Raw genomic sequence first — 72,089 nt, forward strand, 5'->3', positions numbered from 1 at the left:
CTGTCTAAATCAGTGTTTCTCAACCTTGGCAACTTCAAGCTCTGTGGACTGGCTAGAGAATTCTGGGAGTTGAAGTCCACACAGCTTGAGGTTGCCAAGGTTGAGAAACACTGGTCTAAATGTAAAGACTGCTAGGGTTTGATTAGTATCACAGTGAGAGAACTGCTTGGACCCTCAGCGTGTGTTTGTCTATATATACCACTAAGCACATAAAGAATAAAATAACAAATTGCACAAATCAGCAATTTCTTTTTACAGATCATTCTCAGTTATCTACAGGACTCTACAGGCTAAGGAAAATGTCCCAGCTAAGGGCCAATAACATTCATACCAATTATACTAAACGTTACATACCCTCTGTGATTATGTAATTTGACAAAAACAATCTTTTCAATATTTTTCATTGCATTTGAAATATGTCAGCAAGAACATTGACAGAAAAAGGTCAAGGGAGGAAGAGGGAGGCTGGGAAACTTAAAGGCACCCTAGGAGTAGGTGGACGGAAGAGAGAGGTATGCAGTCCTAGAAAACCGTACCCAAAGTCCATTTTAGTTTTACTTCACATACAAGAAGGGGTTCTCTGTTTTCTTTCATTTCAGGAACTGTTCCATAATTAAGTCTTTTTTCTTACTGCTTTAAGTGCAATGAAGCAACTACATTTGCATAGAAATTATTAGTTATTCTTTCCCAGTTGGGACTAAGCCAGTCTCTCGGCTCCAGCTTTTAACAGTGCCAAGCAGAACACTAATATCACAAGCACCTTATCAGAACATCTGGATTACATACAGCATATACATAAACAGCACATTCAAGTCAGCAATAGGTCAGCATCCTTTTCAGGGAAAAGGCACCAAAGCAAGATTCCATACAGCGTTGTGCATTTTAGAAAAAAATAAAAATTATCTATCTAGCCGACCTGCAACCCCCAATGGGACTGCTCTTGAAGATAACCCAGAAGCTTCAATTGGTCCAGAAAGCTTGAATTGGTCGAGAAAGTGGTGGCGTTGCAGCTCCAGAGGATTCTGGATGAAACGGATTATCTAGACCCCTTTCAGTCAGGTTTCAGGCCAGGATATGGGACAGAAATGGCATTGGTTGCGCTTATGATCTCCTGCGGGAGCGGGATGGGGCAGTGCATCTATCCTGGCTCTTCTTGACCTCTCAGCAGCTTTCGATACCATTGACCATGGTATCCTTTTGGGGCTGCTCAGGAAGTTGGGGGCGGGTGGTGTGGTTTTGCACTGGTTCACCTCCTTCCTCCAGGGCCGGTCCCAATTGGTGATTGGGAGCAAGAGGTCTGAACCTCGGCCCCTCCTTTGTGGGGTGCCGCAGGGTTTGATTCTCTCTCTGCTCCTCTTCAACATCTACATGAAACCCCTGGGTGAGATCATCCGTCACCATAGGATGAGGTATCATCAATATGCTGATGATACCCAATTGTACATCTCCATCCCGGGTGAGGTAAGTGATGCGGTGACTGCCCCCTCTTGGTGCCTAGGGGCTGTGGGGGTCTGGATGGGGAACAACAGGCTTCAGCTGAACCCTGGTAAGACGGAGTGGCTGTAGGTTAATAGCTCTTCTGTATCCAGGAAATTGTCATCTTTAGTTCTGGATGGGACTGCATTGCCCCAGACAGATCCAGTACGGAATCTGGGGGTCTTTCTGGACTCACGACTTCTGCTTGAAGAGTTGCCTTTGTGCAACTTCATGTTGTGTGCCAGCTATGCCCTTCCAAATTGTCACTCATACCTTGGTCATCTCCCATATAGACTACTGCAATGTGCTCTACATGGGGATACCCATGAAGAGTATCCAGAAGCTACAGCTGGTCCACAACGTGGCCGCATGGGCAATTCTTGGTGCCCCAAAGACCGGCACACGTAACACCTTTGTGGGAGCTGCACTGGGTGCCGGTTTGCTTCTGGGTCCAATTCAAGGTGTTGGTTATGACCTTTAAAGCCCTACATGGCATGGGTCCAGATTACCTGAGGGACCGCCTCACCCCCAGTACATCAACCCGTCCCACCTGATCATGCAGAGAGGGCATGTTACGGACTCCGTCTGTAATAGAATTCCATCTGGTGGTGTCCAAGTAGGGGGCCTTCTCTGCAGTTTCACCCACCCTCTGGAACACTGTCCCCGGAGGTGAGGTAAGCCCCATCGCTCCTGACCTTCTGGAAGACCCTGAAGACCTGGCTCTGCCGCCGTGCTTGGGGGAGGGAGGGTAGTAGTTATTCCTGGGGATGGCTGGTGCCTTAGAGTGCTCCTCACATACATACCATCTTTTACTACCATTTGGATTTTTATTTTATATTTATATGTTGTATTTGTATTTTATATATTATTTATGATGATTGTTTTTGTTTTAATCCTGTTAGTTCTGTTGTAAACCGCCCAGAGTCCCTCTTCTGGGGGGAGATGGGTGGTAGCAAAATTTGAAAAATAAAAAATAAAATTAAAATAAAATGCAGTTGTGCAGGTAGTTATTGGGTGTTCCTTGTTATGCCCATGTGACACTTCTACTCCACAAGCTGCAGTGCCTCCCAGTAGACTTCCAGATGCAAATCAAGGTGCTGCTCATCACCTACTTGTTGATTATTTATGGGACTGCCCTTCCCACATATTCCAATAGGGATGGCACATTCCAGATCCTGTACTGAGACACTGCCACCTTATGGGACTTCAAGGGTGTGCCTTCTCTGTGGTGGCCTCTACTTTTTGGAATAATCTGTCCCCCAATATATGGTTGGTTTCTACCCTACAGGCCTTTAGAAAGGCAGTTAAGACTGGCTTTTGCCCCAGGCCTTTGGGTCTGGATGAGTAGAGTTCCAATTGCTGCGTTGCAGCACATTTTAGTCCAGTCACCATTTAATGGTTTTAGCTGGTTTGTTTGTTATCCCTTTATTATTTTTGTATGCTGTAGTTGACTTGTATTTATTTATTTATTAATGATCCCTTTATTATTTTTGTATGCTGTAGTTGACTTGAATGACCTGTAGTTGACTTTTGTATGCCGCCCAGAGTCACCTTCTTGAGTTGGGTGGCCATATAAATATTTTCAATAAATAAATACAGAACTTGTGTGAGATATATCTTGTGAAATATTTGCCATTTTAAATTAATATTATTTTTAATGGTGGTTAGTGGATAGACATTATCTAATAACATTGTGGCAGTACTGCGAACCTCTGCAAAGTGGGGATTATCAGAACTAAAAGACAATGTCGTCAAACAAAACTATATGGATGTGTTCATGCAGTCATTAGGAGTCAACGGACTTCAAGGGAGTCTTTATTTTAATGGGAGTACAGCGAAGTTAATTCAAACAAAAAAATTAAAAAGAACAAAAATATTCAAGCAACCCATGCTCACTTGCTACAAAGCAAGTTTTTGTTGTTGTAATTGGGCCTTTGAATCAGTTTTGACTCTAGATGGCTACGTGAATATCAGTTTTCTTTCCCATGCAGTGTTAACACTAGTAAGGGTAGTTTAGCACCTAAAACAGGCTATCAGAACAGAAAATACTGTTTATTAGCAGAAAGCAATCATATTAACTTTGAGCAAGAAGAGATGTTAACGTATGTCCAACAGACTATTGCAGTGATAATTTATTCAACTGCACTGAAGAGTAAGGTTTGCTATGGAAGTATGCCATATTTAATCTAAGAGGACTTTACAGAGATGTTCTGCCAGGATGCAGTACCTATTATTTTGAAGGAGTCACTTTTTTATGTTGAAAAACATGGAACAATGGTAAGAGACAAATCTTTTCTATTTTCAAAGTGTCTAAAATTATCTTTACACTTTATTTTTTTAGGGAGATATATGAATGACTAGAAAGGAAGAACAGGGAATTTATTCACCAGTACACAGTAAACCTACCAAGGCAAAGAGATTTCTTGTCAGAAAACTGCATAGCAGTCTGTTCTTAACAGTTTCTAATTTTGCAAATTTGTTTGCAGTAGCAGCCAACATGTTAGCTAACATTTGTGCCAAACTTCACAAACTTTTTATGTAAAAAAAAAAAAATCCCACCCCTAGAACACTGTACATTTCTTCTTTCAAGCATGACCACGATCTATTTATGCTACAACACACTGACAGAATTGTAACATGCCACTATTAACTTACCTCTCCAATCTGTTCTTCAGCCTTATTAAAGTGCCATCTGTTGCCATCCTGAAAATCAAACTATTAAGAGCAAACATACATTCAGACATTCCCATTTAAGAATCTGTGTTGACTGATAAGTAGAAAAATAGCTTTCAAATCAACTTTACAGACTGAGGGTGGGGAAGGGAAGATGGGAGAAAACAGTTTCAGCAAATACTCCAGTATTCTCAACACTGTTTAATTTCTTTTTTGTTGTTGTTGTTTCCCTTGTTCTAGTTCTTTGGAAAATGGAGCCCACAATGAATATATATAATTGGATGAAACATTCCACTAAGGCAAATCAGCAAAAGAATACTCCTTACAGTTCCACTCACAGCAAAAAAAATAAATAAAAAAATCCAAGCACTTCATTAAATCTTCAAATCATACATAATGTATAGCAGGGCAATGTTTGTGTTGGCAACCTAATGAAATGTGTTTTAGAAGAATGACTTGAGTTACATAAAGCTACAGAATCACTCATTCTATGGGGGAAAGGAAGAAAGGCACTTACTCCCAAATCAGGCATATTTTAGTATACAGTAATAGGAAGAAAATAGTTGGTGTTCTTTGCTGTTACGACCGGAGCTGAACAGTAGTTCTTGAAAGCTTTCGTGGAATTGCCATCTATATTCTTTCATGGGTCTAGTTTAAGTGTCATTTTTCTAGTGAGGACACTCATGCTTGGGAGGGGTCACATCTGCTGTATTAAAATCAATTAATTTTACAGCAGTTTAAAAACAAAAAAAATTCATTACCTTTTAACAAATCACAGAGTTTGTGGTTGATCTGTAGATGTTCATTTGGGATAAATTACTAAAATGCAAGTATAGAACTGAACTAATAGAAATTCAAAGCTGTAATATGTTGAAGTTGTATGTGTCTCTGATGAGCTACACAATGTCATCTTCAACACTCATTGCAATTTTGTGAAGTGCTTGACAAGAACAATAAAAACCTTCTACTGCTGAGAATTCCATGCAACTGTCCAGGGGCAGGTCTGGTGCAAACACTGGTTGAATGCTCTGTCACTGCACCTTTTTGGGCAAATATTAGGGATATCATTTTCTTAAAGCCTTCCTATTTATTATGATCACACTCCAAAAATGGTGAATTTATGGGATGTTCCTAATGGTCAATTAGCAATGATCAGGTCCTATGGCTACAAGATTACAGCTAGCAACAAAACAAATTATAGTGCAAAATTATAAAAATGCATAGACTAGTATTTTGCAATTGAAACAGGAAGTAGTAAATTTTACAGCAAAAAGAAAAATATTATACAATCAAATGAACAAACAGAAAATTTTCTAAAGATTTAGCATGAAAACTTATACCATCTTAAGATAAAAAGCCTGCTGGCACAAAGTGGTTTCCAAAATTATAATTCTACTTCAAATCCAAAGTCTGAAAAAGCCTATTTTATATATTGATTGAATATTTTTTGTGTGTGTGTATTCGAGCTGTGCAGTGTTCACAATTTAATTCCCCAAAGCTGTGTGTTGCTAAGAAAATATGCAGCTGTTTTAAAGAGTTACAGAGAATGCCACATTCATGTCTCACACATTTCAAAGCATCGTTTTGGAACTGAATCTGAACTACTACACATTCGTAATGTTTGTGTTTTGAAAATATTTTTGAAATAAAAATGAAAAGGGTCCAAAAGTATTCTAGAGCACTGCACAAGGACAAGAGTGTAGACCTTTATCAGTTCATACATCCATGAATAATTTTTATCTGTATACAGGGATGACACTGACCAAATTAGCTCCAAAAAGAAGCCTTAACTATTGCAATAGGATAGATGCAAATTCATCCATGCAGGAATGAAGAAACTTCAATGGCACCTGACCTATTTTGCTAGTTCCCTTTACTCATTCTATCTAGAACACAGCTCTAAAATGAACAACATTAACCTTTAGAACAGTGCACAGAAATACACCCATCTCAAGTAGTAGGATTCATAAATAGCAGCCAAATACTGTAAATTTATTGAAAAAATGTTTTTTGCAGAATTGGATTACAACTGATTTACCAGGTATGACTTTTTTTTCTTTAAATTTGGAAAAGCATATTTTACAGGCCACACTGTGGGCCTGTAGCGTTCTACACCGTGTGCACAATTATTAGGCAAGTGAGTATTTTGACCATATCATTTTTATGCATATTTTCCACCTCCAAGCTGTATAAACCTGAATGCTTATTGGATATAAGCATATCAGGTGATGTGTATTTGTGTAATGAGGGAGGGTGTGGCCTAAGGAGATCAACACCCTATATCAAGGTGTGCATAATTATTAGGCAGCTTCTTTTCCTCAGGCAAAATGGGCCAAAAAAGAGATTTAACTGACTCTGAAAAGTCAAAAATTGTAAAAAGTCTTTCAGAGGGATGCAGCACTCTTTAAATTTCTAAGATATTGGGGTGTGACCACAGAACCATCAAACGTTTTGTTGCAAATAGTCAACAGGGTCGCAAGAAACGTGTTGAGAAAAAAAGACGCAAATTAACTGCCAAAGATTTGAGAAGAATCAAACGTGAAGCTACCAGGAACCCATTATCCTCCAGTGCTGTCATATTCCAGAACTGCAACCTACCTGGAGTGCCCAGAAGTACAAGGTGTTCAGTGCTCAGAGACATGGCCAAGGTAAGGAAGGCTGAAACTCGACCACCACTGAACAAGACACATAAGTTGAAACGGCAAGGGCCAAGAAATATCTGAAGACAGATTTTTCAAAGGTTTTATGGACGGATGAGAGTGACTCTTGACGGACCAGATGGATGGGCCTGTGGCTGGATCAGTAATGGGCACAGAGCTCCACTTCGACTCAGACGCCAGCAAGGTGGAGCTGGGGTACTGGTATGGGCTGGTATTATTAAAGGTGAGCTAGTTGAACCTTTTCGGGTTGAAGATGGACTCAAAATCAACTCCCAAACCTACTGCCAGTTTTTAGAAGATGCTTTCTTCAAGCAGTGGTACAGGAAAAAGTTTGCATCTTTCAAGAAGACCGTGATGTTTCTGCAGGACAATGCTCCATTGCATGCATTGAAGTACTCCACTGTGTGGCTAGCCAGTAAAGGCCTCAAAGATGAAAGAATAATGACATGGCCCCCTTCCTCACCTGACCTAAACCCTATTGAGAACTTGTGGGCCCTTCTCAAATGGGAGATTTACGGTGAAGGAAAATAGTACACCTCTCTGAACAGTGTCTGGGAGGCTGTGGTTTCTGCTGCACAAAAAGTTGATCATCAACAGATCAAGAAACTGACAAACTCCATGAATGGAAGGCTTATGACTGTTATTGCAAAGAAGGGTGGCTATATTGGTCACTGATTTTTTGTCCGAAATGTCCGAAATGTTTATTTGTAAATTTTGAGTTATTATTCTCACTTTAACAGATGAAAATAAACGAGTGAGATGGGGGAATTTTCATTTTTCATTTAGTTGCATAATAATTCTGCACACTAATAGTTGCCCAATAATTGTGCACACATAGATATGCTCCTAAGAAAGCCAAAACCTCACTTTTACTTTCTTAAATATTCAGGTTTGAGGTTTATTAACATTTTGGATTGACCGAGAACACTGTAGTTGTTTAATAATGAAATTCATCCTTAAAACTACAACTTGTCTAATAATTGTGCACGCAGTGTATACAGAACTGCAGGTTTGCAATATAACATGGAATGTATAAAACCAAAATAGTAGATGATGGCAAACTGTTAAATATTATTCATTTTTATAGTTAGCTTTACTGCCTATAAAAGGAGAAGGAACAAATAAATGTTATCACAATTTTTTAAAAATACTTTTTTTTCAGAAAAAGGAAAGGAGTTAAGATGTTTTCACTCAAATATGAATATATACCAAAAAGTCAACTTTTTTTTTAATGCAAAGTTAACAAAAGGCGGAAACACAATCAGCAGCCTCAGGGAATGCAACAGCAAGGGCTTTCCATTTCATCCAAGGTAATACCCCTTTCTAAATTAGATTTAAACCCTAATTTTCAAAAACAGAACAATACCCTAGGAATCAGCATGATGGTCTTTGGGAAAATTAAACTTAGGGAAATTTAGACTCTAACTATGAAAGAATCTCTGTGCCTTCTCCTCAAGGTGCTAGTAGATAGTTTGGATCCTTAAATGGTGCTGTACTTTATCCAAAGTTAATTACCATGATTCTCTTCATTCAAACTAGTTTGCCACAACTTAGTGCCACTGGAGACTGAAAAAAACACAACTATCAACTTGCTTAACATTCAACATTTCTTTTCGATTTATCTGTGAAACATGAAGACAAACCTGAAAGATATAATCCTCTATCATCTGTACTATCTGTTCTTAACACAGCTTCAGTGTATGCATATACTCCATGATAAACATTTTTCAGCCAACATGACAATGGCTTTCACACCAGTTCGCCTAATTCAGATTTAATTTTTACAAATTCAGCTAAATAGCACCTAATTCGCAGTTCCCTTGTTTATCACCTAACGAACTTAAGAAAAAACAAGCAGCATCAAATCGGTCCCAAATTAACTCATACATTATACATGTGCCTCTATAATGAACTAGGTTCTAAAGTATGCTCATGAAAAGGTAGCATACTATGTTTGAAAATACCATACTTTGTTGAGACTGTCCCTCATACCCAATTTTCCCTCTAAGAGAATATCCTTTCTGAAATGCTTCATGCTTCAGTACAACAGAAGTGAAAATTGTGGGCATACAGTAGTTCAATGTCCTTATCTAATCACCCTCAAGTGACATGGAAAGAAGGTAAGTGTCACAGTAAAAATCCCCCTCCCCTTACAAATAAGTTATATAAAGTTCTGAAATTATCTCCGCTTCTGAGGCAGCCTTACAAGAGACTTCTTGGGCTTCTTACTCTACGCGTCAAAGCACCTTTTTAGAGCAGTACAGATGTAAGAATCATTTTTACTATAGAAGCTATCTGCATCTTTTTTTTTCTTAAAGAATCACATTTGAATGATTATAAAAATTATCTATTGTAACAACATAGGTCCAGCTACACTGAAAAAAATTACATCGCTTATTCGAAATACATTTCATTTTAGAAACAGGCTACTAAATAGGTCTATACAAAAACTCTAAAATAATTTTTCATATTAAAATAAACAGTGTGTTAGGAGAACTACTCAAATGAGATTAAATTTTGTTTACTCTTGTTGTTGCTGTTGTTTTTGCTATAATGCTTGATATTCTGCAATCATGTGGCTGGCTCACTCCATAACCAGCACACACACACACATCCACACAAACGTGCATGCGTGTATGCACACACATGCTCACACACACATACAGAGCTGAAAAGAAATTAACAATACACAGTGATCATTAATGCTCTGGGATTTAGTCTCAGTCTTTCTGATTAGTACAAAGGAAACCAGACTCATCCCCAATTTGAGGAGAAAATCCAGGATATAAAAGCAAGCATACCTCATTAGCTGATATGAAATTATAAAAAATTCCACAATTCTCAGTCATTTTGAAATTTATAAAAGTCAACCATAAAACGTGCAAGCCAAATTGGGCATCTGTCCTATTGGCTCCCCTAGGTTTGATGATCGCTTTGCTGAACCACCAAGATTAATGCGAATTCACCTGGGGCCACAATGGTACCTTTTCTTAGTGGGGAACACAATTCTAGGTGTTTAAGACCAGGAGAATGGCAGGCAGAAGACAAAGAAGTTAGTGGTGCTGCACTGAACTGTTTTTTTCTGCTAGGTGTCGCAGAAAACTGTCCTCGCCTTGGCCCCTGTGATTTAAAGGCTCACTCTTAAATAGAGCAGGAGGTGGAGGCAAAAGAGGGACTGGAGGGACGGGGACTGGAAGATGATGTGGATGGTGTGAATGAAGATGCAGATGAGAATATGGATGGCCAATGGGTCGAGGAGGAAGTGTGCTCGCTGGATTCATATTGACTGCCGGAGTAGGGGCAAGAGCATTCGGTGTGTTCACCACAGAAGGTACAGTGGTAGCAGAAGAGGTTGTGGCAAGTGAGATCTGGGCAGAAGGTGGCACGTTAACAGGACTGGTAACCCGGAAGCACTTCTCCTTGTGTGCCTTAAGCATATTGGAGAAACGGAATCGCTGACCACACACGTCACACGGATATGGCTTCTCCCCTGTGTGAGTTCTGCGGTGTCTCTTCATGTTTGGGCGACTGGTGAAACTTTTGCCACAGATTTCACAAATAAAAGGCTTCTCTCCTGTTAAAAGTTATAAAATGGCACCTTTAATCAAATTCATTAATATAATTTTGAAAGCAAAGTCCTACATTCAAGAAGTTGTCAGAGATTGATCTATGTTGCTGATCTACAATTTCCAGAATCATCCATAGCTGGGCAAGCTGGCTGGGATTCATGGGAACCGTAGCTGATACAATAACATAATTCAACTCAAAGATTTCTCAAGTTAGCACCCCAACATATTATCTTGGTTTATACCCAAGAATCCCGAGTACTTCCCAAGTTCTGATCCTACAGGTTGTATCTTTCACCTTCCTCATCCTTTACTATAAAACTGGAGATATCCATACAATTTCTTCCCATCCCTTTTTTTATATATACTGTATACTTTTAAATCATTTTCCCATTCCCAATCTCACTTGAAATGACAGCTCTAATAACCGTCCCATTATTATTTATTCTCCCATATTTTCCTTTCTCTTTGGCATAAAGTCCTTCTATGCATCGTGTGCTTTCTATATTCTGAATTCCCCCTCCACAACAAGCTTTCATTCACTGTCCATCCAACTATTCAACTACATTATCTTTTTATATTTTGCCTCTAAACTCTAGAATATATTCCTTCTGTCCCAACTACTCTTCTTCTCTCAACCTCCTGCAATGGGATTTTTATTCTCAATACCCATTATAATCTACCTCATAATTTATCAGACATCTTGCCTGACAGTGGTTTATCAAGGTTCCCTCGTAGACTTCACCAGACCTGCTGGAAGTTGATACAGTGCATGCTCTCATGCTCTGGTCATTTCTAGCTCCAATGTTCCATTTTCTTAACCTCCCATTCCTTTCTTACTTCATTTGCTCTCCCCTCCTCATACTCACACATCTCTATCAATGCCTCTTCCTAGATCCCTCTAGTGCTCTTCCACCTCTTTCTGCATCCAGTACAACCCTTTATATATTTTCTGTTCTGTCTTAATATACACATATATCGCCCTTCATGCCTGAAGCTCCTTCATGCATTATGTCAGGAGCTTTCTTCTTTGGAAAAGACTATGCAATTGTATTTCCTTAAATTAATTTTCATTTCCTTCTTCTGCTTTCTATTGTTGAAATCTAGACGACACAAGAACTTCTTTGTTTATTCTAATTACAGTGAAAACAGCATTATGCTTAGATTTTAAAGGAAGGAAAGAGCTTATGCGCTGATAAATTAAATCTGTTAACTCTCCTATGAGTTACATAATACATCAATAGGTCTAGTATACAGAAAATGAACAAAATGTATCCTTACCAGTGTGGGTTTTCATGTGCTCATCAAAGTACTGTTTCATATTGAAATCTTTACCACACCACTGGCACATAAACTGTTTATGTCCAATATGGATGCTCATGTGGGAACGAAGTTGGTACTTGTACTGAAACCTTTCATCACAGTTCTGCAACACATAATGAGGAACCAGTCTCCTACTTGCGGGCAAGAAAGTTATGATACAGTAGTAGTATATCAAACAGAACACAGTTAACTTTATATAAATGCATCAGACATTTTATTTTCCCACCAAAAACTTCAATACTAACAATGCATCCTATCAATACATCCTAAAACAATTAGAATAAAAAAATTGCAATGGAATCCTATTCAAGATGAGTTTGCTCTGGTAAGAGTCAGTATAGTTTCAAAGCAAGTGAATATGTATGTATGGAAAAGATAAAAGCAAAATGGAAATTGGCTTGGATAGAATGTTTCTTGTTCTACTTCTTTGAAGGACTGGATAACTAAGATTTAAACTCTTAGAAATTATTTTGATTCTGAAGTTCTAACACACACACACGTATATAGTCCAGTTGTCAAATACAATCTGAAAGTACAGAATGAAAGATGTCACTATTTTCCATTCATTTCTCCAGGTCAAATTTGGAGAAGAAAAAGCATTTATTTAAGGTGGAATAATTTTTTTCTTTCTCTAACATATTATCTTGGTTCAGGGGGTGACCAAAACACTCCAAACTGAAACCAGTCCAAGCCTGAAGTGGTCATTTTGAATGTTCCAAGTCTGAAATAAAACCTAGCGTCCCTAAGCTTTATCTATGTTGTGTTAAGGAGGGAGTGGGGTAGACAGTCAATTAAGTAGATGTTGACTGTCAACTAGAAAAGACTTCCTCTGCTGTTTTATTGAATATTAAAATTTAGTTATTATTTGAAAGTGTTATGATTGTGAATGTCAACATTTAGAGCCTGCACAGTCAGCCAACTTCATGCCAGATGGTCAATCCACACTGACAAGTGTCACACACAGAGTGTAATTGAACTGGGGAGAACACAGGCTGGACAAGAGTGGGGGGTTCCCCTTTTCCTTAGCAGTGTCTGACTAAAGTGAAATCTCAGAAAGCTGAATAAATGAAAACTGTGCTTTTAAAAATTGTGACTGTGAGAGATTGTGGGGAGGATGTGAAAGTAATGGAAGGGATATTAGACACAAATAATCAAAAGAGAGAAGGGTACTTCTTTGGTAGCTTATCTTCTAAGTGGCAATTCAAATGAGAAAAATGAATATATACCTCAGTCTTATATTCCATCTCTCACATTGGGCAAGAATATATTTGTATTTATAATTGTCTAGTAGATTACAAACATAAATTGCAACAACCCTGTACCAGAGGGAGAACGCATTCATTGTAGCAGGCCATGGTCATCTTATAGTTTGCCTGGCACACTGCATTTTCTTTTATATTTTTCAGTGCTTTTATCATTTTTTCCTGTCTAATAAAGTTTGTTTTTGTTTACCTGTGCTGTGAGAGTTATCTTTCTCACCCACACAGCAGTTAAGGGAAAGCTGCCAATTGTGGCATCTCCTGGAAGATAGGTTGTAGTAGCAGGCTTTTTTTTTTTTTTTTTGGTGCCTTTGAGTCAGTTTTCTTTTACTCCTGGCAACTGCCTGGACTAGTCCCTGTAGTTTTCTTGGTAAGATTTCAGAAGTGGTTTGCCACTTCCTTCTTCCTAGGGCTGAGAGAGAATGACTGGCCCAAGGTCACCCAGCTGGCTTCGTGCCTAAGGTGGGACTAGAATTCGGTCTCCTGGTTTTTAGCCTGATGCCTTAACCACTAGACCAAACTGGCTCTTAGCAGCAGAAATAACCAAACTGCTAACCTACGGCAAGGGGTGTAGCAAAGATGCAAAGGGCTTCTGGGAGAGGAGGGCTTTCTACCCTATGGGATCAGATGTTCTGCTACAAGAAGGTCAATGGTTATACAGTAGTGTAATGCTCTTTTTCCTGTGTGTTGTGCTGTTTTTTTTTCCCCCTACAGATTGCCAAACACACACACTCTGAATATGTATTCTAGTATTGCTTCTAGAACTTTAAAAATGTGTTTCGAAACCGCGCGGCGGGGTGAGCTCCCGTTGCTAGTCCCAGCTCCTGCTCACCTAGCAGTTCGAAAACATGCAAATGTGAGTAGATCAATAGGTACCGCTTCGGCGGGAAGGTAACGGCGTTCCGAGTCGTCATGCTGGCCACATGACCCGGAAGTGTCTATGACAACGCCGGCTCCAAGGCTTAGAAACGGAGATGAGCACCGCCCCCTAGAGTCGGATTCGACTGGACTTTACGTCAAGGGAAACCTTTACCTTTACCTAATCATTTGTTATCATCCCATTGGCCAAATTTTCTAAAGGCTGAAAGGGACATAGCACCGACTACCTCCCCACAAACTTTGTCTGGGTATAAAATATAGTTGAACTTAGAGCTCCCATTATTTCTTAATATAGTATACTCAAAACATTACCATTTTTTTCTTTTGGAACAGGGAACCTGTAGAATGTTCCAAGGACACATTTTGAATGGAGCTGTTCTATTTCCAACTTGGAACAATTAAACATTTTTAATGCATACCCATATTGATTTTATTTATTTCAAAAAAATTATGCATACTCCTATTATGCATACCCCATTCTTTAAATCTACACTTAAACCTTTATCTCTGAAACTACACTTATATTCAGGTGTCTTTTGTTCCCTGTGCTATATTGATAGTTAAGCTTTATTGTACAACAGCTTCTCATGGATTCACGAGTATAACTGCAACGAGACTGACAGCCAATCAACTATAGTACCTTATTTATATATACATAAAATTAAACAATTTATATAGCTGCCCATCACACAGCAGTGACCCTAGGCAGCACACAGAAGATTAAAACCCAAACTAGCAATGTAATATATAACTTGAACATCCTGAATACTAATCCAAAATAATAGCAATAATAATATACCTGGGGTCTAAAAATCATACCATTTTCAATCAGTATAGACCAAACCAGACAAATCCACCAACAGGGCTGGTTTAACCTCCTGTCCCAAATGCCAGAAGGAACATCCAGATATTTAATGCTTTATGAAAGGCCAATTGGGTTGGAGCTATCTGGATCTTGTGGGGAATGCTGTTCCATAGGCAGGTGCTGCAGCAGAGAAGGCACTCCTAGGTCCTGCAAGATAACATTTCCTAATAAAAGGGCCTGGAGCATGCAAACCCTACTGGTTCTGGTTTGGCAATGTGAGCCTTTGGAGGTAGACCACATCAGGAAACAGATTCCACAAGGACATTTGTAACTCTATTTTACTGTCTAATAACAGAATCTTGAAAAGTAAGTGTTTCCCTCTCTTATACCAAGAAAATCAAGGATCTATTTGTATTTCTTCTGTAGAGATCTGGTAACCCAAATAATCCATCTGAGGAAAGTCAAACACACATTTTTCCAACTTAAAAGTTGCAAAGGCACTCTTAGACCCTTCTAATATGACTCTCATGAAAAGATGGGTCTTCTGAAAATATCAGTTTGTCATCCAAACACACTATTGCATACTTATCCAAAATATTAGAAAATATTTCATTCATGAATGTGGAGATGACCATGCTGCAATTAACTAATCCAAACAGCATTCTGTGTATTCAGATTTGCCATACCTGGTATCTCAGTTAAACATGTTTAACTGCACTTCTCAAGTCCAATTTTGTGAAAATGGACAGCAAGTCTGAAATAAGAGACAGTGGGTAGGGATTGCTAATAGTCACACCCAGGAGGTATTGGGTCACACTGAGTCTACAGTGATGAACATTCCTCAAGGCATTATCCTTCTCTGGCAAAAAAAAGTAGGTGTTTTTGTTGGCTGTCTGAGCAATTCTTAATAGCTGGAGGGCTCTCCTGGAGAGTTCCTGGGAGGGGACTCTATGCAGTTTCCCAAAGATAAGGCTTTGGAACAATTGGGGCACTTGCTTACAAGGTGGCCTGCAGTTCCACAGGTATGGCACTGACAGAGGTATGTATTTTACTGGTGCAACTCTTGGCTATGTGTCCTGGGACTCCACAGTAGAAGCATAAACTGAAGTCTCTCCTTCTCTGTTGAGGACAGGGGTCTCTTTATTGCTTCTATTTGGTTCCCCAGCACTGGTATCTGAAGGGCAGGGGTGAAGCTCTACTCCTTACTACTTCCTCCATGCCACAATGCTTCCAATCACTTTCTATTAACATTCAATGTTGGAACAATTCTTCCAAATTCTCTGGTACGCCTTCTCTCACTAACTCATCTATCAGTTCATCAGCAGGAATTTGAAATTAGTCAATCAGAGCAAGATTATTCTACCCCACATCTCTGGCAAATAACTGAAAATCTGATATGTATCCATGAACTTTCCCACTGCTTTATTTTAGATTGCAGATCTCTCAATTTGCTGTTGCTGTCCTACTTGAAAAATCAAATGCAACTCTAATTCTTTGCATGAAGTTCACGTAGGTGTCCAGTAATGGATCATTACCTTTAATGAGGGACATAGACCATTTGGCTGCTCCATTTTTCAAAAGACTCAGAACAAATGTTGGAGCAATTTGTAGGAAATTCTGTTGGTTGACATGCCATACATAACTCATATTGAATCAAAAAAGTCAAAAACTGGTCCTGGGCTTCTCCAAACTTCTCTGGCAAATCCCTTGAGAGCAAAAAAATACTGGCTGGACTGCAGGCTGTTGAACTGCCCTGAGACAAGTCTTGTCTGAACGTCTGCATTAATTGTACCACAACACAGTGCAGGTTTGTTATTTGTATATCCACTTGCTGCTAATGTTATATCAATGCTTGAGAAAGCTGTTTTGTGGACAGTAGGGTGCCTGAAGATTTGATGCCATTTCCACAATCAAAAGAAAGATCTGATGCCTCTCTAATTAGAGAGCAGTGAGGCTTTCAAGACTGATGTCAGTCCTTCCAGGTAGACCAGGTCAGGAAACAGACTTCACAAGGACTGTTGCAACTATATTTTATTGTTGCTGGATATAACAACGGAAGCTTGAAAACCTAACAGAGATTCTCCCCCCACCCATACCAAGAGGCACAACAATCTTAAGCTTCTACCTCACTTCCTCCTTTTTCACTGGCTAAGCTAGTGTTTACCTAATGGCTGTTGAATACCTTTTTCAAAGTCATCTCTGTTTTCCTCTCTAGGCAAGCAGACACAATCAGAGGCAAGTGGTCCCGCAACTACCCTGGCCCTATATAATGTAGGTCTTTATAGGTGATATCCAGCACCTTGAATTTCACCGAGAAGCCCACTGGGCGCCAGTGCAGCTCACAGAGCAGAGGTGTCACACGGATGTATTATGAGCATCCAGAACTGCCTGTGCCTCTGCATTCTGAATCAGTTGCAGCTTCCAAATGCTCTTCAAAGATAGCCCCATGTAGACTGCATTACAGTAATCCAGCCAGGAAGTGACTAAGGCATGAGTTACTGTGAGTAGGGCCTCCTGGTCCAGAAATGGATACCTTCCTGCAAGTATTTCCCTGACCCTTCCTTACCCAGGAGGGACTGGGTCACTTTAAACAGGCTGCTGGCCAGCATTCCATGCATGAAATAAGGGCAGAAAATATTATACTTTGCCACCCTTATCATTACAAGGTAATGTTCAAAAAAGGCTCTTACCACACATGGCCAGGTTTATTCTTTGTTTTTCTCCAACAATGCTCTAGGTCACTTCCTCACAAGAGGTTCCTTTGAAAACTAGGAAACTCTCTGGGATCTACTTGCATAGAGAGTCTGCACAGGTGCAATGTGATCCAAGGCCGCTATTGCTTTCTCATTCTAAGTGGTGACTAAGGCCTCAGTTGAACCATGTACAAGAGCTCCAGGAATGACCCCAAGCCCCTTCTGAAACCCAGTCAGCCTGGGACAGACTGATCAAATAGGTCCTACCTCTCTGTGGTGAGATACAGCCTCAGAGAAATCCAAGGCCAACTGGAAGTGATCTGTCCATGACAAGGGATTCAATTCCCCCAACTCCCGCTTACATTGCAACTGTCCCAAGATAAAGACTAAGTCCAATGTGTGACACTCCTTGGTCCGTACGTTGGCACAGAGGTAACTTTGGTCAGGTCCTTGGTAGCCATGAACACCTGAGCAGCCTGAGACCGCACTCAAAACCAGCAGATTAAAGTCTGCAGTATCATAAGCCTGGGGAACTTCACTGCCAACGTAGCCATGGACTCCAGCAGCTCAGGTAGGGAGCATGGTGTGCATCAGGGAGACTTGTACACGAGCCCAATTCCCTCTGATCCCCACTGCCCAACTTCAGAAACACGACCTCACAATTGGGTATCTGCAGAGCAGTGCCTCTGAAAGCCATCAGGGTTTTTCAGATGACAATGGCTACAACCCCACCCCCCAACCCTGGGTGCACAACTGGTGCCACACATGAAATCCAGGAGGACACAAAACTGAGAGGGGCACCCTTCCCTTGGTTGCCAGCCAGATTTTGGTAATACAAAAAAAGGTCAGCCCTTTGATCCACAATTAAGCTGCAGAGCAGGGGAGCTTTATTATAAGCGAATCGTGTATTAAATAGCAACAGTTGGAAACCAAGGCATTTGAATCTTCATTACCAGATCTTGGGATATAGCACAAGAGGCTAGCAAGTGAGATTGATACCTAACACCAAGACTGTCATCCCTTGAAGTGGTTATAATGAGCCATGGAGATGATCTTGGAGCTATTAAGACAACAACAGGTATAGAAGCATGCGTTGAAACCAGGGAGGCTGGAAAGTATTATAAAGAGACTTAGGCGGACTCTCCTGACTCCCTGAGGATAAGAGGGAGGGAAGAAAAAACACAGGCAGACTGGTAAGATTCTGTTACTATAGCCTATCTCAATAAAGAATAGTTCTAGTTTTCCTGTGGAGTCAGTTTCCTAAGCTGGTCTACCTCATAGGTCTGACAGTGGTCCAACCTGTCTCCTGCCATCTCTCTCTCTGCCCAACAGACCCTTGCCTGGCTGCAGTGCCCCACCGCAATATCCTTGCTTTCTTACCATGCATTGATACATATTATACTCCTATGACTCAATTTTTATAATCACTGGGGATACAATCCATTCTCTCCCAGAGATTTTAAGCAGGCACCATGAGACAAAAGAATAATTTGCAGTGTGGAGGACAGTGTGAGCATGTTACTATCCTCATGCCTTACTTGTATGCTAGCCTCTGTGGAAATAGAACGTTAGGTAAGAGGTGACATTGATCTGTAGCACAGGTTTTATTGTTCATGCCTATTCATCTTTAATATTACTTTACAATTATCTGCTTGTTTTTTACATTCAAGTCACTATCAATTAGACATTGAGCAGAATTCATACCTCACATCGGAAAGGCTTCTCTCCTGAATGCTGTAGTGAATGAACCTTTAACGACATACTGCGTTTGAAAGATTTTCCACAGGTTTCACATGTAAATGGCATGTCCTTAGTATGTGCTGAAACATTAGTCAATTAAGTAAGTCAGTCATAACTAGCTTATGTCTCAATGGGTTCAAGAGGTACACTCTAAACATAGGTAAGATTGGATCCAGTTGTGTTTTTATTTTACTTAAAATATTTATGTGGGTGCCATTCAATCAGAATGGTTCCTGTGGTGGTCTAAATAAACTGTAGTTAAATTATAATATAAACAAAATAATTAAAGGTAGCAGTTAACACTCAGGAATAAAAATGCTATTTATTGTGCCTTATAATATAGAAATCATCTTAGCATAGAATTACCAAAAACAAAGCACACTAATCTCAGTATAAATTATGGTAAACATGGACACAGAAAACTATTTAATTAGACTTTGTGTCATCACAGGAGAAATGTGCCCTTTTTCATTAACTCCTTTCCTCAACATCCCACTTCTAATTTCAAACTGCCTAGCTATCTTGCTAGATCAAAATGATTTCAGCCAAGTAAGAATAATTTCTTAAAAGTTCAGCTCTGAAAAGAAATCCAACTTGACATGGAAATATTCTTCCTGTGTCATTCAGACCTACAGACGGGTACTTTACAATGAAGTTATCCCACATGTTATCAATGTTTTGTACTTTAATTCTTCCAAATATTGATTCTAGTTTCAAAGGCAAAAGAAAATGTATCAATTCCTTAATCTTAGCCTGCATTCAGTAAAAAATACTTCCAAGTGAAGTTTACTATAAAACTAGGAAGGAAAAATAAGTACATGTAGCTGAACTAAGACACCACACCTCTTTGCTGCAAGTAGACTGAAGTACCATTTACCTTCTCTCAACTGCATCTACAGATTTCCCACATTACAGCCCCAGATAGTCCTACACTGGGCAGATTGAGATGCCAAGGTCTGGTTTTCTCCCCCTTTACTAGAAAGGCTTTCTATGGCTTCCTCTATCCCAGCCAGTAATGACTAATGGGAATGAATAAGGGCATAGTTATTGAGAGGTGGCTTTTAAAAATGACCAACCTATTTGTAAACAAGGAGCTACCTATTATGCTATCTGAACAGCCTGTTGAACTTCAGAATCATAAATCTGAAGGGAGCACAATGCTATGCAAAAGCAGGCAATAAAAACTCACCAACCATGTGCTTTCGCACGTGAGCCATGGTGTAGAACTTCTTTTCGCATATCTCACAGGAAAATTTTTTCTCTGCATATCCATGGACAATCTTGATATGCTCATGGAGGGACCAAAGCTTCTTGAATGACTTATTACAGGAAACACACTGAATGGGTGGACAAAGAAGAATAATTTAAACAAAGTTCACTTCAGATGGTACCAGGCAGCTGTAACCAAAATGAAATGAACATATACAAGGAAAAGCCTGCAATTGTATATACATTATTTTGTGGCAAGTATTAAAATGCCACTCACTTCGTTCTAATGTCACTGAATCCATAGATACAAATTTTAAGGAAGTGAATATTCACACGCTTACAACGCCACCTGCTGCTTCCTCAAGAGCAAATCAGCAGCAACATCCAGATTGTACCAGCCCATCACACAGTACACTGGTAGACTAAGCAGTGATGTTGGAGAAGGATTTAGACTAACTATGATGAGCTGGCCTGCCAGCCTGAAAATGTTATTTGATATCCAAAATAGCTCATTTGGTTTAAGCACATCTGGGAAGTATATTGCTGTGTACTGTGAGATTAGAGTAAGTTCTTCAGAGTGAAACAAATGTTTTTCTTATCTGGAGTGCAGGAGGTTAGACTATGGATGGGAAATAAGAGAAAATAAAATAATACATTTTTTCTCTACCCAAAATTACGGCAGATCACATTTAAACAAAGTAATGTGACTTTGCAGTAATGACTGATTTTGGTTGGAAAGGATACAATCTAATTAATTTTTATCTTGCGTAGGGTAAGGCAGTGAAACAAAACTAAACAAAACTATAAATAATGTAATTTATATCAATATTCAGTGCATGTGGTCATTAATACATCTTACCATAAACCCCAGCAAACCAGTTATACAACAAGGCAGTGTTCTCTGTCCCCAACTTTACATTCTGTACCAAGAAACTAGAACTTTATCAGTCATTTAGGTTGTGCAAAATATATAAGGAATAAGTTAGCAAAATATAATTTTAAAAAACACATTTAGTAGGAAAAAATATAAGATCTATGAAGATTTCTCAGTTAGTCCAAGGTATTTTAAAAACAATAAACCTACTACAAAATGCAGATTAGCATTATCTGACTTGAGATTCTTTATCAAATGTACTTATTTGTCCTTTTCCTTTCAGGCTGGAAGACAGAAGTAACTGGATTCCAATTCCAAGGGCGTAACAGCATGAGAACTCTGGACCAGAGGATTGTTGAAGCTGACCCAAGGGAATAATGAGTTGGAACTGTTGAGTAAATTGAACAGAGCAGCAGCAGGAGGAACTTCTGTGTCTTAATCCACTGGGTTCACATGTGTGTCAAAAATATCACATCCAGTTTACAGAAGAGACCCAAAAATCAGAACCTGGAATAACAGAATACTAAGCCAAAATCCCACTGCTTGATCCCAGTAATTACAATGAGCACACTGAAGGAAGCAACTGAAAAACAATCACATAGTTGAGGACCTCTTGTCCTTTAATTCAGACTGGGCATTCCATAGCTAATAGGCAAAAGATAAAGATCAGAGCCACAGAAGGAGAATTTGAAGGTTACTCTGTATTCCTATGTCATATTTATTTAAAATATTTATTATTTTTTTTAGAAAATCAAAGTTGCTTACAAGAAAAAATATAAACGCTATCAAGTTAGTAGCGATATACTCAAGTGCAGAGTTTGTAGTTGGAAATGCAACATCTTGCTGATTCATTTGTTAAACATACATATATGCTGAACATATGCACAAGGATTCTTCATTTGTATTCATCCAAAGATTTTTGCATATACTCATTCTCCATCATTTCCAGGACCAACAATCTCAGGAGGAATGAGCTGTAAGATCTTCTTGCTAATCAGTTAACCAACTAACTTGAATTCAACCTCCAATGCTGTAGAGAAGTGACTAAAACCCTGCTTGTTTTTTTTTAAGGGAACCTCCTCCAAAAAGCTTTATCACTATGATTTATAAATCCACTTATGGTCTCTCTATGTAACACCTAGTATGTGAATTTCTTAGACATTTATCTAATTCTACTTTATTTAATTTCACTATAGGAACTAAACTGAATTAAGTGTATTTTATCTACTAGTTTCCTGACATTCAAAACTACCTGTGTATAATTCCCAATTACTTTTTGTATAATCATGAAACCCAAACTCACTTTTTTCTTGCTGTCTGACTGATCTACTATTGAACTGCTGTTTCCCATCTGCTATTAGTGGCCATGAAGTCCATATTTTGCCTCCATCGTGATTATAATGGTTAGTTAACCTTCCCCACCCCACAATCTGTTCCAGGCAGCTGGAGACAGAAGAAAAGCATTTTCTCATAACAATCCTTATGAAGATCATGGATTATATGTTGGTAATAGGAATAAGAAAACAATCTCTGATAAGATGGGCAGGCTAAAATACTGTTTCCTGAACTGTGAGAATGTGAATGGGTATGACCTTGTTAGTCCTGGCCTAATGCACTGTTCCTTATTCACCCAGCTCTACCCATTCATGCAGTTCTAAAAGGATTCTGCAGGAACTAATATAGTCCCTAAACATAGCCCACCCCATTTTAAAATAATTATTTCAAAATCTAACAACAGTCCATAGTATGCTAAATAGCAAACAGGTATTTGACATACTTACAGACCAATGTGTTTTTTATATTTACTGACAATTACAATAGGTTGCTTAGTTTAAATGAGATACCCAATAGCCTCATATATTTCCTAAACAATTTATAGCTAAATAGATTTACAGTTTCATTATTACAAATTAGTCTTGCATCCCTGTCATATCTTGTCTACATATGCATGTCTACATATCTTGCACAATGATTGATTTTTTTAAACTACAGAAAAATGCAGAAAGTGTCTTTATCTTCCATTTTATACTAACCAGTGCACAATGTATGTGCATGTTTAGCACCTGATGTTCCATTTCCTCTGCAAGGTTGTGTAGAGAAATCTTACAGCCAGGCATTATTCCCTCTCCTCCCCACATTCATGCAGCTCAATTTCCTTGATTATGCAAGAGGAAATGTTGATCAAAGTAGAAAAGCTTGGGAATTTGTCCTCCTCAAAGGATTTCCCCCCTTGCAAAGTGTCCAGGGGACAGCAGAAGGTAGGGAAATCTGGCAAACCAGTGAAAGAACCTACCTGAATGTTTTTTTCACAGTCTGTTTGCTGGTGAAGGGAGAGCTCACTTTCTAGAACAAATTTCTTCCCACACTTGTCGCAGATCTGCATGCGCCTGTGAGTGACGTTCATGTGCTTCTCCAGATACCAGCGTGTGTTAAACACCCTGGGGCACTTCTCACAGGTCAAAGTCTCCTTTTCTTCACACTTTGATTTCTGCACAGGTGCCTTGGGCTCCTTTGCAGCTTTCTTCTTACGCTTGGGGGGCTCAACGCTCTTTCTACGGCCCCTTGTAGTTCTGGAAGTAGGGGAAGATGTGGCGGCTGCAGTAGATGCAGCTCTCCTTGTCCTCCTTTGTGCAACACTATCATTTTCCTCTCTTTGCTCTTTTTTCTTCTGCCTCTCATTTTCCTCCTCATCATTACTGTCTTCAGTGGCCTCTTCCTCCCCACTGTCACCCTCCTCTTCCTCACTGCTGGTCTTAAGAACAGCAGTTTCTTTGGATTGGGAGGGGACCCCCTTCTCCCCTTTTGATACATTTAATGTTTGGTTGTTAAGGTTTACCTCTACTATTATCTGCTCCCTTTTGTAAGTCACTTCATCTTCTTCCTCGTCCTCCTCCTGCAAGTCGTCAGAGTTCTCCCTGTCTTCTTTCACGGCTCGGGCCTCTCCTACTGTTCTGTCCTCCCTGAAATATGGCTGCTCCTCTCTTTCATGGAGATGTGGCTTACTTGCTTTTGGGTCCGCCAGTACAGAATAAGGACTCCCAGTCTCCCTTTTGTACACCTTGGTGGACAAATCAAGTTCCTGGCTGGCACCATGATAGAAAGTAGGTGGTACTTGACCCCTGTCCTCCTGTGCCATCCCTGCTACATGTGTGGTGCAATTTTTAGCCATCTGCTGGCAAGAGCTGGCTGTTTCATTCATGGGGGCTCCCGATTCATTGAGCACCTTGTATTCCAGAATATCAATGAAGTGACTCCTCTGGAACAAGATGAATAGCTGGAAATAACTAACTCATGACTGTTTTTGGGGAGCAGAGCACGAAAGCACGTGTAGGTCATGGAACTCTGGTTTTATAGCACGAAGACATCGACAGCAGTTCACAGGAAGAAAGCTGCCATTCAACAGCTGAACATTTTGTCTAGGAAAAAAAGGAGAAAATTAAGTTAGTGGCTTAAGCATAAATGAAATAAGTTGTCCTTGGAATAATCTTTTGCCTAATCTAAACTACGAACAGGATTTGCTCCACCAGTTGTTAACCATTGATATTAATAATAGGCTATTCATTTTATTGTCCAGGAGAAAAAATGGGGAAATGCCTTAACTGTTTTGCTGGCAAATACACACTTTTCATCTGAACTTTAGGGCAACAGAAGGCTCAACAGATAAAAATAAATGGTTTCATATATTTAAGAGATGGTGTATAATAGTTTCTCTTAGCTCAGTTTTCATGCTTAACCATAAATACAATACCAATGCTGCCTCAATCTGGTATTCTTAATATCAGAATTAAGGTATTTGCCTATTTTTATATTCAAAACTAAAACAGAACTGCAACAGATACTATGCACTATGATTAATTAGGAGGGTGAAAATTTTCTCAATCATTTGAACATTTAGTCACTTAGATCCATTTGACACTAGTCTAAAATTCCTGCCAATATTAACTTTTCAAATGAGTGTTGAAAGCTAAACAAAAATGTAGTTACATAATATTATATGGGTGCAATTATATGTTCAGAGATATACAGCACAAAACTTCGCATATCACGAAAATTTATAATTTCATTTTTCAGAAGATTCTATTATATAGCTGCAAAGATCACCTTGAAATATCGTGACTGTGTCTATGAAATAGGAATCTGTGTCATATTGTGTTATTTGTCATATAACCTAATATCATCTGGGCAGCAACTTCTCAGGTTCCTCAGAATGAATCTGTCCCATCACTTGCTACCTAATCCTTTCCACCAGGGATATCAGGAACTGAACTAGGAATTTCTGCTAGGAGGATACACCTCCTTTCTCAGTTTGGTAAATGCACAGATTAATGCATTCTTCATGTACATAATGCACATAATTTTATTTCCTTCCTTCCTTTTGTCAATCCACAAAAACCTTCTGGAAAAGCCACACTTTTACCAGCTTCCAGAAGGCCATGAGAGTGGAAGTCATCCTTATCTCAGGAGATAGGTTGTTCCATAAAAACAGCATGACCTCAAAGCCCATATGACCAACCACGCTGGGCTTCCATAAAGACCTGGGACAGGGTAGAGTGATCTGCTCTCTGATGGTAGTAGATGGGGAATATATTTGTGTCAGCTATTATCCCTGGTGCATATCATGTATTCTTCTGCTGATTTTGTTTCATAGTTTTTACTGTTATTTTTACCTGATGAACTTTTCCTCCTCCCCCCCCCATTTATTATAGCCAAAAGGCCAGAAAAACAGCAAGATAAAGCCTACAAAGTGAACATAAAATTTAATTCTATTGGGTAAGCCACCTAGATTCACTTCATGATTGAGGCGGCATACAAGTTGACAAACAAAAGCTTTGTTTCAAGTTTGAAAGGCTCCATAGAACATTTCAAGTTGGGTCTGTTTCAATGGAACAAAACTCAAAATATTTCCAGCTTCTGCCCTACGGAACAATGGGAGCATAAAACAAGTATCTTGTTTTTTGTCCTGGGGCCACAGATGTTGTAGTGTAGTCCATTCAAGAATACTTCCACCCAATCTACAGAAAATTTGGCCAAAAAGTTGATTAAAAAAAAAGTTAAAAGAGCTTTAATATTCACATAATAAACAACAGAAGTGTAGCAAAGCATACTTTTTTCATTTTTAAACTGGAATTCCCAGCAAGAGCAGACTACACTGCCAACAATGAGGGATGCTGGATGTTGCATAAGTGGTGCTTCTCAACTTGGCTTATGACATTTATCAGGAAAAAAAAAAGTGATAAACTTAGAGAAAATAGTGACTTAAGAGAAAGAAAAGTAGGACATAGCCATTTGAGAAAATATGATGTGGCAACCGATTATCTCAGTATCAGCTGCATTTCAAACATCTGGTAGACAATTTCCAAACCTGGCTACAAGGGTGGGCTTTTATCTGAACAGAAAAGAGACAGGATGGAAGGACTGAAAGTATGGATGATATACTGGACATAGGTGAGAATACAAAAGGCTGCAATTAAGGAAATAATTTTTTTAAAGATCAGCTGGTATGATTTGCACTAGAAAAGGAATGTTCTTCACAAATATGAGTTCTACAAGTGAAATAAGACTAAGAAACACACACACATACACACAATTTATTCTCACTTTATTCTCATTCCAAATTTAGGGCTTACAGATGCTTATGTTCTGCACATTTTAAATTATGGATAGACTAAAGCTATTTTTCAACTAAACTACAGTACATATGAAACAGCACTTACGTGATCTATTGCAACAAAACTTAAATATTTTTCTGTGTTCTACCTTTTAAATAGAAATAGTGTTATTAAGGCCAGAGTCTATTTTTATTCAGTACATTTTCTGTATGGCATATAATTTGACCATATAGAAATTTCTATGAATAATAAAGACAGCTAATTAAGAGTTAGCTCCAAGTATGTGGGAATTCTAAGTATGCATAGAACTGCACTAAAAGAATAAGACGTATTCATAATTCTCCTTTGGTGGTGGTGGTAGTGGTGGTGAAATCCAATGGATCTATACACAAATTCATTTCTAGCCATACACTATAGATATACAAATTTAAAAAATACTGATATAGCAGCTGGGAGAAACAAAAAAAGGTAATGATTAAAAATTATGCTTTCCATTTACTACACTTCTCCTCAGCATTTGCCCAGTCCTAAATGTACTAAGAAGAAGTGGAACCACCATCACCAAAAAAACAAAGGAAAAGAAAAAAGCAGAACACATTCAAATACTTTATATATACTCCTACACCAAGCAAACACACATTAAAGAAAGCATGAAGAAATCACAGTATTAAAATAAGATCTAATTATGATCCATAGTTTAAGAACATTTAACCAAACTTTTATGAAAAGTACCATAAACAATAACAGAAAACATCTTACAACAGAACTATTCCCAGTTACTACTGTACTTCTGTGCTTTCTATGGAAGGATTGGGGGGCGGGTAGGGCAGGGGTGTGCCTTTGAGTCAATTTTGATTCCGGTCCACTCAGTTTTCTTGTGCAACTTTTTTTCTGAAGTGGTTTGCTACGGCCTTTTTCCTAGTGCTGACAGACAGAGACTGATTCCAAATCATCAAGCTGGCTTTGTACCTAAGGCAGGACTAGAACCCAGCATCTGGTTTCTATCTCAGTGCCTTTGACTACTACATCAACTTAGCTCTCATGGAAGAATATGGGAAGACAATAATCCTTTTAAAAGTTCTAGTACAAAGACAATTTTACTATGTTCTGCATCATCTTCTCACTATTAGGGTAACAAATATTTCCTATTTACACTGATACAACTTAAGCCAACTAACTGTAGAAATTTAATTATATGCTTTGTACACTAAATATAAGGATATAATTATATGCATGAGAACTGTAAAGAATTAAAATCTTGGGGAAATTCACTTTCCTTTTTAAAAGAAACACACTACGTTCTTAACATTTAGAATTACATAATTATGTTTCAATGTGATAAATCTTAATAAACTTTCTTAATTTAAAAAGTAACACACATATCAAAAAGATCTAAGAACAAGTCAATATTCCAATAGCAACTTCTGTATGTACTGAGGTAAAGTAAAAGAGGAATTATGCTTTGTACAAAGGATTACTTTTTTCCAAACTGGATCAAAAGTAATCTTTAAGGTATATCCCAACGCCTTTCTTTTCTATGTCAGCTTTTCCATTACAACAATTTTCCATAGTTTTTCACAGCAGAGTTTTAGTGATGGAGCCTCTGGATTTTTACAATACTATGCTATGGCTAGCTTTGCTGCAATCATCCTGAACAGTTACCTTTTTTTTTTTTTAGTTCTTTGAGTTGCCTCACTAAATAATGACAGTAAACATATCCTGGGACTGTAAATAAATTTTCCTATAACCCTACTTTTAACCTCACTAATCACTTCTGACCAGAACCTCTGAACAACTTCACAGGACTGCCATACAGGCATATAGGCACCCTTTGCTTTGCCACACTTCCAACATTTATATGGGCTTTTCCCAGTAATTTTAGTTACTTGTACAATCTACATAGACCGTCTATGAATGACTTAAGTAATTTTCTCTGATCTTTGCTGATATTGATAGTAATGTGGAATTCTTCCAAAATACAGCCCACTGTGTCTCAGAGATATTACAGTAGACTCTCAGTTAACTGAACTGAAGCAACCAGCACTCTCAAGCAACCGGGAGAAAAATCAAAACAGAAAAAAAACTGGCACTCTCAAGCAATTGGCAAAAAAATCTGTATCTTTCTGCTGCCATCTACTGGGTATTAGGGTTTAATAGTAACTCTCAAGCAACCAGAAACTACATTTATCCAGCATCTACCAATCCCCATGGGTGCTGGTTAACGGAGAGTCTACTGTATATCTTAAATTTAACCTCCTATAACATCCTTTAAGACCATACCAGCCATGTTCAATGAGCTCAGACAAAAGAAGCAATGGCTTCCAATCACAATGTTCCTGAAAAGGACAACTTCTACATCAATGCCTGAAACTCCTCCTATCCCTGAACTTGGTGTCAGCCAACCCTACTTCTTCTCCAGCCTCTGAGACCCCTACTACTATACTGAGGGGTACTGAATCCTGTGGAGGATTCCCTGGTCCATGTAATAAAATTTTGATACAATATTTTCAGAAACATAGGTCTAAAAAGTTAGTCATTGTTATAAAACGCAATTAAAATATTTTAAACATATTTAAACATTTTTTTTGTTAAGTGTAAATGGTTATTGTGTTTAGGCATACGTAGAAAACATCTGGGGCTATTTGGGCAAGAGTACAGATTTTCAGGGAATTTCACGTTTTCTCAGGATGTATTGACACATAACCCTTGTGACTACAGAGACTTGACTATACTGCTTAACACATGTTAGAATAAAATTTGCTTAGATTCAAATTACAAATGCTCCATTTGCTTTTTAGGCATGAAAGCCCGCTTGGTGACCTTGGGCCAGTCACACTCTCAGCCCAACTCACCTTAAAGGGTTGTTGCTGTGGGGAAAATAGGAGGAGGAAGGAGTATTAGGTATGTTTGCCACTTTGAGTTATTTATAAAAATAATAAAGGCAGGATAGAAAATAAATACAATACAATACAATACAATACAATACAATACAATAAATACAATACCAGTTAAAATGCAGCTTAAGGTGTTAAGGTGCCACTGTGTACAATGATAGACTAGGACCTGGAGGACTTAAATTCATCCTCAACCATGGATGCTTACTGTATACCTTCAAGCCAGTCACTTTTTCTCAGCCCAATCTACCTCACAGGATTGTTCTTGTGGGGCTGAAAATTGAAGGAGAAAGTGATATGCATACCACATTTAGCTCCTTAAGGAAAGGTGTGATATAAATAACATAAATACAATCTAATTTCCCATTATGTAATATTTTACTTCTCAGCTATAAATTTCTTATTTCTATTTTGACTGCATTTTTCCAGACATAAATGGATTTATTCAGACTAGATACACTTGATCGGAAGTCGGCGGTTCGAATCCGCCTGATGGGCTGAGCTCCCGTTGCTAGTCCCAGCTCCTGCCAACCTCGCAGTTCGAAAACATGCAAATGTGAGTAGATTAATAGGTACTGCTTCGGCGGGCAGGTAACGGTGTTCCATTTAGTCATGCTGGCCACATGACCACAGAAGTGTCTATGGACAAACGCCGGCTCTTCGGCTTTGAAATGGAGATGAGCACCGCCCCCTAGAGTCGGACACAACTGGACTTAATGTCAAGGGAAACCTTTACCTTTACAATCAACTTTATTCCTTTAAATTGCAATCCAATTCTCTGCACATTTACTTGAGGGTAAGCTTAATAAAGTTTAACCTGTTTTTAAAGTTTGTTAAATTTATACCATTTTTTTTCCAGACGTCCTAGCCAGCATCCATAATACTTTCCCCCCCAAATTTATCTATGATGCATGTTGGAGCCAATGCGGTATAATACATAAATTATGCTTAGACTATGCCAGTTCAAGTCCATTTTTAGTCTACATTCACTTGATCACTTTCAGCCAGTTGCCATCTCTCAGTCCAAGCAAACACACATAGGTTTTGGCTTGATATACATTTCTATGAATGCTATTTTGGAAATAGAAATGAATTCAATGTACCTTATTTCTAAGTAAAGATAAATATAACCTCTTAATAATTTTTGTCACTAGCTTGATCCAATATTTTTTCTGACAGAACCAGATGCTATTATATTTTATTAGGGAAGGGGACCTAATTTGTGACAAGCAGTAGTTCTCTGCATTCTTGTAAAAAAATTAAAAAAAAAACAAAACTTAATCCATTCAATCGTGTCATTCTTGGAGCCTGCCTGTGGTTGACTGTTGTCTCCTTCCTAGGGCTGAGAGAAAGTGACTGGCCTCTTGTAAATCAGCTTTTTAAAAAAATTTTCAGGTCACAGAATCTTAGTTTTATTTTTAAAAATATCCCAGAATTCCACCCCCCCCAAATGGCAGCCATGGTTGTTTTTTTTTTTTTGGTGGAAGAACAAGCCCCGCCCTTTCTGGTGTACCTTAGAAAAATTGCTATGGACTTCCTTTGCTGTGTTTGAAAGATTCCTCCCCCACTTTACTCTCTCACAGAACCCTAGTATTCTGCAGAACACAGTTTGAAACGTCCTGTTGTAATAAAACCGAATCAGAAAACTGTCCAAAATATTGATAGCCTAAGTAAGCAAGCAAAAATATCATTAGCTTAAAAGTATAATAAAGTATGTATCTATGCTGCAGAAGAAAGAAAAGTTAATAAAAATTACCCTTTGCCAATCCATTATAATTTTTTTTATATTATCGAGGCAAAAAGTTATTACCAGCATATCTAGGATGCTGATAAAAAGTTACGATGCTGATAAAGCAAGAATGGATATGCTACCAGCACCTCCTTAACCCAAAAATGAGCCAGTTTGGTGTAGTGGTTAAGGCACTGGCTAGAAACCAGGGAACCATGAGTTTTAGTCCCGCCTTAAGAATGAAGCCAGCTGGTTGACTTTGGGCCAATCGCGCTCTCTCAGCCCTAGGAAGAAGGCAGTGGCAAATCACTTCTGAAAAACCTTGCCAAGAAATCTGCAGGGACTCGTCCAGGCAGTCTCTGAGAATCAGACATGATTGAACAGTTTAAAAAAACAAAACTCAAAAAATTTTTTTTCTGGGATCATGTGGATACTGTCCTGTTAACTGAAAACAGTAATTAAGGATTAATTTAAGAATTAAGGAAAGTTTTAATAAACTGTTTTTTTTAGTGTTTTTGATTTGCAGTCCTTTTTTTGTTTGCTTAAGTTATAAGCCCTGAGTTTTCAATTTGTACAAAACACTGTGGTACAAATTTAAACAGTGTGGCAAATATCAGTAATCTTACACAGTGTTACTAGGAGGGCAATTCTATTGAACAAAATTATCCAATTTGTAAGTATGCAGTATCACAATTTTGTGTCCAGTTATCTTTCCACCTGAAATGCAGGAATGTAAAAAATAGAAAACAGTATTATTTAGTCAACATACTACTTATTTGATATCACCTTAAAAACAACATTACTATTCCTCTTAAAACATTGTGTGCCTCAAAGCAAAGTCCTGTGTTCCCAATGAAGATTTCCCTGCAGCATCTGGAATTCTTTATTAACAAGAGTAAAAGATCAGGTAAGCAAGCTTCCCGCCAACCACTGTTTGCTTTCTTTGATCACTGGAAGCATGCCTGCTTGCTTATTTTTGTGCTTCTACCTTCAGACATGTTCCATATTTACTTGTACAATATTGGGCAAGAAAAAGCTGTAATCTGTGCATGCATACACACACTCAGACTAATCAATTCTAAAATACACAAACTACAGAGACTAAAACAAACTGCAAATCATGCAAAAGGGACATCTCATCAAAGGCTACAATCAATCAGGGTACACAATCCATCCACAGGATTAAAACAATTGATAGTGTACAATTCAGAAAATCAAGAAGGTGATGGCTACAAAAGACTGTGCAACATTGCAGACATCTTACAGTCTCTGAGCTATTTTCCCCTCAGCACAATGTTATAAGATTAGGTAATCCCTGAATGAGAAACAGATCATGGTTATGGGCGTTTTCCATTAAAAAAACAAAAAAACAAAACCTGAATAAATAGTTTGAACTTTCTGCTTGAGAAAAATTTCCACAGCATATTTTCTGCTAAGTTAGCCTTGCATGGTTATTATAGTATTCTGCAGAAGATTTTGTGACACATAATTGATTCACACTCGGCTCTAGCCCTGGTATCTTCAATGTGGTATCAATGAGAATCTTCTTTGGTATCTACCTAGTCATCTGCCTCCTGATTTTTTAAAGCAATATTGCTTCTTAACTGAATAGCTAGCATGCTTTAAACTAAACCAACCATCTTCCACACAATATTTATTTCCAAGAATGCCTCATGGCCTTATTTGAGCCTTAAAAATACTGTTGAAGAAAACTGCTTAAGAACTGAAGTTCAGTACTAGGTCTAAAGTGTGCAAATTCACCAAGGGGGTGGGGGTAGGGAACATTCCTAAGAGCTAAAGCAGACTGAGAAGGGTTTTTTCCCTGCACTGTATGTGCATGAATGTTACTTGTTTTCTCTACATGTTTCATTTTAGCTGCCTCATTTTGGTTTGTTAATGGTATATTTTCCCTGATTCAACCATCAATGTTAAGTGTATTGTTCAATACCTTTTTGTGTAGATGTTCAGAGAAATACATGCAGAAAAACAGGTACATCACCTGCTTTGGAGTCTGGAAACAGGTTTTATGTTGTACTTTATAAGACCAAATATGCCTTATGTTCAGTTTCTTGTCTAACATACAGTTGTAATCGAAATTACTCAACCCCCATTGCAAATCAGGTTGATTGTCAGAATATACAGACTTTCAGCTGTTTGCAATGAACAAATCAAACAAAAGCAACTGAAATAGCTCAACACAACAAATGCTTCAAGTGGTGTCCCCAAAGTCAACTGAAAATGCAACTTATAATGACTTCTCCAGTCTCAAAATTATTCAACCCCCTGAATAGAATCCGTCACAACAGCACACATACGGTATGCAAAACAGGTGTTGTCTCAAGCACACCTGATGCAACTAATCAAGGGCTTCATTAGTTGCACCAGGTGTGCTTGAGCTGGAACACATGAAATACCTGAACTGGCTAGGGGTTTGTTGAGTGTCATGTTTGACTGCATGTTAGAAATACAGTATGGCTAAGTCAAAAGAACGGTCCAAAAAGGTAAGAGAAGAGATCATCGCCCTTCACAAACAAGGAACAGGATACAAAAAGATAACGAAGGCAGTGAATGTTCCTAGAGACACCATTGGAAGCATAGTTAGCAAGTTCAAAGTTCAAGGAACGGTGGTTACACTACCTGGACGGGGCAGAAAAAGGAAGCTGTCAATGGCTGCAACCAGATTTCTGAGAAGGCAGGTAGAGAGAAACTCTTGAGTGACTTCAAAAGACCTGCAGCAAGACTTGGTGGCAACAGGCACTGAGGTTTCAGTGAGCACAGTAAGGTGCGTACTAAACACAGAAGACTTCCATGCCAGAACTCCAAGACGTACACCACTACTGACCCAAAAGCATAAGAAAAGCCAGCTCCAATATGTTCAAAATCATATCAATAAGCCACAGAAGTTTTGGGATTCTGTTCTGTGCAGCAATGAAACAAAACTGGAACTTTTCAGCCCAATGGACCAGCGGTATGTCTGGAGGAAGAAGAATGAAGCATACGCTGAAAAGAACACTCTGCCTACAGTTAAGCATGGTGGTGGCTCAGTGATGCTCTGGGGCTGCTTTGCATCCTCTGGCACTGGAAACCTGCAGCGTATGGATGGCAAGATGGATTCATTGACGTATCAGGAAATCCTAGGAGAAAACGTCACGCCGTCTGTAACGAAGCTGAAGCTTGGGTGTCATTGGACCTTCCAACAGGACAATGATCCCAAGCATACCTCAAATTCCACTAAGGCTTGGATGCAGGAGACGTCCTGGAAGATTCGACAGTGGCCATCACAGTCACCTGACTTGAACCCCATAGAAAATCTCTGGTGGGATTTGAAGAAGGTGGTTGCAGCATGCAAATCCAAGAATATTACTGAACTGGAGGCCATTGCTCATGAGGAATGGGCTAAGATTCCTCAGGAACGCTGCCAGAAGCTGGTGTCTGGCTATGCATCTTGTTTGCAGCAGGTTATAACAGCAAAAGGGTGCTCTACTAAGTAATGAAGATGCTTGCCATGAAGGGGTTGAATGATTTTGAGACTGGAGAAATCATTATAAGTTGCATTTTCAGTTGACTGGGGATACCACTTGAAGCATTTGTTGTGTTGAGCTATTTCAATTGCTTTTGTTTGATTTGTTCATTGCAAACAGCTGAAAGTCTGTACATTTTGACAATCAACCTGGTTTGCAATGGGGGTTGAATAATTTTGATTACAACTATATCTGTCTTTGAGCTTCATCAATTATTTTCAATGAATTTGGTGCTACAGCAGAAAACTAAGTTCAAAGTTTGCATTTTCCTGCTCAGGCCTCACCTTTGGCTAATTCTTTTGTTTTAATCCCACTAAATGACTGCACTGTGAGTGAACATATCCACTATAACTTCCATTTTGTAAGACAGCCTACACTATGGTCTTCACCTACCAACTCCCAAACACCGACTATTAAAGCAATTGTCCCCACAACTGTTGGGCTGCATTTTAGAAAGCACTCAGTAACCAAAGAAGTCAGTTTCCTGGACCAACTTGGAAATTACATGGTTAACAAATCCAGGGGCAGCTAAAAAAGTATGTTCTATATATGTCTATTTTTCTAAAGGAATTTGATAGCTTATGAAGGATTATTCCATTTTTTCCCAACATGCCTGAAGTATTTTAAACCAATAAATAGCAGATTAGGTTGAGAGACAACCAGTTCAACCACCAGGCAGGGAATTAAACCCTACCTACCATCCAAATCAATGCCCTCTGTATTACATCACATTTTCTTGCACTCACAGAATTCTTATTATATAAAATGCAAATAAAGGTTATTCTACAGTACATATCTTGGGACAGAAAGGATATAACATATGCACATACACCTCTGAGTTGCTAATCAACGTTTCCAGATTGTATTTCTTCCTTTCTTTTTTTAAAGATCTCCCTTCCAAACATTACAATGTCCACTAAAAAGCTATATAACATAATGCATGAAAAGAACCATATATGTTCGTTCCATGCACTTTGAACATACGATGGTTCTTAAAAGTTTGTGAACCCTTTTGAATTTTCAATATTTCTGCATAAATAAAAACTAAATAAAGATAACACAATTAAACAAATGAGTCAAAATCATTATACTTGTTCAGTTATTTATTAAGGGAAATGATCCAAAGCTACATATTTGTGGATGGCAAAAGTACGCGAACTTTTGCTTTCAGTAATTGGTGTGCCCCCCTTGGGCAGCAATAACTGCAGCTAAACATTTCTGATAACTGTGATCAGTCCTGAACATCGACTTTTAGCCCATTCCTCCTTACAGAACAGCTTCAACTCAGGGATGGTTGGCTTCCTCGCATGAACTGCCCACTTCAGGTCTTTCCACAACATTTCTATAGGATTAGGTCAAACGTTTGACTTGGCCATTCCAAAACATTAACTTTCTTCTATTTTAACCATTCCTTGGTCATACGACTTGTGTGTTTTGGGATGTTGTCTTGCTGCATGATTTATTTTCTCTTTTCCATGGACAGATACCCTGACATTTTCCTGTAGAATTTGCTGGTGCAAGTCAGAATTCATGTTCCATCAATAATGCCAAGTCATCCTGGTCCAGAGGCAGCAAAGCAGGCCAAAATCATTATACTGTCACCACCATGTTTCACAGATGGGATAAGGTTCTTACGCTGGAATGCAAGGTTTGCCTTTCGCCAAACATAACGCCTTTCATTCAAGGCAAAAAGTCCTATTTTGATCTCATCCATCCACAGAACATTCTTCCAGCAGCCTTCTCACTTAATCGTATTTCGCAAACTGTAGATGGACAGCAATGCTCTTTTTGGAGAGAAGCGACTTTGTCCTTGGAACTTTGCCATGCACACCATTGTTGTTCAGGATTCTCCTGATGGTTGCCTCATGAACACTGATGTTTGCCAATGCAAGAGAGGCCTTTAGTTCCTTAGACATTATGCTAGGCTTCTTGAGACCTCCCATAGTATTGCACGCCTTGCTCCTGGTGTGATCTTGGTTGACCATTCCTGGGGAGGGTAACAATGGTGTTGAATGGCTTCCATTTGTATACAATCTGCCTGACAGAGGACTGATGGAGCCCAAACCCTTTGGAAATAGTTTTGTAACCTTTTCCAGCCTGGTGAGCATCAACTACTGTTTTTCAGAGGTCCTCAGAAATTTCCTTTGTTGGAGCCATGACACACTTCCACATACCTGTGTTGTGAACATAAGACTTTAATATCAAATACCCAGAAATTCTGTTTTTTAAGTAAGGCAGGACCTCCTACATTCAACCTGATTATCATCCCATTGACTGAAACACTAAACATTCTCCTGCAAATGAACTAATAATCCTAGAGGTTCACATACTTTTGCCACACACAAACATGTAGCTTTGGATCGTTTTCCTCAATAAATAAATGAACAAGTATAACGTTTTAAGTCATTTGTTTAATTTAGTTTTCTTTATCTAGTTTTAGGACTTGTGTGGAGAACAGATTATTTTAGGTCATATTTATGCAGAAATATTTAAAAGTCAAAAGGGTTCACAAACTTTTAAGAATCACTGTATATACTGTACAATTTATGCTGAAATTTATATTTCAACTTGAAATATATTTCAGTGAATATATTTCATTCACTGTAATAAAAATTACAGTTATCATTTAAATAGAGTCTAATAGATACAACCTCAATGGTAGAGGAGCCAGCAGTCAAGAAACATGCAGCAAACTAGCACTTGGTAATATTGAGGGTCTTGGAAAAGATACTATATTCAGATGCTGTGATGCATATTATGCAGTCAATATTTCTTTTCTGTGATACTCTATAGATGCAAAAGTTGGATTTGGAAAAAGCAGGATACAAAGAATATTGTAACTTTTGAACTTTGGCATTGGAGATGACTCCTGAGAATACCATGGATAGTCAAAAAAACAAACAAATGGTTCATCAAACAAATCAACCCAGAGTTCTCACTTGAAATACAAATGACCAGGCTCAAATTATATTTCAGACACATTATGTGAATACCTAACTCTCTGGAGAAGTCTGTAATGTGGGAAAGGTGGAAGGAAACAGAAGAAGGGACGACCAGCAGCAAGGTGGATGGACTCAATCATAGCAGCAATGGGTGCACTATTGAAAGCCCTGAAGGATCAGGTTGGGGACAGATCCCCCTGGAGAAAAACTATCTATGTGGTTGCTAAGAGTCGATACCGACATAATGGCACACAATCAATCAAATAGAAACAACCACATAATTTAAAATTATCTTATCTAAAGCATCTACGTTCCTGAATAGTATTGACCACCAGGAGGCACCAGGTTACCAGTTTCATTCTTATGGGGAATGCATTTTATCCTGAATCTCATCAGCTAACCTTACAGTATTAACGAGAAAAGCAAATTACATTTATAAAAGTGAGGCCCATATTATCAACATTTCGATGGGATCCCAAAGGCCATAGGGCTCATTAGATTTTCCACCATTCAAAGTTGCAAGGGAACTCCAGATATTTACGGAAAAAAATAAATGATGTAGCAAAAAATATCCATGCTGTTTGATTAAGAGAAAGGTACATATTATAATCTGAGATTTGAACTCAATGCAGCGTTTTGGTCACTGCAAGACAAAATAAAGATAAAAGCCGCCCTTTAGAGAAGAACCTAGTGGAATACAGGATGGCATCTTCTGGATCATACTTTCCACAATAATTTGTATTCAGAAGGATGCTAACTATAACAGATAATACATTATTTTATTGTGTCATTTATAAGATGACACAAACATTTAATGTCTTTTCCCAAATATCTTTAACTCACAGAAAAGACTTATTTGACAATTTAGGCATATTCATGGAAAGGTACAAATGAAGAAAACACAGAATTTTGCACATTTCCAAATGCATGTGCAGAAAATGTAAAATGAAAGGATTCTGGGGAAGAAGAAAATGAGTGAAACAATGGCAAGAAAAATTAATTCACCAAAGCATACAATGCAATTCCTTACACAGTCTACTCTTTGAATACTGGAAATATAATTAATTTACATTATCCATGAAAACTGCATTTAAACTATGCCTATGAAGCTTGAATCACAAAGAAATTTGGAATTACAATTATTATTATATACACAACAACATGAAATCACAGCTGCCAGTTCTTTAGCTGGTATTGGCCTTCATGCGCATCAAGTTCTTCTCAAGAACCTAAGATATTGTAATGGATTGGTGTAGTATATGTGCAAATCCAAGCAGTGTTATACCCAATGGCCGTGGGATGAAGAGAGAGAACGGCAAGTAAAGAAGGGGCTATGCTTCAAGTGTGGAAAGGATGGACATCAACCCTCAGACTGCCCTTATTTGGGATCGGCCACAACCACCAAGCCCGGGACTAAAGTGGCGAAATACCCACCTGTCAAGCGCAAGAGCACTGCGGTTAGTGCGACTGCCCGTAAAGAGAAGTCCTTGCTGTTTTTGGAGGATTCTGGAAGGGATTCTAAAGATGAAAACCCCCAGCCGGCAGGAAACGAGGCACAGCTGCTCTGAAATGCGCCGACAGGCAGGCAGGGGATGATGGGAGCGAAGACCCACTGTAAGTGATGACTGCCCAACGTTGTTGGTGGGGGTTCAGTTAAAGAACTTAAGAACTAACCACAAGGCTGACTTAACGGCCATGTTAGACTCGGGGTGCATAAGATGTTTAATTCATCCTGTCATAGTAACGGGGCTAGACATTGTCAGGACTAGGCCTGCCTCTGACTTGGATTTGGTTTCTCTTTCTGAGTCAGAGGAGGAATTAGAAACTTATCATGCTGGAGTTGGAGAAATGAAACTCCAGCACAACTCAGCAGAGCAGGAAGAATCCACGACGCTGATTGCGCGAGATCGGGAGGGGGATTTGAAAACGCCAATCAGTACGCACCAGAGACGAGCTGAAAAGTGTGCGGAGGAAAAGGCAGCCCAATTGGCTGCAAGAGAGTCCAAGCGCACCAAGGAACAGGATAAAAGGCAGCAGCGCAGGCAGTGTACTGCCGGAGACAACCGCTCCTCAGGACCTGCAGCGTAGAAGAAGACTCCTTACCAGCTTCAGAAGCGGCATCTGAACTTGAAGAGGAAGCAGCCCCCAGCTTGACTTCTGAGAGAGGAATTTTCGCACCCACTGCACCTGAGGAATTGGCGTTGCCCGAGCCTGGCAGCCAGCACCTAGCATCTAGCCTTGAGAGTTCCTGTTCATCTCAGCCGCGCAACTGAGCGGAGGGTTTTCTGTGGCATCGCCCGTTAGCAGCTTATTGTAACTGCTCTTCACACACCCCTGAAGAATTTGGAGGTTGTTGCTCACCTTGCTCAGGATTTGAGTTTGTGGTACACACGGTGCCTCCAGCCAAGTCCAGCTGAGTTTCGAGTTACCCGCCTTGTTCCAAGTCTCCTGTCCAGCAAATCCAGCCTAGTCCGGAGCTTCCAGCCAAGTCCAGCATTATTCCAAGTCACGTTCCAAGTCTCCTGCCCAGCGAAATCAGCCTAGTCTGGGGCTTCCAGCTGAGTCAAGCAGTAGTCCGAGTTCCAAGCCTTGTTCCATGCCTCCTGCCCAGCAATTCCAGCCCAGTCCAGGGCTTCCAGTCAAGTCCAGCAGTATTCCGCGTACCAAGCCTTGTTCCAAATCTCTGTTCCAGTGAATTCAGCCTAGTCCAGGGCTTCCAGCCGAGTCAAGCAGTATTCCGAGTTTCAAGCCTTGTTTGCAGTCTCTTGCCCAGAGAACCCAGCCCAGTCTGAGGCTTCCAGCCGAGTCAAGCCGAATTCAGAGTCCCAAGCCTTGTTTCAGGTCTCCCACCCAGCGAATCCAGCTTAGTCTGGGGCTTCCAGCCAAGTCCATCCCAGTGCCAAGTTCCAAGCATTGTTCCAGCTCATCTTCTGCAGAGATCCAGTCTAGTCTGGTGATTCCAGCCAAGTCCAGCCTTGTTCTGAGTTTGAGTTCCGTGCCCGAGATTCAGTGTATTCCTGTTTGTTGATCGTAGCCTTGCCTCCAGATTCCTTAAGCCAGTCTTCCGCTGTCGTGTTATTCCAGATTGATTTCAGCTCGAGACCTGCTGTCTCCAATACTCGTTCCAGTGGTTCCAGCCTTCTTCCAGCTAATACCTAGAGTGGTCTTGCTTCATTGCTTAATCTTGATTATTCCAGTCTCATTATTCTAAGGACACATTGATTGTAAATAGTTCTTAATAAAGAGTTTTATTGAGAACTGGTTTGGTGCATGGTCTGAACAGGACAGACATAAAGGTAAGGAAGTTAAAGCAACCCATAGTATTTACCTAATTGGATGGATCAGAAGCCCACAGGGGTCCAGTGGAATATTACACAGAAACTGTAGCCATGCGGATAGGCAGCCATACAGAAACTTTACAGTTCATTGTGGTGCTTATCGCCAATTATGTCATGATTTTAGGGTTGCCATGGTTACAGAGCCGAAAACCCCATGTAGATTGGGAAGTGGGGAGCTTGCAATTCAAGGATGGATTTTATCCAGGATTACCCTGAGAGACTCTGACCCTGAAAAGCGAATTTACAGGCATAATGATCAAAGAGAGAGCCTCCCCTCCCACTGACCCCAATCCATTAATTCCAAGCCAATACAAAGAATTCGAAGATATATTTGATGGAAAAGAGTCAGACCAATTACCCCACACAGAAGGATGGATGGACTATGCAACTGAAATTGATCCGAATGCCAAACTTCCTAAACCCAAAATGTATGCAATGTCCCAAAGGGAAAAGGAAGTTCTTAGAGAATTTATTGACAAAAACCTAGCACAGGGTTTTATTGAGCCTGCCAATTCACCAATGGCTGCACCTGTCTTATTTCGCACCAAGAAAGATGGCTCACTAAGATTATGCACAGATTACAGAGGATTAAATGCTATTTCCACCACAAATCAATATCCTCTCCCATTGATGAAGGACATGCTTGCGCACCTCTCCAAGGGAAGGATCTTTGCCAAATTAGACTTAAGAGAAGCGTATTTTTGAATTTGCATTTGGGAAGGGGATGAGTGGAAGACTGCTTTCAATTGCCCTTTGGGATCGTTCTAGTACAAAGTCATGCCATTCAGATTGTCAGGGCGTCCTGGAGTGTTCATGCAATTTATAAATGAAATCCCAGATGAACATCTGTACAAAGGGGTCTTAGTGTATTTGGCTGATATCTTAATCTACTCACAAAATGAGCAAGAACACATTAGACAGGTCAAGAAGGTGTTAACCAAGCTTGTTGGATGACACGCCAAGCCGAAGCTTGTTGGATGACAAGCCGAAGCTTGTTGGATGACAGGCAAACCAGCTGCCATTAAATTCGATTCATACATAGCTAAAGTAGAAATCTCTTTAATGGAGTGTAATATACAGTACAGTGAAAAAGTTGTGAATAAAGGTTCCCACGCTTTCTCCAAGTTGAACAGCCCAATGAACTCAACCCCCTCCCCCTTCGTCAGTATGCAGCCCCCCTTTTCGTGCCAGCTCGTTCAGTTCTGTGCAGATGTCTCCAACAGCTCGGCAGCTTGACTGTGGATGCCAGAGATAGTCCAAACAAGATGCTTTCACACTCCTGGCATGTCCCCCTCCCACTTTTACGGACCTGCAAGTCCCGACACATATTGACTTCATTCATGCATGCAAATCTGATCAGATGTTCTGGGAACGTTTGACCTGGGAGCATGGCTCCTTTTGTAATTGACAGATGGAAATTTTGTTAACATGCAGATTTTCTAAGCACCGTCCAAGGTTTTTTGGTATGGCACCCAGTGTGTGGATAACCACTGAGACCACCACAGCTGGTTTATGCCATAATCTTTCCACTTTGATTTTCAGATCTTGATACTTTGTGATCTTCTCCACTTCTTTATCTTCTATTCTACTATCCCCTGGTATTGCCACATCAGTTATCCACACTTTCCTCTTCTCAACCACAGTTAAGTTTGGTGTGTTATGTGCCAAGACTGATAGTTTATATTCAGAAATCCCATAATAATAGTAATAGTAATAATTGTTTATTATTCCATGTGTGTTAAAAAGACTAGCTGAACTGGAATCTATGATTAAAGAAGGAAGTGATATAATGTACCTCTACATTAGGACAATGAGAGTTTTAAAAATGTATTTATTTAACCATTTTAAATAGCTGTCCATTTCACAACAGTGACTCTGGTGACACAAAGAGGGTCAAAGCCAAAACAAACAAACAAAAATCCCCCAACAACATATTATAAGAGAGTGAAGGGCTGACATACAAAAATAAAACATCCAAAATAGTAACAATAATGTAATATACTCCCCAGTCTAAAAATCACCCCATGTTTAATCAATAAAGGAAAAAAGAGGCAGATCCACCAACAGGGATGGTTTAGCTTCTTAATCCAAATGCCTGAGGGACATGACACAATTCAGAGTTGAAATCAATAAAATATTTGTAGATGTAACTGTATCTTGAAATGAACACTTTATGAGGTACTTTACTATTATCCTCCATGCAGGATGCAGCCCATATACAAGATGAGTTCATAATAATGCAGCATATATTGATTTCATATGGGATTCTATAGTCCCTGCTATGATAAGAAGTCAGGATATAGTAACAAATGAATCTATTCCATTATTCAATTGCTGTAATTTGGGGAAGACGGGGTGGTCAAAGTGGAAGAGGACTGACATGGGCAGTCCAAGCAAATAAATTTGTATTCACTGTATCCTCTTTTTAAACCAATCGTGTTTTTCATATTAAACAGAAATTCTAATGAAATACAAACAATGCTAAAGTAGCTTTAAAGGAATATTTTATCTAAAAAAACATAATCACTGTAACATTAACTTTTGGCACTCCAAAACATTCATGGGAAGAAAATGGTACAGAATCTTGTCCTAAATAATCCTAGGCCTGTATACCAAACAATTTGCTACTCTGTGAATATCTGTAAATATTGTTTGCACTCCTAATAATACAGTAGAAGAAGGCTTTTCACTATTAGAGCTGCGTGGCATTTCTGATTTGATTCCAAAAAAGTGCTTTGGAGGATGCAGGAGCACGAACATAGCATGTCTGCAACTTTTTAAGGCAGACACATGGGATCACATGGCAACCAAAGAAGGCAGGTGCTACATTCGTGCTCCAAAACACCTTTTTGGAATTGCATTTGAAGTAAGGCACAGGCTTAGTAATTATCCAAAAATTGTCCCATCATTCACTCACACCACAAGCTATCTAGCATATTCCATAATAGAAAGCAATAAAATAGTAATATTTAAAGCAACTCCTAAATTATCTAGAGTGCAGAATGAAAGTGTGTCTCCCAAGTCTAGATTAATTTCAAATCAGTTAAAGCATCCTTCTACATCACTGTAGAAAACATTCCAAACATTATGTTAAAATTGAAAGAACAAATGTGCCCCCAAATCAACACAGAGTATTACAGCAAGTCCCTGTTCTTATCTGGGACAGTTTGCTGGGAAATACACACTTCCCACTGATTGTACCATCTCAAAGTTTCAGTGCATCTGGCTAACATCTGTATCTTGGAATTATTTTTGTTAAGCCTTCTGGTACAAGAAACTATCCTTGCTTTCCTTAACCATGTAATGCAAATCATGGTGCAACTACCCTAATGTTTTCCTTTAAGTCTTTTATTTCTTCAGCACATGACATATATACCACCAGCATAGCAATTTCATTTGTATCACTGGTGCCACCTATTAATATTACAGAATACAAGTATGACTTACATAAATAGCTTTCTCTTGTTAGAAGTGGTGTTACTCATAAACTCATTGACCTGAATATATTTTTACCCACCTACCCACCCATTTATTTATTATTTTATTTTATTTATTAGGCTGATATGCTCCTCCAGTTGTTATTGACTCTGTGTGGCTTACATTCCCTCCTTTGCAAATAAGATTAAAACAATACATAGAGAAAAAAGAAGCCACAAAATCATCCATTATTTATTGACCAAGTAACTATACCATTCATCAACAACAAACACAACCCTACTCCAAAAGGAAACAAAGTCATAACATATCCATCCCCAAGGCCTGATGGAATAGCAAGTTTTTAACAGCCTCCCTAAAATCAGCAGTGTGAATGCTATTCTAGAGATGGGGGAGGGGGAGCAACTAAAAAACTTGCGTTCATGAACTCTGTTGGCAGTGTTCCCTATCTCATTGGATGGGCAGATATAATCAGAACTAGGCAATCCCAAATATACCCAGGTCCAGAGCCCTGGAGGTTTTAAAGATGACAACCAGCACCTTGAACTGCATCTATAAGCAATATATACATATCTCAACGTAAACCAGAAACTACTTTTTTCTAATGAGGTAAATTATGCATTTATAAACTGCCTTGTTCCATAAAGTTGTTGTACACTGAAACAAAACCTGAATTGTAAGTATATTACCCAGTATATAATTGCAAGTATATTACCCAGGTAACTATTTATCAGGCATAAGGATAATAGGGAAAAAAGAATAACTCTGGATGAGTTGATTTCCAGGTTGTTAAGCACCTCTATAAAATCAGCCACTACCCTGTTTTCTCTATCACTTATTGCCAGCCATCATTAACATCTGATGCCACTAATTCACAATACACATGCTCAAGTTTTCCAGTATCTTCCTCGCTCCACACATTTCAACTGATGCTCTCCATTTTGTTCTTGCTGTGGGATATCCCACGCCCATCTCCATCTCAAAGGTATTTTGCAAAACCCATCCTTGTAAAAATAGTGCAGGTTTGTTTCCTAATTGCACATACTTTTTTTTGGGGGGGGGGAGCTGTATGGTTTCACCATACTGTACTCTTCTTATTCAACAATCACTAACATCCAAAAGATCAACTCACTTGTTATAGTATACTGTCAAGTAGAACATCAGGGGAACAGATAATTCAGTTGCCAATGTTTGCTTCCCAAATAAAATTTCTCAATTTCTCTCAGTTATCATTCTACTGACACGCAAATAACATTCTGATACAGTACATATATACTGTTTTCCAACATACAGCAAAGGATTTGAAGAATAAGTATTCTTATACAGAATGGCTGAACTCAAATTTCATAAGGATGTATAATCAAAAGCTTAATACACAGCCATATTTTATGAAAACCACATGCTGTCAAGTATTTTATAACCATGCACAGGTTGAAATTTTATTTATTGATACTATCTGGGCACCTTCAGTATACTTCAGAATTGGGGATGACCATGGGAAATAAGTTGGGATTTCTTTTATTTATACTATTTTAACTACAGCAAATCTTTATTAAGTACATATGTAGTGGGAATCACTTTTGAATAAACATATAAGAATACAGTGACTCTAGCTTGGAAAAAGAAAACCATACATGATATGTCAGAAAAATATATCATATTTCTTGTGTATAATCACCAAGAACTTCTATTCTTCCTGGTGGAATTCAGAAAACAAAAAGGATCTGTTAATGTAAGGATGCAAAGTACACATGATATTGCTTTCTCATCTGAGATATTTCAATGCCAAACATTTCAGGTGGTGTAATCCAACCATTTTTAAAGTGTCAATGTAAATATTTTTCTACATTTATCTCTCAAGCCAACTTCTATCTCAACTTTTCAAAATTTTGTTTCAAATAACCTTCAGCTTCAAGTCTTCAAAACAACCAAGCTCATAATCGCCTCCATTAGACCTATAATCTCCAGTGAAGGATGGTTGTAAGAAATGCTGCTCCACACGTAACAGTTTCAAGATGACCATGCCTACCTGAAAGCCATGTCCTCTGGGCTAAATCTTGCTAACTTTATCCAAAGCATATCAATACCAGTTACTTTGTACATGCTCAGATATACATTTGATGGAACATACTTTTTTGTGCTCGAAACCTGTACCACTGCACTTCCTGGAAAAGTGGAAGATACAACGAATTAAACAAATGAGGTTCGGGGGCTCATCAAGTAAAACATGTCCTGCCCCTTCTGCCAACTGGGCCTCTTGCCTTGCACGAACTCACCCAGGCCCGGATCGTCCGCTGTTGTCGCCTCCACCGCTCCATCGCCGCCGCCGCCGCCGCGATCCATGCTTAGGCGGGGGAGGGGAGGGGGAAGGGAGAGGGCGGCCAGGGCCCTCCTTCCTTCCTGCCCTCCCCTGGCTTCAGCCCCCGCCGCCGCCTGTTTTTAGGACCAGGCCTTGGCCCCTTTGCAGCTACCTCCACCGCGGTTCTGCCTATCCTTCGCTCGCCCTCCCCGGCGCTGCCGCCGCCGCCGCAGCGCTACGTGGCCCTCGCCGCAGCCAACCAAGTCAGTCAGACAGTCAACCTCGCGATTACGTCCGCCCCCCACTCGCTTTTCCTTAAGCGTCGTTCGCTGGCTAGTCCTGAGGAAGACGACGAATGCGCCTGCCTAGAAGTTCTCGCGCGAGAGCGCGCGGCTTTCCTCGGCTTCCTTTTTCAGGGATCTCTCTCTCTCTTCTCCTATCCCCCACCCTATCCGTTTCCTGCGCGCGCGTAGGCGCGAGACCTACCATGAGCACCAGTTAAAGGACTTAGGAGTCCCTCGTCATCTCTTGTTTTGCCCGCTGTGTCTCTGCCTCCCCCCACCCCGTCCCGGGCGAATGAACGCGCTCACGTTACAATGGAAAGGTTGGTTGGCCAGCGCGTGCGTGGTAAAAATTAACGTCTCCACGTTCGCGCGCAGTTCTCTTTGCCTCAGGTGAGAGCCGAAGACAAAAAGGGCGGGGGGGGGGAAATAAAAAAATAAAAATACCCCCCACCGCCACCGAAAAAGGCCGGCGGGGTGTGTAGTGTGTTGGAAGAAACCTCTGCGCATACTTGCTGAAGAAAACCTGTTCTTTGCTGCTGATACGCAAATAACATTCTGATACAGTATATATATTGAAAGGACGAAAAAAAAGTAGAAAGCGTCTATTTAACATGCGTGATATGTACAAAGTTAAGCTGTGCAAAGATATAATTTGGAGAGTTAAGACAAACCTTTGAATAGAATCGGAAGTCGAATCAGCTGCGTGGCTCCAAACCGATTGGACGATTCAGGTAGACTAAATCGTGTTAAAAATTTTACTGGATTTTGAGAATAGCTTCGAATCATCGCGTTGGGTTGATCTGAATCAAATTAGATCGGAACCAACCCTCATACCTGTTAACGTCTGGTTTCCCCTCCTCCCAATACTTCAACATACATTTATTAAGATTGGTTCAGATTTCTTCAATAAACCGTTTTATCTAGAATATTTTAGTAAGCATCCTTATTAAAAATTCTTAATGTGAAAAGACCCAAAGCTGCTAATTGCTAGGGTGGGGAAAAAGAATTCAAAAGTACTACAAAAAGTGATGTTTTATTACCTGGAATTTTAGGCTTTATTATTAGCATTTTAATAAAGGTGATACTAGCATTTTAGCATGGCATCCGGGCCTCCTTTTGATGTCTGGGAAACCGTGTTTTTCCTTTGAGCCAAAACCATTTCCTTTGATGTGCAAAACTAGCCCTTTTAGGGACCATCAATCAAACAATAGGGCTGTATTCTGAAGTCCTTGAGTGTTGCAAGTGTTAAAGAAAAAGCCCTGCTGGAAAAGGAGGAGATGCAACATAGTTTAAGGGTGTCTGTCTTTTCTTATGTCTAATCAATGTCTTTTGTTGATTTGTTGCTTTCTGACACATCACATATATTGAATGTATCATTTGTTTCTGTACATAAAGACTTGACCCCCCCCTTTACTAAAATGCCTTTCGCTTTGCCTGAAGTACTTGTGGTTCATAGTGGGGTGAAAAGCCACTTTGCAAAGGTGTTGAATTCAGGAACTAGGTTCTTTCCAGCTCCATGCCAACTTGGGTGCCTGAGTTTTTTGGGCAGCAGTTTCAGTGCATTAGTGCTGAGCTAGGCAGAAGGTCAATCAGAATCTAGTGGCACGTTTCTATCTCTCTCTCTCTGTGTATTAGTTTATACGATACAGTGGCAACAGAATGACAATATTATGCTGTTGCAGTGGGGAAAACTTGGGATAATCAGATGTGGGTTCTTCTGCAGAAGAATTGTACGAAGTAGTACACACTAGGCTAACTTGAACAAATAATTCAGTTACTACAATAGAACTTTTAGGTTATTAGCTGGAATATACCACAAGGAACACAGCTTACCGAGCTCAGTGAAGTACATAAATTATGCAGTGTGTGAGGTTCATCTTCAGTATTATGTGTTTGATATTATTGCTGCCTTCAACTTGGCTGGGATTTCTGGGTGGCTGAGAATTCTGACAATTATAGTTCAAACACATCTGGAAGGCACCAGACTGGGGAAAGCTACAATATATTACCTCAGCAATAAATATTAAGTTTTTAATAAAGGTTTAGACCTATCTAGTTGGTAGGTATAAAATAATAAAAGCATTTTGCTTCCTTCTTTATACACCATCATTTAAATAGAGGCAAATTGTACAACTGTCATTGGGCATATATAATAAACATATACAGTATTGACTAACTGCAGTCTACTGAGCCCAAATACTTGAGTCATAACTGCTGCTAGGAAGAGCTAGAATTTAGAAACTATTCAGCTGCCCTGAAGGACATGTTCAGACCCAAGACAAAACTAAATATATTTTTTTATTAAATTTATTTACCTCTGGGCAGTCTAAAAATTATTTAAAATGTGAAAACAAGACAATAAAAACAAGAAACAAAAAATGGGTAGAGATGGCAGAAAAACAAACTGGATAGGAACTAAGGAAAACTTAGGTTAAAAGGAGGTTATCCTCACCTGGGTGAAGAGCCAGGTCTTTAGGCCCCTTCAAAACACCAGCAGAGTGGGGCCATTTGGATCTCAGTGGAACCTCATTCTATAGGGCAGGTACTACAACAGAGAAGGAGCACTTCCAGGGTCCTGATAGATGGCATTGCTTATTTGAAGGCATCTGGAGCACACCAACCATGCCATATTGAATTGACCAGGCAGATACTATGTGAGATAGCTGGTCCTTCAAGTAACCAGGCCCTATGCCATGTAGGGCTTTATAGGTAACAACCAGTACCCTGAATCATACCTGGAAGCAAACTGGGAATCAGTCAGCTTCCAAAGCAGAGGTATTACATGACCATACCGAGGCATGCCCTTCACTGCTTGTGCCACTGCATTCTGGACCAGTTGAAGCTTCTGGATGGTCTTCAAGGGCAGCCCCATGTAGAGTGTATTGCAGTAGTCAAGCTGTGAGTGACCAGGGCATGAGTGACTATCTCAAAGCCCCCCCCCCCTGATCTAGGAAAGGGCACAACTGGCACACCAGATGGATCCCACTCTTAAGTTTTGATGGCATAATGGTTTAAAATTAACACATGACTTTATGTCATAGTTGTGGCAGAAAGCACACAAAAATAATAATGTAAGACCTAATATAGCCATGTTGTTGTTTATTTGTTTTGTCGCTTCCGACTCTTCGTGACTTCATGGACCAGCCCACGCCAGAGCTTCCAGTCGGTCGTCAACACCCCCAGCTCCCCCATATATAGCCATAATATGGTTTAAAATCTAAGTCTTCCCCTGCACTGAAATAAATGGAAAACCATGGCACTGCCCAATGTGCATCACATCCATTAAAGCAATGTCCTTCATCCTCCCCTTCAGAGATCAAGTCAAAGCATCATGTGCAAAGTTCTCCATGTGTTATTCCTGTTTTCAGATTGTTTTGGTTGTCTGCATTTTTTCCTCTCCTTTGATCTCTGTTTTGGCATGAAATGACATACCACCTGGGCAGAGAAGAAAAGAAAGGCATAACAAAACACACCCGTCCCTGCTCTGTGGCCTGTTTGCCAACAGATAGAGTGACACACCTGTTTCTTGGCTGTAGATCTTATCACCTCTGTGATTTTCCTTTTGTCTCCTTGGCTCTGGAAGTTGTAGATGCCTAAGCTACTTTCCACAGAGATGCTTTCTAACCCTTAATATTTCTCATGGACTTTTTCTAGGTTGTGATCCCAAAAGATACTCTGCCTTCCATATCCTCCCTGCAGTTTCACTTGGCAACAGCTCAGAACTTGAATTCTTCTAAATTAACACATGGCTTCTCTATCTTAAAACACCTATTTGACTCTAATAGTGGTACAAGTAGATAATTTTAGACCCTGGACTTAATGGTTCTAGATTTCTTCCTTTTGACAGCTATGAATAAGCTCCATTTTATTGAGAGAGAGAATACGACAAACATTTATACTATACCTACCATGCTATATACCTACTATACCTACCATGCTATACTATACCTACCATGCTTTTAGGATAAGCAATTCCATGCAAATTACAGAAAAGTAAACCAAATAAATTAAAAACATAAGAAAAAAGAAAATGAAACTAGCTAAATCTAGTTTATGCCAACACCATTCATTCATCCATATATTTGTCCTTGCAAACCAACCCTGCTCCCATTACTATATATCCAAACACCAATTCCTACATTGTCTTTTATCCTGCTTACTCCATTCAAAACCTTAGTGTTCCCCTTACTCTCAGCCCATTCACTCTTCCTTTATATATGTTTTGCAAATTGATCTTTATATATCCTTGGTCACTGAAAATGGAGCCAACAGGCAAAGGTTAACTCCACCTCTTTTAGTCCAAAGGCAGGGCTAAAATGCCTGCATCCGGTGGAAGGACCTGTCCCAATTCAGGCTTAACTCTCCCTCTGGTAAAGAAGAGAGGATTCTTTTCCTCTCAGATCCATCTGGACCAAGAAGGAAGATTCAGCACACAGTTTCTAACAAAAGAGTACAATGGAGAAAGCACAATAGCAGTGCACAAGAAAACAGTCACAGAAGGGACTTAAAAAGGAGACAGTCTTCCAATCCTTATTCTTGCCCCGCTGGGGTTTGTATTCCCACCATTTCTACTCTTAGGCAGCTTTTCTTCACTAAAAGACCTGTCACATGTTCTGGCGGGTATTAGCCAGAGGGATGGCCAGAGGGAGCTGGCAGGAATAGCAAAGAGACTTTTGCTTCCGGTTGCAGCATGTTTTTGTGACGCACAGATCCTCTAATGGGCAACTGGATCATGCTTCATATTTGTCATGACCTCATTGCAAGGCACAAAGAGCCTCACAACGTGGATCATGATCATTAAGGAAAAGAGGAAGGAGATAATCAAACCAGGGATTAACACAAGCACCCAAAAGCACCCACACCCATGGACCCATAGGCAGCTGAAAAGAAAGACGTCAGAGGAACGAAGATAAGACGCACCTGGTGCCCCGGAGGACACAACCGTCGCTGGGAAGACAAAAGAAGACACCGGGAAAACGCCCAGGCAGCCATCAAGGGTCCCATCAAGAGGGATCGGGTCAAAGCAGGGTGGGGAAGCCCGGGGCAATACAGGAGGGTATAAAAGGGGCACCCCCACACCACCTACCCCGTTCCCGTTTTTCGTTCTGTCAGCTATCATTCCAATAAACCAGAAATCCTTAATACCCATTAAGTGAGTCTGTGTCTTATTGTGAAGCGAGGCTGGCCCTGACATAAAAACGGGAACCCCAAAATTTTTTTTTTCACCTGGCACCTATCCAACACGCTTGTGAGGGACCCAGCCAGGCATGGAGATCCAGGAACCGAGGCAGCGCAACCTTTCGGCGCCCGGCGACAAAGCCCCGCTCCCGCAGGGCGGGATGCAGCTGAGGTCCGGGCGATGTAACGCCCCGGTAAGTATGGGACCCAGCTGGGGGGAAGCGGCGGGGGAGGGACCCACCCCGGCGCCCCGGAGCCCGCAGGGTGCCGGGGGCGAGACGAGGGGACCCTCTCCAGGCCTGCAGGCAACCCCGGAGGAAGCGCGAGACGAACCGCCACCCTGGGCGCACGGAGGCGAGGGCGCGCCTGGCACCGCGGAGGGACCAAGGGAAGATCCGTCCTCCACCACGGCCAACGGCGAGGGCGAGCGGAGCGGCGAGCACCTCGGTGGGAAGCCGTGGACGGCGGAGAGGCTCGACGCGCTGGAGGAAGGGATGCAGGCGATGCGGCTGATGCTGCAACAGCTGATGGCGGCGCAGGGACCCTGCAGCGGAGGCAGTGCAGAGGCACCCCCGGACGAACGGCGGCGGGGCGAGCGGGGCGGCGGTGATGGCGGAACCCGGCCCAAGGAGCCCACCCGACGATCGGAGGCGCACCAGGACGAGAGACGGGGCGGATACCCAGCGGACGGCGGCGACCACGGTGGAACCCGACCCCAGGAGCCCACCCACCGATCGGAGGCGCGCCTGGACGTGAGACGGCGGGACAACCTCGGCGGCGGCGGCGCCCGGTCCCAGGAACCCACCCGACGGGAGACGCACCAGGATGAGAGGCGGAGGGACGACCCGGCGGGCGGCGACGGCGACGGCGGAGCCTGGATCCAGGAGCCCGACCGAGGGAGAACGCCCCGCCCTCCCCCCCAAGCGACGGGACGACGACCTTGCGAGGAGACCCAGAGAGAGGCACCAATACCGCAAGAAAACTGGAGACAACCCGACCCGCAGCAGCTCCCGCAGAGCCCGAGGCATGACACAGAGGGCGTCAGGAGCCAGACCAGGACAGCGGCCAAGGACTTTGGCATAAAGTTTGACGGGGACCCCTCTAAACTCTCCTTTTTCTTGACTAACGCGAGGTACTACCTCGAAGAATGGGGTCCCTGCTTCAGAACCGAAAGGGGCAAAGTCAATGCCCTGGCCATAAAACTTAAAGGGCGGGCCGCCAATTGGTACGTCCAATTGTGCCAATCAGGTGCCCGGGCGCTGCAGGACAGCACAGAATTCCTGCAGGCGCTGGAGCGGCACTTCAGGGACCCCCTGGAGCAAGAAAAGGCGAAAAGGGCGCTAGAGACACTCAGACAAAGCCTGCACTCCGTGGCAGAGTATGCCATGGAGTTCCAAGCCCTAGCCGGAAAAGTGGACACTTGGTCTCAATCGACACTGATTGAGAAGTTCAAACACGGACTCGACATAAACGTCCTCCGGTGGGCACTCGGCCGCGACAACCCCAGCTCCCTGACGGGTTGGATCTGGCTGGCAGCGGAAGCGGAGAACGCTCACGACACGCTCCTCCACGCAAGGAGGGAAACGCAGCAGATAGAGGCAGCGAGACCCCCATGCACCAGCGCAAGGCAGGTGAGAGTGAGACCCCAACCCTGGAAGGAGGAACGGGACAGACGCTTCGCTAAAGGGCAATGCTTCACGTGCAGCAGGGAAGATCACAAAGCAGCCGCATGCCCCAAAACGACACCCAGAGAGAGCCCGAGGAGGGCACAAACCGCACCAACCCCAGCGCCAAGAAAGCGACCAGCGGCGAAGGGGGAGTACCGACGCAGACACGTCCCCTACAGTTCAGAGGAGGAGGGAAGCAACCCCGACGAGCTGGCGGGAAACGACAACCACCTGGCCTAAGGTGTGCCGAAGGACAGGTGGAGGACAGTGACAGGCGCTACGACAAAGGGGTGAGTGAGGAATGCCCCACCCTCTACATCCGTGTTACCCTCACTCATCGAAATAAAACTGAAAAGGTCTGGGCACTCATTGATTCGGGTTGCTCCAAAAGCCTAATGCACCCTGACCTGGCAGCCGCACTCAACCTCCGCTGCTATCCACTTCAGCACCAACCGGTCACCCAATACACCGGAGAAACCGCGCTAAGGCTCGGCAGCCACGAGGAAAAATTGGCTTTCATCGTGGCACCGGTGGGGCAACCCCGACTCATACTGGGGATCCCATGGCTCGTGCAGCAAAACCCAGTCATCAACTGGAGAACCAGAGAGATTAAGTTTGCTGACGGGCGTTACCAAGCACCTTCAGGGAACAGGGTTCCCCGAGCAGCCATGCGGGGGGTGACGACGACTGCGGAACACAGAGAGACGGCACTGCCAGAGGGACTGCCAACCAAATACGGGGATTTTGCCGACGTTTTCGGCGAGAAAGAGGCGGACAAACTCCCCCCCCACAGAAAGACGGACTGCACCATTGAACTGGTCCCGGGGGTACCCCTACCCAAACCAAAAATATATGCTATGACCCAGCGAGAGCTGGCAGCATTAAGGGACGTCGTAGACAAAAACTTGGCGAGAGGTTTTATCGAGCCAGCAAACTCTCCAGTGGGAGCGCCAGTCCTCTTTCGCGAGAAAAAGGACGGGTCATTGCGGCTCTGTACAGACTACCGCGGATTAAACGCAGCAAGCATTTCAAATAAATACCCCTTACCCTTAATAAAGGACATCTTGTCCCACCTGGTAAAGGGTAAGGTATTCTCCAAACTGGACATAAGGGAAGCCTACTACCGCATACGGATGCGGGAGGGGGATGAGTGGAAGACTGCTTTCAACTGCCCATTGGGGGCGTTTCAATATAAGGTACTCCCATTCGAACTGGCAGGAGCACCGGGGGTATTCATGCAGTTAATTAATGAGGTCCTGCGTGACCACCTTTTTAAGGGGGTTTTGGTTTACCTCGACGATGTATTGATCTACACAGAAACAGAACGTGAGCACGAACGCTTGGTAAAAGAAGTGCTCAAGAAACTTCGCAAGGCAGAGCTGTTCGTTAAGCTCTCCAAGTGCGAGTTTCATAAAAAACAAATTGACTACCTAGGGTATAGGATTTCAGCTAAAGGGATAGAAATGGACCCCAGCAAGGTCCAAGCCATCCAGGCGTGGGAGCGCCCACGCACGAGGAGACAACTGCAAAGCCTCCTTGGATTCACTAATTTCTACAGGGGGTTCACGCCCAGGCTGGCAGAGACTATTTTGCCCCTAACTAACCTGCTAAAGACTAAGGGCTTGGGGGACACGCGCAAATCGAGAAACCCGGGGGCGCTACTGAACTGGACAGCTGACTGTCAAACGGCATTCGAGAGACTGAAAAACCTCTTCACAGCTGAGCCAGTGCTACAACACCCCGACCCCACCAAGCCTTTTGTGGTACAGGCAGATGCCTCCGACTTTTCCATCGGAGCCATCCTGCTTCAAAAGGACTCAGACAACCACCTGAAACCCTGTGCCTACCTTTCCCGCAAATTCTCCGAAACAGAGCGGAGATGGCACGTATGGGAAAAGGAGGCGTTTGCAGTAAAGACAGCTCTGGAAACATGGCGGCACCTGCTGGAAGGGGCCGCCTGCCCCTTCGAGGTCTGGACGGACCACAAGAACCTGGAGGCACTCAGCACGCCAAAACGGCTCAGCCCGAAGCAGGTGCGATGGGCTCAGTTCTTCAGCCGGTTCAATTTCATGCTGAAATTCATACCGGGCAAGAAAAACTTCTTGGCAGACGCCCTTTCCCGACAGCCACAGGACGACACGCAAGCCTCCGACATCGTGGGGACAGTATGGACCGAGAAACAGCTTGGCTGCCCAGCTGTCATGCGTAGCCAGACAAGGAATCAGCGCACGCCAGCACGAACGGCGGGGAGCGATCGGAGCCGGCGCTCAATTTCACCGAACTGGCAACAAAGACTCACACAAGCACTACAGCAAGATACATGGTTGCAAAACAACCGACAACATGTATCTTTTAAAGACAACATCGCCTGGAAAGGGAAAGCCTTGTACGTGCCCGAATCACTGCGGGGGGAGATCTTACATAGATCGCACGATGACAAATCTGCAGGGCATTTTGGGTTTGTAAAAACCCTCCACCTGATGAGGAGGCAATTTTGGTGGCCAAACCTCAGAAAAGACGTAAAAGACTACATGGCCAACTGCCCCATATGTGCCACCACCAAACGGAAAGGAGGGAAACCCCACGGGCTGCTACAGCCGGTAGCCAGCCCCTCCCGCCCATGGGAAGAAATTTCCATGGATTTCATTGTGGACCTCCCACCCAGCCAAAGAAAAACTGTGATATGGGTGGTAAAAGACTATTTCTCGAAACAGGCACACTTCATCCCGTGCGCAACTATCCCCTCCGCACAACAACTGGCACGTTTGTTCCTAACACACATATACAGGATCCACGGCGCCCCCTACAGGTTGGTGACCGACAGAGGCACACAATTCACGTCAAAGTTTTGGCGGGAATTTTTAAAACTAATCGGAACCAAGCAAGCACTGTCCACTGCGTGGCACCCACACACGGACAGATCTACAGAGATCCTAAACTCAACACTTGAACAGTTCCTGAGGGCATTCATAAATTATCAACAGGACAACTGGGTAGACCTACTACCTTTTGCAGAGGTGGCCTATAATAACGCGGTACACCAGAGCACTGGCCACACCCCATTTAAGGTGGTCTACGGAAGGGACTTTGTACCGATACCAGAATTGCTGCAACCTGAAACCCTGCCCTGCTCACCAGACGATTGGGCGGCACAGCTGGCAACAACCTGGCCAATCATCCAAACGGCCCTAGCAGACGCACAAACCACGTACAAAAAATATGCGGACAACCACAGGGCAGAGGCACCGAACTACAAAGTGGGAGATAGGGTCTACCTCTCCACTAAGTTCATAAAGACCTCACAACCCTCGAAGAAATTGGCACCGAAATTCATCGGACCTTTTAAAATCATACAGGTAATCAACCCAGTTACCTTCAAACTGGAACTGCCTTACAATTTGAGACGGGTCCACCCAGTGTTTCACTGTGCACTACTGAAGCCAACGAGCACATCCAAATGGCATACGGAAGAACCTCCGCCCCCACCCATAATGATAGACAACCAACAACATTTTGAAGTAAAAGAAATACTGGACTCAAGAAAGCAAAGAGGAACACTACAATACCTCGTGAAATGGAAACATTTTTCACACCCAGAGTGGGTCCAGGCACGACACGTCAGGGCTAGACAACAAGACAGTTCCACGAGGCATACCCTGAGAAACCAGCACCATAAGAACATCTTTGGGGGGGCAGCATGTCATGACCTCGTTGCAAGGCACAAAGAGCCTCACAACGTGGATCATGATCATTAAGGAAAAGAGGAAGGAGATAATCAAACCAGGGATTAACACAAGCACCCAAAAGCACCCACACCCATGGACCCATAGGCAGCTGAAAAGAAAGACGTCAGAGGAACGAAGATAAGACGCACCTGGTGCCCCGGAGGACACAACCGTCGCTGGGAAGACAAAAGAAGACACCGGGAAAACGCCCAGGCAGCCATCAAGGGTCCCATCAAGAGGGATCGGGTCAAATCAGGGTGGGGAAGCCCGGGGCAATACAGGAGGGTATAAAAGGGGCACCCCCACACCACCTACCCCGTTCCCGTTTTTCGTTCTGTCAGCTATCATTCCAATAAACCAGAAATCCTTAATACCCATTAAGTGAGTCTGTGTCTTATTGCGAAGCGAGGCTGGCCCTGACAATATTCCAATGGGACTAAGGGACTTCTGACAAGAGGGTTGTGGGGTTTAGATTAAAGCCCAGACAATACAGTGGGGGTCTGTTTAATAGACTTCCTATTCCTTCCACCAAAGAATTCTATCTTATTTAATCACACACATTTCTTAAGGGACCCATTCTTGCTGCATTTAACTTTTATGTTTCTCTTGACATCCCCAACTGTACTTTGGCAATTATACATCCAATTACTCACCCCCTAATAAAATGTTTTTTTAAAAAAATAAGCAATGGTAGCAGGTGAGCAGTCTCAGATTTTGCCACCAAGTGCTTGCCACTCTGGGTAGTTATTTGGACTTTCTATGTTGAAGGCACCTATGGTTTGGCCCTGAGGTCCTAGCTTTGATGCACCTCCAATTTTAATGCATTTTGTAACAAGAGCTATGATCTATTCTCCTTTACCTTAAGGAACATAAGCATTTGTTATATACTAGGTCAGATTATTTATCCATACCAGTATAATCCTAAACTATCAGAATGGTATATACAGTCCACCTTCCCTTGAACTCTCAAATCAGAGATACTCTTGTTTCATTATGTCATGCCCTCATGTATAGGGCTTTATGACTTTCATTCCATCTGTTGCAGGGGTGGGAGGAATTTATTTTTACATAATATATATATTCTGTGTGGTATATTCAATTACACTGACCATCAGGAGGCACCATGTAACCAGTTTAAACCTTAAAATTATTGATAGAGATTTGACCCATGGTCACATGAGCCTTCTCTGTATCTACTTCCTGTAGAAGTGACTAGAATAGTACTTTATGGTAAGTCCACCTAGTAGAGGACCCCAGCTGAAAGTGCTGTGGAAATAGACACTCCCCAACAGAATGAGATGTAATGCCAGAAGGGCATCCCTCTTTTACAGACCTTAGAACTTAAGGTTATTATCTATCTACATAAGTGTATTTGCCAGCCCCTTGGAGGAATCCAAATAGTTCTGGGACACCTGAAGCTGTAGACAGCAGGTAGCTGGCAAATCTTGATGGTGGCTAGGCATCTGGATGCCAAGATGGTTTCCACTATTTATCCTTGAAGACTGGAACTCAGAAGCAGCTCCTGTTCAGTTTCCAGGTAGAAAGTATTAGCCGGTCTTGGTGTCAACTGGTCCTTGAATCAATTTGTTTAGGCATCTTGGGAGAGGCTATGGGGGTTCCTCACTTCCACTATAACAGTTAAACCGCTGAGCTGTCAATCGGAAGGTCGGCGGTTCAAAACCGCGCGGCGGGATGAGCTCCCGTTGCTAGTCCCAGCTCCTGCACACCAAGCAGTTCGAAAACATGCAAATGTGAGTAGATTAATTGGTACCGCTTCGGCGGGAAGGTAACGGCGTTCCGTGAGTCATGCTGGCCACATGACCCGGAAGTGTCCCTAGGGACAACGCCGGCTCTAAGGCTTAGAAACGGAGATGAGCACCGCCCCCTAGAGTCAGACACGACTGGACTTTACGTCAAGGGAAACCTTTACCTTTTTACCTATCCTGATACATTGCTTTGTTCCTAGAGAGAGAGAACCTGTTTCTTGGTCTCTTTGGGAATTCTAGTGCATATTGCCACTAGATTATCTCCATCCCTGCCAGCATACTCCCAAGTATGCCTGAAGCTCTACCTGAAAATGTAGAGCCTTTCCTCTTCAAGATGAATGCTGGCCTCTCAGTTAGTGAATCCTTCACGTGTTCCACTGATACGGAGACTGCAAGTTTCTCCAGCCAAGCATTAGTTGTGTGCTTCTTTCTAAAGGTGCTATTCTCATATACATCTAGCTGACCACTGTAGGTAGAGATGTCCTTCTGATCTGATGCAGCACTGCCCTTCTTATGAATTTGAAATCCTAATTTCTGATAGGATTCTGTTTCTCCCATAAATACTCATGCTGACTTAAGGTCATCTACAGAAGCTCTTCAGATAAGCCTTAAATTTCATGGCACAAGAGGGCAGTTGGGCTGTTTGATTTCTTTATGAAAAATGACCTGTGTGTAATGTGGAGATACGTGAATGCTTTGGTATATTTTGAAGTGCGGTAAAGATTTAAGAATGTTTATTTGGATTGCTTTTAAGGCTTGTTTGACTTAATCCAAATCATTAAAAAAAGTATGAAGATTAAAAAGGTATAAACAATAAATGCTTGGTTTTAGGTTTAATAAAATTAAGGTTGTTATAATTGCAGTTGTATTAATTATAAGAGCAGATAATGTACATGTTTTTTAGTTTGATCTTTATTATAGTCAACAGAAATGTATAGAATAGTAGTAGGAAGGAAATAATTAAATAAAGGTTGTCTGGAGGGGACTTAATTAGGAGGTTTATATAGTTCTTTTTCTTTTAATGTAAGGGGTGGGAGCAACTGTATTTAGTGATTTTTACAATGTGCTAATGGAATGATTTATAGAAATAATGTGAGTTTGGTTTGATAGAGTAAGGGGTTGATTATGGAAATTGCTGTATATTCTTGCTGTTAAAAGTCAGATGTCATCTTTTTTATGTAATCTTTTTTCATTTTGTGTTTTCTCACTTTTTTAGTTATTTTTTTTGTAGTTTTTTTGTTTTGTAGTTTTTATCTTTGTTCTAAACTTAATAAAATTCTTATAAAAATAAAAAAAAATCATGGCATAAGAAAAGGACTTTTTTGGTGGTTGCTTCCCTTAGGGAAGCTCATCTTTTCAACAGCAAGCTAAAGCTTTCCTGTTTTCTCAGGTGTTCTAGATATATTTTCTGTATTTACAACTAGAATTTCATCTCTACAGTGTAGCATCTTGCATCTAATTACTTTTTGTTTCTCTATTATTATTTATACTTGGTCAGCATAGTTACTGCTGTTATCCTGAAATGGATCCAATTATTGCAATTTTGATCCAACTGTGCTTTAGAATGTACAATACTGACAAATACATATTTTATGAGGTTTGTAGAAAACAGAGTATTTGATTTCTTTTTAATAATTCTGTTCTATTGAAATACGGCATTGATGTTAGTTGTTGCTATCTTACTTTATTAAACACTAACAACCATTAAAAAACATTTGATCATTTACAAAAAGGAAAATAATACTCCCACTGTTGGCAGCTTCAGTGCTAAGTGAACCTCTTTAAAGTAATCATGACTCCCAATTGCAGAGTTCTTAATACTAACATCAGGCTATAAATGGAATATATCCTAAACTGGTTTATGGGCAAAGACTGCCTAAAATCAACTCATACGGGAAGACCTTGCTTTCTCCAAGTTAGATTACTCAGCACTATCTTGCCAATTGAGCAATGGTTTACAGCTAAGTATTGATCAGCTAAAAAGAATACTCTAGAAGGGGAATAGGAAGAATGATTGCCTTTATTAGTGGAAAGGATTTTCAATCCATCTTAATTTCTTGTATTTTCAACCCAAAATGGAGAAAGCTCAGTGATTACTTTTGGCTAATCTGGTTTTTTCCCCCCCAAGGATAGAGTAGAAAAAAGGGTGGGGACGTAGTGGGTGAGTTTGGAGGACACTCATTGGGGTAGTTGAAGCAACACTGACTGTCCCGATGGCAGATAGGTGATGTTGCGGGACCGTGAGAGCTGATAAGCGATATCTTCAGCTGCTTCAAGCTTTCGCAATTCTATAAGGCCATCACCTGCTGAAGCCAGTGAATTGGCAATTAACTCAGCTGCTTTTGAATCCCCCTCAGCTGAAATGATAGCTGCTTTCTTCTGCTGCTCTGCCTGTGGAAATGTAACAGGAAGCAAAAAATGACTTCAGGAGAAAAAGGTAAGCATCACCTACTGCCTAGCTAATAAAGGAGTGTGGTAGTTATAAGACGGTAGCCAAAATAAGGCAATTAAGAAAACAAAAATAGGATGGAGAGAATCAATATGCTTGGAAACAACAATATCAAATAATTAAAGCAAGCATAACAATTCTGCTTGCTATGTTAGAATGCTCTAATGTTGGTATCGCTAATATTCCCAGTGCACGAGAGCGAGCAGATGTCAAGAAAGAGCAATGCCTGCTCCCCTTCCTGATGGCATCATTAAAAAAGTCTCTCCCAGGGCAAGCAGCTGGAAAGAATGATCTAAGACCAATTAAATAGTTTGAAATTTCCCACTGTACTGGAAGCAAGGTGGAGACTGTGATATTTTGGCTTATGCCTATGCCATGCCCTAGATTCTCTTTTATTCCCTCTACTAAATATGGAACTCTAATATCAGGGAAGGAAAAACGATGGATACTTCCAAAAGGCCAGGAAGTGTATCTGATTTAATCTGAAATGCCATGTCCAGGACATCTCAAACCACTTCCAGTTCAGCGGATTTATTTTTGAAATCCACCAAACTGTCTCAAGGATGACGTGGTCCAGAGGAGGTTCAGCACTGTTTGGAGGGGAAACAGAATGTTCTGGAGTTTCTGGAATGTTCTATTCCTGGATTAGTGAGTTTTGCACATCCCTATTTATGACTATAAAGATGTTGTACACTAGGTGCTAGAAATGACAAATTCTGAGCAACTGGAGCATTAAAAAGGAGACAAAAATCCTTTCAGCAAGCCACGAGCTAAGGCTGCCTATTCACATTCTCACCTTTTCCACTATGAACCTGGCCCTTTCAGCTTCTTGCTGGGCAACTTGCTTCATTTCTACTGCCTCTGTGAACTCTTTACCAAATGTCAGATGTGTCTGAGAGGGAAAGGGAAAAAATAATGCCAGTGAGCTAGAACAATATAAACTACCAATATCAGTTCCACAGATAACTGTGTCCTCCATCGTACATACATTATAGAGCAGTGTTTCTCAACAACTTTAAGATGTGAAGACTTCAACTCCCAGAATTCCCTAGCCAGTCACTGCTATAGAAAGAAATGAGAACAGTTTGCCTTCCAGAGGCCTCCTCCTCCTATTTCCACTCCCACCCCACATCCCCCACAAACCACATCACCAGATAGTTTTCTGTACCCCATTGAAAGGTTGCGAGACTGAATTCCAGCCTCAAGCTCTTAAGCCGTGCTCCCCATGGGGCTAAGATTTCAATTTCCATAACCATCCAGACAAGATGGTGAATGGATGTTTAAAGGGTACCAAGTTGGGGAAGCCACAAAAAACAAAACAAAACATACATGTATCCCCAAGAGAAACAACACAAGAAGGGTAGACAACTTCCTTTGGGTCAGGGGTAGTAATTCACTCTCCCAACCAGCTAGGAGCCTTAGGAAGTACAGAGCTGGCTTTTTTTTTCATGCTATATTTTTGCTATTTGGAGGATTTAAGGGTGGAAGTGGGGAACGGGTTGGCTTCTAGCGGCCCTCTGATCCCATTCACATTCTTGTTTTGGTTTAAAAAAAAAAGGTCAGGAAAAATATATCATAGAAGATTAGGCATTGTGCTGCCAAATTCTGGTAGCACAATCTTAGGGTTTTATGGTGGGGTCAACTAGCCTGTGGGTGGTCAATTCCTGCAACAGAAGAGAGAAGGGGAAGAGGCACAGAATGTGATTGTTTCTGATACATATAGGAAAGTTGTTGTTGAATATTGAGAAAAGATTTTGGGAAGGATACAAGGGAGTAAATCTCACAGCAGAGTTATGGAAGACAAGGAAGAGCAAGTGAGGAATCTGAGCAAAATTAATAGGTAGCACTGTCTTTGAATGTAGAGAGAGAGATAAGGGGCAAGGCTATACAAGGGTTTTGTGTGCAAGGAAAAGAAAGGTTGTGCAGGATCCAAGAATAGTTAAGAGAACAGCAGCATCTGGTAAAATTTCAAGCACATTTCACACATTAATTTAATTGAGCCAGTGTTTTTGCTTGGGGGATTCTTTTGACATTATCAAGGACTCATTCAGCTGAGGGCAATTTTTCTCATGCATTTATTTAAATGAGACTTAACATATTTCAAGGAATTCCACTGTAAGTAGTGCAATACTATTTTTTTAAGATACTAAGGATGTTATTTAGATAAGAAAGCATTCTGAGCCATTTCCATGAAATAAATCTTAACAAGCTGTGACATGAATCTTCCTTGGATTTCATATGTGTAGTCCCCTCATTCCATTTGCACAAGTCAAAAAACTGAAAATCAAACCAGAAGTTCTAGTCTTTGGTGGCAACCAAACTGGAGAGATGTCCAGTTTCTAATGGCAGCTTCTCGATCTACAATTTTTGTTCCTTTGTTAGTTTTAGAAGTTCTCCATAATTTGATATGAAGATAACATGATTAGCTTTCTCTTCTTAAGTGATTGCTGTTTGTGAATGAGACATGGGTCTTACAGCACATGCTCACAGAAAGTATTTTCCTCCCACTCCTCAGTCCTCTTCAGAAAGTGACACAGAGCAAAGCCATTGGAGTTGCTCCCATCTCTGAGGAACCTCAAAGATTCTATTAACTCCAGATCCTTCTGCCATTCTGGAGATTCCAGATGATGTCTAATCTTGAATTTCTTGTCACTTTAAAAACTCTTGTCTGTGATTGGAAAAGTAAGGTTCTAAAAACATGGGTTGACTTTTTTTAAAAAAATGGTAGAGCTTAGACATTCTCTCACGAGGAAAGAGTAAGTCAAGAGTAAGTCAATTTGAATGTGCTGATGAGCAATGGGCTAAAGCTTTTGAGCTATTTAAAGAGAATAAGGATGTTCAAGATAACAGTGTCATGTGTGCACAGTCTGTTATATAAAAATAAATTGTCCAAACATTTTCTATAAGGCTGAGCTATATGTCTTTGGTGCTGTATATGAAAAGATTCTTGTGTGAGATTTCCTCACCACAACCTGAATGTAAGCTGGAGACAGAAGAAACATAGTGTCTAAGCTTTCATTTTCATTCCTACAGAAGCTCAGCCTTGTTGTGGTTGAGTTTCTCAGAACTAATCTCTGATAATATCTTACTATTGCTTAGAAAAGTTAGACCTTGGGAAGGGAAAGACTAGAAGATAATGATTTTCCTGATTCTGTCCCCTCAGGTATTTCAGCAATACAAGTTATTTGATGGAGCAAGTTTAGTAGCAAGGCAAAAAATAATGAAAAGCTCTTTGTCTTTTTCCAGCTATTTTTTTTTCTTTGTGCCTGGAGTGTGGAAAGAAGAAATTCTCTGATTCAAACGCTGCAGAGAGATTTGTTCAGATGGGCTCAGAAGTAACAATTGCTTTGGTCATATTTACTATTTTAATATTTTTTTAATTGGAGAGGGACCTCCAAGTTGGTGAGGGAGGAAGGAAAGGTGCTTCTATGCTATTATTTTAGCATGCCTTGTAAGTATAGCTCTTTTTCTTTTTATACCGGTTTTTAAAACATCTTTTTATATCTTTCAACAGTTTTTACATTCATGTCATCTCTAGTGGTTTCCTGGAATGTTAAAGGCCTTAGATGTCTTTTCAAAAGGAGGTGATTTTTAGTTAATTTGGTGAGTTAAGTCATTTTCTGCAGGAAGCTCTCATTCTCCCACAGGAGGATTTTTAATCTAGGAGATGGATAGGTCAAACCTATATAAGCAGTAGAGCCAGTTTGGTGTAGAGGTTAAGGCATCAGGCTAGAAACTGGGAGACTGTGAATTCTAGTCCCGCCTTAGGGTAACTCTGATTTATATAACTTCCAATGTAGATTTTTAAAAAAATTTTGGTAACTAGAAATTGGTCGTGCTTATTAACTGCTATTGACCTGTAAGAGATCACCAGATGTTTTACAAAGATATTTTGTTCAGCTTTTTAGTTTGAATGTCAATCAGTTTAATTATGGTTGGTGATATAATCAATTAATTTATTGTAACAGTTTGGGTAGAATGAGTTCTAACTTATGGTAAATACCACCAGCTCTTTTATTAAAATTTATCTGACATTAATTGGTCAGGTAGATGTTCTCACAAAATCCAGCAGGGGGAGCTCCTGAACTTCCTAGTTGTACCTACTAGTTGTACTTATCCCTGAAAATCAGTCTGATGCTGATTATGCAGTTATTTATCTACATTAGAGATCTTCTTTAACCTTAAGGCATGAGTAGGGGAAAAGATCTGACCCAAAAGCTGGATCCAACTATAAACTCTCCCACAGAGGAAGCAAAGTCATGGCAAAGTCCCATTCCCATAACAAAATCCCTGTTTTTCTTCCACAAATATCTACTCTTGAAAAAAATGCTACCTGAACGCACCACAAATGCTTTGAACTGGTTTCCCTCGAAGAACATGGGAAATTTAGGACAGACCTAGTTTTATCCAACCCGCATCTTACCATTTTGAGAAAAGTAGAGGGTGGGCAAAGCACAGGCAGCCTTATTTCAAAGTATTACTAACACTTCTTGCAGCTTCCTCCCTGTGAGAGGACATGAATGGAACAAGGTGGGAGAAACTTCCCTTTATGGTAATCGTGGCAAAATTATTGTACACACAAAAATGGAAGAATAATGAAATACCCATAATAGAAGATTGGATTATAAAATTGACAGAGCTTGTGGAAATGGCAAAACTAACAAGTTTGGTTGGGGAAAAGATGATAAAAACTTTTTTAAAAGACTGGAAGCCTTATATGGACTTTTTGTTGAAAGAAGAAGACCGAATTGATGATTTATTGATTGGGGTTTAAAAAAGGTCAAAGAGGAAGGAAAAAGAATAAGATGGCAATTACTTGATAGAAAGGTGGAAATCATTCTTTGTTTTCTTTCCTTTTTCTTCTTTTAATTTTGTATACTTTTATTGTATTGAAAAATTCTAATAAAAAAAAAAGAGAAACTTTCCTTCAGGACCTGGGAGGCAGACTGGATATTCACTATTCCTCACTAAAGCATGCATGTTTTGTAGATTAAAAAAAGCAAAACATTACCTTTTTAATGTGGCTGGGGAAAACAGAAAAAAACCCTATTCAGTTCTAAACTCAGATATGGATCGTTCTTTTGATATGGAAAGTTATTACACAATCCAATAATAGAGACTTTGGCTGCAGACTTTAGAATCCTGGAAGAGGCTTTTTCCTCTCATTGACAGAGATGACCAGGTACTGATGGACCTTAGCTGCCAGTCCACTGTTCAGGAATGACGGGAGTTGGATTCTAGAAATACCTAGAGGTACATAGGTATCCCAGCATAGATGAATTAGGATCTACATCCTCTATTCTGGAATATTTTAATTAAGGGTAAACTATAAATGGAAATAATATATAAAATCAAACAGCTTCTAGATGCAGAACGCTTCTTACCAAGGAAACATCATCTAGAATGAGTCCAAATGTGGCTGCTCTTTCTGTAAGGTCTTCACTCACTTGTCTGGAAACCAGCTCTCTTTGTGTTATTAACTCCCCAGCATCAAAGCGAGCCTGAAACAATGATATATGCAAAACAGCACTTAGAAATAGACGGAAAGGCTAAAATTAGAACTATGGATTTATTAACTTAAAGTTTAACCCTGATAGGTAGAATTTCGACCCATCAATAGCTATTAGCCACAATATTTAATAGCAAATATTATCTTGACATTCCAGTGATGGTCTTCTCAGAGGCGTCCAATTGCTCCTATGGGAAACAGCAGGTCAGCCTGGATTGGATTTCGGTCTGAACCAATTGGGTTCTTCTGTTCATTGGAACTGAACTCCAATCTGGTATCCCCAATATGTCTTGGGCTACAAATCTCATTATTGCTTTTTCTAATAAAGTTGGAGACATGTCACACATGTGTTTATGTATATATGTATATCTGTCAGAAGCCATTCTCCAAAAAAAGGACAGGACAGTAAAAAAAAGAAAAAGAAAAAGAAAAAAAGAATTGAATTAAAACTGATTGAAATTAATTCCTCATATCTTTATAAAATTGATCTTGAACTTCATATTCAACTTCACTCTTTCACACATATAAATCCTTCTTACATGCTGAAACATACTCTTATAATCCAGTAACTTGTTCCAGCAGAGTGAACAAAAGAAAAAGAGGATATCAATGGGATAACAGGAAAGGATGGGAAATGGGAGAAAAGGTTGGATGAAATGAACCAAAAGGAAGAGGTTACTAAACAAGAAAGGAAAGAAAATAGAAAGTCTACTTTAAAAACTGGTTAAATTTGCTAGGAAAGCTGCCTCTCCCAAGCAATTTATAATCAGTGGCAAGATCCGCAGTCATTTGCTTCATTCCTTTGTTTGAATAGTGTTTTCTGTCCTTATCAGCTAATGTATGATCCTTCAGTTCAGAGGTAATTATTTGGGAAAAAGCCTTCATACATGACACTGTTTCTGTCATTACCAGGAAATATAGCGCAGAAGGAGTGAACGCAATATAGATCTTACTGCACAGACACTAAGTGGCACAGTCTCATCACCACAACATATACACACCTTCTAGTTCATGCCTCTACCTCTCCAAGTTTTTTTTTCCAAAAAAGAAAATATGATGCCTAGTATACCTTTTACTTATTCTTTGGTCCCTGCAAACTATTCCCTCTGATGAAGATCCTGGAAAGCACTGGATCAATATCTCTTAAATATCCCTTCTAAGATGCCTTCCTCCTTTGTCTATGTACTGGCATCTTTCCCCTTTTCTCCTTCCAAGAAATAAAAATGTAATGCCAACAACGGAAACTGAAAGGAGACAGGTTCACTGGGAACTTCCACATGCTGCACAAGAATGTGTCCACAAACATAGGAAGAAGAAAAGGAGGGAACCAGAATCAGAAAGGCTTTTGACAGACAGAAGGAATGACTGGCTCCACAGAATAAAATGAAATAGCCTCCCCCCTTTGCAGCATCCCACTAAATGAAGCAACTAGACTTGTGATAACGAATGCCTAGGCTTCATGACAGGAGACAAAGTCTTATCCCACTAGTTCATACCACCACAGATTTGAGGATCTCAGTTGTGATGGAAGGCAACACTCGTTCATCATAATCTTCGCCAATAGTGGTGAAAATCCGGGGGAGTTGTGTCATCACTGGCCTGAACAAGATTCGGAGTGTGATATTCACATTCTGTAGATCTACATAGCAGATAGGAAGCAGATTATAGCAGTTACATCTTGATAAATCAAGAAGGAAGCTGTTAACCTGTACCAAGCTTCTCAAAACTAGTTTTTGAGGAGTCTATTGGGACGCGGTGGCGCTGCGGGTTAAACCGCTGAGCTGCTGATCGGAAGGTCGGCGGTTCGAAACCGCGTGACGGGGTGAGCTCCCGTTGCTTGTCCCAGCTCCTGCTCACCTAGCAGTTCGAAAACATGCAAATGTGAGTAGATCAATAGGTACCGCTTCGGCGGGAAGGTAACGGTGTTCCGAGTCGTCACGCTGGCCACATGACCCGGAAGTGTCTATGACAACGCCGGCTCTTCGGCTTAGAAACGGAGATGAGCACCGCCCCCTAGAGTTGGACACGACTGGACTTTATGTCAAGGGAAACCTTTACCTTTACTTATTGGGACTACAACTCCCAGAATCCATTAGCACAGCCTTCGAGAAGATACTATGTTATATAAGCCTGGCATGCACAATTGCCTGGAGGGCAAAATAAAGGATTATCTGCTGCCAAGTGATCCATCCCAATTTTCTCTCATAAACAGGTCTAGGCCAACTTTAGTAAGGATAAGGATGACCCTCACAATAGTTTTTTTTTCACAATCTAATCCTATCCTGTTAACGTCACCAATTTTTACTTCCCTACTCCACAGCAGGATGCATGATCCAGGGAGGGAAAGAGAAAGCATCCCAAACCTAGATAAGATGATTTGCAACCACCCCCCCGCACCCCCAAAATGTAGGAGTGTGTGTGGAGAGGGAAGAGAAGTATAAAAAGCTGATGTATTTTTAACTGTTGTTTCCATAATAGAAATATAATAGGATGATTTGCTTTTGTGATACGTTTTTCATTAAAGGTAAAGATGCTCTTGAGTCAATGTAGTATTCTTGGCAGGAATACAGAAGTGGCTTGCCACTGAATTCTTCAGGGATTTTTTCTTATTTTCAGGTCTATCTTATCATTTTGGGATTTCCTGGTGGTTTCTCACCCAGGTACTAAACAACTGCAACTCTCCTTAGTTTGGGGGGATCAATGAAGATCTGCTAGGTGCTGTTACCTGCTCTAGCTTTACATTTCAAATTACCTTCATTGATAAAGATAGGATCTATCTCACTGCTTACCTTTGCTCCCAGTGATTACAGGAACATTGCGAGGGCGGGAACGGCAGTCAAAGATTATTGGCTTTTGAACCCAGGGAATGAGAAAATGGGTTCCTTCTCCCACCACTATGTCTTGAACACCTTGGAATCGGTCAAATATGACAGCCCGGTGGCCCGCATCCACTGAAAAAGGGGGAAAAATTCAAACAACTTCCTAAAGAAGAATAACCGTCACAGGAGAAAAGTAGGAAAGGAGGCTGAGAGGGCATCACTTTTAGGCTTAATACTGCCCAAACTATCATCCTTGCTGCCACTACAGCAGAAGAGAAAAAACTGTGAAACGTGTTGCTGTTTTTCTGCAGTTTTGTTTTTAAATTCTTCAATGGACAGCCTTCTAAGAATGTGGACCTGAGATTTTTAAACAAAATGATTGCTATACAAGCTGAAATTACTAGATTCCATCAATTCCTGTCTTAATATTTACTTGGTTATCTCACAGGAAAGAAAACGCTAGAGAAAGAAAGTCTTCCTTACCATTGTACAGAGCAGAGTTGACAACTCCACCAACAATCGCCAGCCCCAGGCCAAGTTTGCCCACAGTCTCAAAGATTTTGGAAGCCATTGGTGTCAGTTTAAGTCCTGCTTCTATGTTTTTGAGACAATCACACCTATATAGGCAGTGAGGACAAAATTAAGTAATATCACATATTGGAGGCAACGAAAAGGCTTCTCACAGGATACTTTTGCATAAAGAGCAGTTTCCTGTCCCTACCTGAAAATCAGTAGGTCCTAGGATAAAATTTTCTTACTGAATACAAATTATGGAAAAGTATTAGGATGCAGTCTGACTGAAGTTCATGCTGCAGGTGAACACTAGACTATTTCAGTAAAATTTAGTAAATTGTTTAACTGTTTTAACTGTATTTTAATGGTTTTTAAAATTATTTTGAATATTTGGGTTTTTTGTTTTTTGACTATGTCATGCAGAGTCATAATATGTGATGGATGGCTATACAAATGTAATAAATAAACAAACTGCCCTCTAGCAACTACAAGTGCTCATATAATTATTTTGATTTGTCCTTAGTGAAGATAATAATTAGGGTTGCCTTATTGTTACTTTTTTATGTTTATAGATTATTATGGGTACAGTTTTGCAGAAAAGGCTATTACAGTTTTATAAATACTGTAAGCTATGCTAATTTTCATAAACACATCCCTCTTTATAAGGGCTCTTCATTTGCAAAGTTTAGTGTTGCCTTTAACATTTTGGCTGTGGAAAGAAAGAACAAAAATGAATATGCACACATGTCAACCAGTATTGGAACCAGGAAGGAAAAGCATGATTTTGCTACATATCTGCTCATATTAGTCTTGTCATTTTTTTCCCCATCTTGAGTAGAAAACACATCAAGAAGAGTAAACTGGCAAATGAACAAGCATGCCTCAATAATCCCTTTATCTCTAACAGATGTGGCTTTCAGGTGCTTTACCCTGAGGAAACCTATGAACTCCTATTTCCCAAAGACAGTACACATCCTACACTCCCTGGCCGTTCTGACTGTGGGTTATCTCAGTAACAGCGGCAAGCTGTTTTTCACTGAATACAGCTATTAAGCAGAAGCCTTTTAAGGCGACCCCCCTCCAGAACTTTCCAAAGCTCCTGAATTTGTTTTAATATAAATTTCCAGAGCAACTTCCATTCTATCCGATCTCTCCAATCCATCACAACATCTCTTCCCCTGTCGGGAACCACTGCCTTTCCCACCCCGATCTTTGCAAACCCCCTCTCTATTCCCTATCTGTACTGGAATAGATA

General features: G+C 40.7%; 2 protein-coding genes across 2 annotated transcripts in view; both read right to left on the reverse strand.

Annotated features, from left to right (window-relative positions):
* Positions 1-8,020: 8,020 nt before the first annotated feature.
* On the reverse strand, positions 8,021-47,323 carry ZNF652 (zinc finger protein 652). Its single transcript, XM_063300836.1, has 6 exons — positions 46,902-47,323; positions 23,451-24,573; positions 20,264-20,411; positions 19,039-19,154; positions 11,657-11,801; positions 8,021-10,383 (listed from the first exon to the last, which is right to left on the reverse strand). Exons 2-6 carry the CDS (start codon positions 24,354-24,356, stop codon positions 9,863-9,865), a joined length of 1,836 nt encoding a protein of 611 aa, XP_063156906.1. The 5' UTR covers positions 24,357-24,573; positions 46,902-47,323; the 3' UTR covers positions 8,021-9,862.
* A 14,182-nt stretch (positions 47,324-61,505) lies between these two features.
* The window catches only part of PHB1 (prohibitin 1), an 11,087-nt gene continuing 503 nt past the window's right edge, over positions 61,506-72,089 (reverse strand). Inside the window, exons 2-7 of the mRNA XM_063300834.1 lie at positions 70,805-70,938; positions 70,292-70,453; positions 68,999-69,141; positions 67,378-67,494; positions 62,790-62,885; positions 61,506-61,935 (exon numbers count right to left, since the gene is read on the reverse strand). Of these exons, the coding sequence (XP_063156904.1) occupies positions 61,723-61,935; positions 62,790-62,885; positions 67,378-67,494; positions 68,999-69,141; positions 70,292-70,453; positions 70,805-70,892 (819 nt within the window). The 5' untranslated portion in view covers positions 70,893-70,938 and the 3' untranslated portion in view covers positions 61,506-61,722. The remainder of the gene's footprint in view (positions 61,936-62,789; positions 62,886-67,377; positions 67,495-68,998; positions 69,142-70,291; positions 70,454-70,804; positions 70,939-72,089) is intronic.

The sequence above is a fragment of the Candoia aspera genome, chromosome 4 (genome assembly GCF_035149785.1).
Source record: "Candoia aspera isolate rCanAsp1 chromosome 4, rCanAsp1.hap2, whole genome shotgun sequence".
Lineage (NCBI taxonomy): Eukaryota > Metazoa > Chordata > Lepidosauria > Squamata > Boidae > Candoia > Candoia aspera.

What these genes read in the sequence shown, in the direction of transcription:
- ZNF652 (XM_063300836.1), bottom strand. Translation starts at nt 24,356, where the DNA reads ATGAATGAAACAGCCAGCTCTTGCCAGCAGATGGCTAAAAATTGCACC. An exon ending in CGTGCGAAAGCACATGGTTG is followed by an intron (nt 19,155 to 20,263) that starts GTGAGTTTTTAT and finishes CTAATGTTTCAG; the next exon opens with CACATACTAAGGACATGCCA. An exon ending in AGAAGCCTTTCCGATGTGAG is followed by an intron (nt 11,802 to 19,038) that starts GTATGAATTCTG and finishes TATGTGTTGCAG; the next exon opens with AACTGTGATGAAAGGTTTCA.